The sequence below is a fragment of the Rhinatrema bivittatum genome, chromosome 2 (assembly GCF_901001135.1).
Source record: "Rhinatrema bivittatum chromosome 2, aRhiBiv1.1, whole genome shotgun sequence".
Taxonomy (NCBI): Eukaryota; Metazoa; Chordata; class Amphibia; order Gymnophiona; family Rhinatrematidae; genus Rhinatrema; species Rhinatrema bivittatum.
In genome coordinates, this window is record NC_042616.1 from 361,412,533 (window position 1) to 361,484,621 (window position 72,089).

Here is a 72,089-nt window from a genome sequence, read left to right on the forward strand (position 1 = left end):
ACCTTTATTCAAAAAACATACACATGGTTACTGTGACTCCAACATCACTCTAAGCTTCAACAGCAAGAGGAAATGTGGAAAAAAGGATTTGCACTTACAAAGACGGGAGTAGCTGGCTTGTTACGGCGGTTACTACCCCAAACCAAATAAGCCTGATACTTCACTTTCAATGCATATCCAGCATAGTTCTCTGCTTCAACGGCAGGGGAGAAGAAAAACTGATACTTCACACATCCAGCAGAGCTCTCCGCTTCAACGGCAGGGGAGAAGAAAAAAAAGGGTTTGCACTCACAAAGTGGGGAGTAGCTGGCTTGTTACGGCGGTTACTACCCCAAACCAAATGTGCCTGATACTTCACTTTCGATGCATATCCAGCATAGCTCTCTGCTTCAACGGCAGGGGAGAAGAAAAACAACCAATAAGGGCTGTATAACATAGTCTGGGAAAAAACAGTTGAGCATGGGTGTAGCTTGCTTATTACGGCGGTTACTACCCCTACTACCCCTACTACCCCTAACTAATCAAGCTAGATATTTCACTTGGATGCAGCTCCATCACTGCTCTCTACATTAATGGTGGGGGAGGAAGGGAAATAGAACCAAGAGCTAAGAGAAATAGATAAGTATGAGAGAAAAACTGTGTGAAGCTTGCTGGGCAGACTGGATGGGCCATTTGGTCTTCTTCTGCCGTCATTTCTATGTTTCTATGTTTCTATGTTTCTTTAATATCCTCCTACAAGTTATTAAGTCAAATTTGATTGCATCATGATTACTGTTGCCAAGAGAACCCACTATTGTTACCTCTCACATCAAATCCTGCATTTTAAGAAGAATTAGGACTAAAATAGTGCCCCCTCCCATCAGTTCCTTGACCAGCAGCTCCATGAAACATTTGTTTCATCTAACGACTTTGCCTCTCTAACAAGTCCTGATATGATATTTACCCAATCAGTATTGGGCTAATTGAAATCTCCCATTATTGCTGTGCTACCAAATTTGATAGCTTCCCTCATTTCCATTAGCATTTCATTGTCCATCTGTTCATTCTGGCCAGGTAAACGGTAATATGCCCATACTGTTATAATCTTCATCACACATGGAATTTCTATCCATAAAGATTCCACACTGCATTTATTCATTTACTTTACTGCAGGATCTATTTCCTGTTTGACTCTATGTCATCACTCACATATAGTGCCAAGCCCCACCCCCCACCCCCACCCCCACCACCACCAAATTGGTGCGCCACATCAGTGTGAAATAATTTGTACCCTGGTATAACATTGTCCCATTGGCTATCCTCCTTCCACCTTATCTCTGAGAAGCCAAATATGCCTACTTCTTCATTCAGTGCTATACACTCTTAACTCAGCCATCTTACTTTTTATACTCCTAGTATTTGCAGACAGAAAATATGGAGAAAAGAAAAGATAGGCAGGTAAAAGAAACCTGTACAATATAGAAAAATGCTGGAATGGCATCTGGCAACAACCATCAAGGGATATTCAATAGATATAAATGGAATACTTCCCAGTTCCTTGCCAAAAAAATTTAATGACCATCTTGGAGAGAAACTCCTACTAAGGAGGACCAGGAAAAAACTAATGTTCAGTTTCCAACAAGCCACAACAGAATAAACTGAACAAAAGAGAGGAAAAATGAGAAAAATGAGAAATCAGATTCAGTCCATAGAACAGCTTTTAAATTTGCCAGTTGCCAGTGGTCTATCATAAAGCTTAGGGAGAAAGATTTAAAGATGTAAACATGTATACCCTGCAGGAAAGGAGATAAAGGGATGATATGATACAGAGCAATAAATACCTCCATGTAAAAAGTGGACTGGAGGCAGGCCTATTTCAATGGAAAGGAGGCTATAGAAAGAGAGATCACTGGATATGGATGAAAAGAGATAGGCTCAGGAGTAATATAAGAAATATTCTCAGAAAAGGTGGCAGACACAGGGAACATCATCCCAATGGAGGTGGTGAAGACAAGGATATTGTCAGATTTTAAGAAAGCATGGGAAAAGCACTAGGGATATGCAGCCAAAAAGCTTTTGGTTTTTCTTTTCATTTTGTTTTTTAAATTTTGCCTTTGTTTTCATTTTGTTAATTTTTAGTGTGAAATATTTCATTTTAGTGTTCACTAATTTTTAGAGTGCATTAATGGAAACAAAAGTAAAAAAAAATGTTGCCTATCCCTAATGGGCAGACTTCTGACATGTTCTATGTTTCAATGTTTCTCTCATGGCTGCTGTGTTATGTATCAAAAGTAGTTTAATACAAAGTCAGGTTCCCCTGTTGAAGCTCTAATTTAAAACATGGCCATGTCATGAGATAAATATCTGCCTCAGTTTTCTGACAGCTTGTATTATGGTGGCTTAATGTTAAGTGGGCATTTTGCAAAAAAAAAAAACCAAAACACAAAAAAGGGAGACATAACTTCCATGTCCTATGATAACAACTGTAGGATAGACCACAGAGACAAAGCTGGTTGAACCTTAGTATAATGACCTGAAAAAATGGAGGGTCAATATTCAAATAAGCTTCCAATGGAAAACCTATCAGGCTAAAATTAGCCAGATAAATTATCCCAGATATTCAGTGGGATAAATATTTCTGAATGAAGTTTTACAAGTAAACCAGATAATTTTGAAACCTAACCAGCTAGATTTGATTATCGCCAGTTAGATTTGCAAAGTTATCCGGGTATGAATACCCGGATAACTTTAACTTGCAAAATTCAAAGAATCTCTCCAATTATGCAATGATAATGTTAAAAAAACCCCAAAAACCCGCCTATTGATTGGGGCTTATGACCCAGTCCTCTGGCCCCCTTTACAGTCAAACTTCCCAAGCCTCCCCCCCCCCCCCCGCCCCCGAGTTCCCCAAAGCCAATATTTAAGTTGTAGATCTCTAGACCCAAAAAACCTTTTTCCCCCTTCCTCCCCAAAAATTATAATAAAAAATAATGTAAGGGTGTGGTAACTTGAGCAGTAGACAGAGTAAAAAGGAAACAGACTCTGGTTGTTCCTTAGACGCACTTTATTTAGAGTGAAGAAAATCAATTCAGAAACAAACAATGCAACTCAGCTTAGCTTCAGGTAATACCCAGTCCTTAGACATAACAGGTCTTAGCGTACAATAGGTCTCTGCCTGCTCCCCGGGGTCCTGCTTATCCCTTCTAGGCCCTGAGATCTTATACTCTGGTGAGGGACTCCTCCCTTCACCCAGGATTCCCTGTGGGTCTCAACCTTTAGGAGGACCGGGTGAGACTGCTGTGCCAAGTCCTTTAATGTAGTTTGAGGGAGTTTTCTGTATACTCCCTCACAAAATGACACAGCTTTGATAAGCCATCCTCCTCTCTCACGCCTCCCTAATAACCTCATACCCTACACTCCCTTCTCCCTCCCCCCCCCCCCGAACCTTTCCAGGCAACTGGAAACTCAGAAATTACATCCAGATTCTGGTGTGCCCAGCATTGCCCTGATTGCAACACTGGTAGCTCATGAGACTAGCATTGTTGCCACAGCAATGCTGGATGCACTAGGAGCCAGAAGCAAGATCTGAGCTCCTGGTTGCCCAGAAAGATTTGAGGTGGGGTGGAGTTGGGTGGGATGGAAAGATAAGAGGAGAGTCAGTGGAGATGGGAGGGGAATCGCCAGCTGAAGATGTTATATTCATTTTTTTAACTTTGGGGGAGGGGAGGGGAGAAAAGATTTTTGGACCTAGAGGCCTGCAACTTAAATATTTGTTATGGGGGGGGGGGGGGTGGAGGGGGTTCGGGATATTTGACTGTGGAGGGGGCTGGGAGAATGGACCACAAGGGATGCTCAGGAGGTGGCGGTTTTTAAGCATTATCACTGCTTAACTGGTGAAATTATTTGAATATAGCCAGTTAAGTTAAAGGAGCCGATGCAATAAAAATGCACTGAAAGCTGGTGCTGAATGTTCAGCGCCAGCTTTCCTAATGCGCACCCAGGCTCCACTCCTGGGGGCGCCGTGCAATATTTAAATTAGGGGTCACGCTGCCAAGGAGCTCTAGGGTTGACTGCGCATCCCTAGTGCCTCCTTGGCAGTGGGCACCCAGGAGAGGTCGGCTGTCCATGGCTTAAGAATACAGATGCTGAATTTATCAGTGTCCATTTTCCTAACCAGCACAAAGCCATGGGTTCGGAAATGGACACTGGTTAGCCGAATGTCCGTTGTTCTAACCTGAATGCCAGAACCTTTTTTTTTTTTGTGTTTAATTTTTTTTTTTTTTTAACTTTTAAGCTTTTTGTTCCTCCAACTTAATATCTCCACAATATTAAGTCACAGGATGTAAAGAAAAGCAGTATTTTCTGTACAACTTTTTGAGGTGCACAGAAATGGGCGGATTGGCCGCACATTTATTTTTTTTTTGCATGTAGGGTGAATAACTAATAACCTCATCGACATGCATTTGCATGTCGATGAGCGCTATTAGTTTTGTGGCACGCTGGACGTGCATTCTGGAGGCACTAATCCCCTTATATCATAAGGGGCTGTGGATGCGCCTACACAGCGCGCGTCCAACCACGATTTAAACAGTGCTCTAGGCTGAGTGTACTGTTTTGCATCAACCCCAATGTTATCCAGGAACACATTCCTGCTTAATTTTAAACCTCTTTCAGCTCATGACTTGAGATAACCAAATAATTTATTCTGCTAACTCCAAATATCAAAGTTATTTGGCTAACTCAGTTCAACCTTGGAACACCCTAAAAACATCTATATCATCATTCTAAATTTTAGCTGGAATATGACATATCCTGCTAAAATTTAGACAGGTAAATGCCGAGGATATTCAAAAGTAGGCATTTATCCAGGTTATCTGGATAAATACCTTTGAATATTGGTAATATGTCACTCGCCATAATATTTTATAATGTTTAATTTCTATACATGAAGTAAAGTTAAAAAGAAGTAGATTGTATTTAGTAATAATATTTATCTCTTATATCAGGGGTGGATAACTCCAGTCCTCAAGAACCTCATATAGGCCTGGATTTCAGGATCTCCATAATGAATAAGCATGAGATATATTTGCATACAATGGAGGCAGTACATGCAAATCTCTCATGCATACTCATTGTGGTGATCCTAAAATCCAGGCCTGTTTGTGGCTCTTGAGGATCGGAGTTGGCCACCCCTGCAATATACACTGCAGAATGGATCTGGTTTGTTTAGCAAAAGCAGGAATGTATTGTAATTTGTTTCATTTCTTGTAGTGTGCGCTCATTTTTTTTAGCATGCACTAAACTGATTAATGCATACTAAATTAATTTAGTGCATGTTAAATCATGTTAATGTGCACTAAATGGCTTTTAAGGCACATTAAAATAACTTCATGCATGCTGAAAGGAAACAGCACAAAATGGAAAAAAAAAGTGAAATGCATGAAAAGTTTTCATCTGCACACCCCAATAAGAACATAAGAACATAAGAAATTGCCATGCTGGGTCTGACCAAGGGTCCATCAAGCCCAGCATCCTGTTTCCAGGAGAGGCCAAACCAAGCCACAAGACCCTGACAAGTACTCAAACACCAAGAAGATCCCGTGGTACTGATGCCAGTAATAGGGGTACTGGAACCAGGCAGGAACTGAGGCAGGCAAGCAGGAACCACGCAGGTACTGTAGCAGGCAAGCAGGAACGAAGCGAGTACCAAAGACAGCTCATTCTGGGGCATGGAGCAACAGGGAACCAGTTGGTAACCCGTTGCAAGGCAAAGACTGAGTGTCCACGGCCGGCTTATCAAGGCCGCGGCATCTGACGTCAGGAACTGGGCGGAGTCACCACTGGTGGGAAACGGCCTAGAAAAGCGCCCAAGTGGCGCGCGCGTGCCTAGAGGCAGGGCGTCCATGGGAAGCTTCCTGACGGCGCGGCCCTCGTGTGGACGCCGCCGAACAGGCCACGAACTAGGCCAACAGAAGCGGGGAACATGTTCAGGAACATGGAGGTAAGGGTCTGGTCGCGGCGCTCATGGCCAGAACCGTAACAGTACCTCCCCTCTTATGCCCCCTCTTAGCAGGTCCAGGTTTACTTGGGTGATCCAGATGGAACTGCCGTAATAAGTCCTTGTTGAGGATGTTACAGGCAGGTTCCCATGAATTATCCTCAGGTCCGCAACCCTCCCAAGCAAGCAAGTACTCCCAGTGTCGATGATGGAACCGTACATCCAAGATCTCACGTACTTGATACATAATATCATCCGGTATTGAAGGATCTGATGGTTCAGGAGCCCGGGAGTGGTATCTAGACAAAACAAGAGGCTTCAGCAATGACACGTGGAACACATCATGAATGTGCATGGAGGAGGGTAGGCATAGTCGGTACGAGACTGCTCCCACTCGTTCAGCGACTCGGAAAGGCCCACAGAATCTCGGGGCTAGTCTTCGAGACGGGATACTTAGCTGTAGATTTTTAGTACTAAGCCAGACTCGGTCTCCTGGAAGGAAGATAGGCACTGGCTAACGATGCCTATCCACCCATTTCTTGGTGGACTGGGCGGCTTTATGGAGCTTTCCCTAGATAGAGGTCCATAAGGAAAGAAGCTGGCGGGCTGAAAGTTGCACTGCTGGGAGTGCACTAGGTTCAGGCGAAGGCAAGGGCAGTCGAAGTTGCTTCCCATAGACAACGAGGAAAGGTGAACTTCCAGTAGCGGCATGCGTATGATTATTATACGAGAACTCCAACCACGGGAGTAACTTGGCCCAATTATCTTGTTGTTCATTCATGAACAAACAGAGAAATGTTCGGTTAGTCCATTCCATTTGCCCATTACTCTGGGGATGGAACGGAGACGAAAGACTAAGTTGCACACTGAAGCATTTGCAAAGTGCTTTCAAATATTGAGCAGTAAACTGTGGTCCTCGATCTGAGATTATATCCTGTGAAAGTCCATGAAGTCTAAAGATATGTTGAGCAAAGAGATTGGCTAAGTCAGGTGCAGAAGGCAACTTTGGCAAGGGGACAAAGTGTTCCATCTTGGAAAATCGGTCTATGGTCACCCAAATGACCGAATTACCTCCTGAGACGGGAAGGTCCACGACAAAGTCGGTGGAGATGTGTGTCCAAGGCTTCACCGGGATGGGTAATGGTTGTAACAGGCCCCTGGGCCTCCCAATGAGTGGCTTCTGTACTGCACAGGTAGGGCAAGAGCCCACAAAGGCTTGGACGTCCTGTCTCACCATCAGCCACCAGTAGAATCAGTTCAACAGCCAGCATGACCCCTGGTGAGGGAGTCATGTGCCCAAGTGAGAACTGCTCTCCGGGAGTGACATGGAACGATGGTCTTTCCTTGGGAGGATACCAAGGTTGCTGCGAGGCTCACCTTCATGGGATCCAAGATGTACTGGGGAGTGTCAGAAGTTTCTCCAACCTCAGAGGAGCGCGAAAGTGCGTCGGCTCAAACGTTCTTAGAGCTGGGTCGGTAGCATAGGGTAAAGTTAAAGCGATCAAAAAACAGCGACCACCGGGCTTGCCTTGGGTTTAGGCACTGGGCTTGCTTCAAGAATGCTAAGTTTTTATGGTCGGTGTAAATCATAACTGGATGGTTGGCCCCCTCCAACCACTGTCTCCATTCCTCCAGGGCAAGTTTCACGGCTAGCAACTCTTTATCACCAATACAGTAGTTGCTTTCTGCCAGCGAGAATTTCTTCGAGAAATATGAACAGGGTAGCAATTGTCCAGAATCGGAGTACTGGCTCAGCACGGCCCCCACGGCTACATTGGAGGCATCGACTTCCACCACAAAGGGCCGCTGGGGTCAGAATGATGAAGGCAGGTGTCCAACAAGAATGCTTCCTTGAGGACCTCGAAGGCTTGGCAAGCGGAAACAGGCCAATCCACCGTGTTGGCTCCCTTTCAGGTGAGGGCAGTCAACGGGGCCACAATACAGGAGTAGTTGGGAATAAAGTGAAGGTACAAATTGGAAAAGCCGAGGAAGCGTTGCAATGCTTTGAGACCCCTCGGCCGGGGCCAATTCTTAATTGCCACTACTTTCTCAGGATCCATTTGGAAGCCTGTTGCAAAGATTATGTAGCCCAGGAACAGCAGTGACATCTTCTCGAAACTACATTTTTCAAGTTTCGCGTACAGCTTATGCTCCCTAAGTATTTGGAGCACTTGACGGACATGCTGACGGTGTGAAGGGAGGTCCTGGGAGTAGACTAGTACATCGTCGAGGTAGACAATTATGCAGGTGTTCAAAAGGTCCCATAACACCTCATTCATAAGGTGCTGGAACACCGCCAGAGCATTATATAAGCCGAAAGGCATCACAAGATATTCGTAATGCCCGTCTCTGGTATTAAAAGTGGTTTTCCACTCGTCTCCGGGACGAATTCTGACTAAGTTGTAAGCACCTCGTAGATCCAAGTTTGTAAAAATCTTCGCTCCCTGGAGCCTATCGAGGAGCTCCGGGATCAGTGGGAACGGGTAACGATCCCGCTTGGTAATAGAATTTAGGCCTCAATAGTCTATACACGGTCTTAGCGAGCTGTCCTTCTTGCTGACAAAGAAGAAGCCTGCCCCTGCAGGCAACTTGGATGGGCGGATAAACCCCTTGACCAGATTCTCTGAAATATACTCAGACATGGACCGGGTTTCAGGTAATGACAAGGGGTATACCCTTCCTCGAGGGGGCATAGTTCCAGGTAGCAGGTCTATAGTGCAGTCATATGGGTGATGCTGCGGAAGGATCTCCGCCTTGGTCTTGGGAAAAACATCCGTGAAGTCCTCATAAGGTGCTGGAGGACCTAGGGCAGAGTGCATCAACGGACGTCCAGGAGCCTTAGGCACCTTCATACAGTTGGCTAGACAGAAAGGGCTCCACTTGACAATCTGTAGAGTATCCCACTGAATCGTGGGCAACTGCTTCTGTAACCATGGCAACCCTAGCACCACAGGGTAGACAGCCTTATCCAACACTAGGAAGGCTATCTCCTTTGAATGGATCGCCCCAGTGTGGACAGTAATGGGTGCCGTGGACATCACGATAGGTTCTGGAAGGAGCGCCCCTGGATGGAGGTAATTCATAACGGGACCTCCCGTCTATGCGTAGGAATTCACAACTGGGAGACTAAATCCTGCAGGATGAAATTAGCCCCGGCTCCAGAATCCAGGAATGTGATCATCTCAATGGATCCTCCAGGGTGTTCCAGGGTAACAGGCACAGTACATTGAGGAGCTGTAGCACAGCCTAGGAGGAGCTCCTCCCGACCTCCTAGGCTTTTGGCGTCTTCTGCACGCTCCTGGCAGCGTGCCAAGAAATGGCCCTTCTGGCCACAATACAAGCACAAATTCAACGAACGGCGACGTTGCCTCTCTTCAGCAGAGAGCGAGGCCTGTCCCAGCTGCATGGGTTCGCAGGTGGGGGTGTCTGGATGAGAAGTCTTAGGAGAAGACGCAGATCTCGCCGACACAGAAGCAGGACTATGGTGGGAGGAGTGCTGCTCCTTGGCCCGTTGTTGTAGGCGGCGGTCAATGCGGGCAGCCATCCCTTTCAAGGCGCTGAGGTCCTCCGGCAGATCTCGGGCAGCAATCTCATCCTTTATGCATCCGGAAAGGCCCTCCAAGAAGATGGCCTTAAGACTACCATCCTGCCAACCTACTTCTTGGGCTAAAATCCGGAATTCCATAGCATAATCTGCCAAGGAGCGAGCCCCCTGACGGAGCTGTAGCAGTTCAGATGTAGCCGTAGCTACTCGGGCTGGCTCATCAAAAGCTTGTCAGAAGTTTGAGATAAACTGTTGTAGGTCCATTAGCGAGGGATCATTGTGTTCCCAAAGGGGAGAGGCCCATATTAAGGCCTTCCCGTCAAGCAGGGACAGGATATATGCTACTTTCACCTCATCCGAGGGGAACTGCCGAGGCGACAGGGAGAACCGTATGAAACATTGGTTCAGAAAGCCGCGGCAGGTTCTTAAATCTCCAGCGTAATGAGAGGGTGCCGGCAGCTGAGTCACCGAAGAGTCTTGACCCTCGGGTGCTGGTTCTGAGGCGGACGGGGCCCTGGCGTCCAATTGGGTGGATAATTCCCCTACAGAACCAGTAAGGACCTCGAGGTACTGTTGTTGATACTGCAGCTGTTGGGCCAACCCTGGCAGGTCCAAGGGGACAGGCGCATCCGCCGAGTCCATGGCCTTGCAATCTGTTATGGAGTCTCAATTTAGTGGACCCTTGGGCCGACCTGCAAGAGACTGGGAAAGGTATTCAATGTCTCTGGTACAACCACAGGCCGGGAGGCAGATGTTCAGGCAGGACGTAGAGGTGCTCTTCACCCTGGAAGCTGGTGCTCTCCCGGGAGGATCCCGTAGGAGCCCAGCCACTGGGACTTAGGTGAGGCTTCACCCTTGGAAGCTGAAGCCCTCCCGGGAGGAGCCCGTAGGAGCTCGGCCGCTGGGACTTAGGCAAGTTGATGATCTTGAGACTGGAGCGGGCAGGCTGATGAGCAGGACTGAGAACTGGAACCAGACTAGAACAGTAGACAGGAACTGTAGCAAGACTCGGATACTGGAACCAGGCAGAAACTGTAGCAAGCCTCAGGTACTGGAACCAGGCAGGAACTGTAGCAAGACTCGGGTACTGGAACCAGGCAAGAACTGTGGCAGGCAAGCAGGAACCACGCAGGTGCTGTAGCAAGCAAGCAGGAACCAAGCAAGTACTGTAGCAGGCAAGCAGGAACAAAGCGAGTACCAAAGGCAGCTCACTCCGGGGCACGGAGCAACAGGGAACCGGTTGGTAACCCATTGCAAGGCGAAGACTGAGTGTCTGCGGCCGGCTTATCAAGGCCGCGGCGTCTGACGTCAGGAACTGGGCGGAGTCACCACTGGTGGGAAACGGCCTAGAAAAGCGCCCAAGTGGCGCGCACGCGTGCCTAGAGGCAGGGCGTCCATGGGAAGCTTCCCAGCAGTGCGGCCCTTTGTGGGGACGCTGCCGAACAGGCCGCGAACTAGGCCAACAGAAGCAGGAACGTCCAGGAACACGGAGGTAAGGGTCTGGTCGCAGCACTCGCGGCCAGAACCGTAACAAGTAACACAGAAAGGCATTCTTTTCCAGGCTAAAGAGCCCTAATCTGTTTTGCCTTTCTCCATAAGGGAGCTTTTCCACCCCCTTTAACAATTTTATTGCTCCTCTCTGTAAATTTTTATATGTCTGCTATTTATGTTTTGAAATGGGGTGACCAGAACTGCACACAGTACTCGAAAGGGTAAATTTTCAAAACAGAAATTTGCAATAAGTAGCTTGCATTTGCATGCATGCTCTTTTATAAACCTTAAAACTTTGTGTATATTTTCAGTTCATGTACATAATTTACGCATAAAATAGGGTAGTCTATGGGTGGAGTCAAGAGGTGCCCAAGCAAGTTGTTATTTTATGAGACCTTTGCCCGTACATTTAGTTACTTATTTGTGTAATTTTACACCTGCTTATTTCTGTAATTTTACATGGCGGTCGGCGCCGAAGACCTGCCGGGGTAAGGCCTAAAAAAAGACACTTTTACCCACAGCCGTTCCTTCGCCGACCGCGAGGCAGTCAGCGCCACCTGCCCGACCGCATCCGAACGCATGGCCCGCCACAGACCCAGCCCACCTCGGAACCAGCCAATCCTTTGCGTTCCTAGCTGGGCTTTAAATTCCAAGCTCATCTAGGCATCTCACGCCGAGCGTCGCGCACTGAAGGAGCACGACAAAGGGGCCTGCCCCTTTGTGTGCCCCTTCATGTAGCCCCGCAGGTCTTCTCCACACTAAATCTGTTCTTACCTTCTCATTCCTCCTCCTGCTTCGACCTTTGACTACCTTCGGATCGACAACAGACTTCTTCACTCCCACCAGTTAACTTCACCTTCCAAAGATGCACACCTTCGCCATTCCCATCATCAGGAACCACACCAGAATCCGAGTTAAACACCCAACTATTCACACTATCCACCAAAAAAGGCTAATTCCAATTATGAATTCGCCCATCACACAACTACTTGGCCTGTCATTGTTCTCCTTAACTCTGTTTAATGCCCAATCTCTTTCTAAAAAATCCCACATTCTTAACGACTACCTTCTGGAAGCCAAACCAGACATCTGTGCAATCACAGAAACTTGGTTGAAACCCACGGACACAGTTCTCACTAATCAACTTCCCACGCAAATCTATGACATCTTCTCAATCCCAAGACTAAAAAAAAGAGGAGGCGGTCTTCTTCTAGCAGCAAAAAACGGCTTAAATCTTACCCTGCAACACGCTAATTCAGTTTCCAACCTGGAATGTGCCTTCTTCAAATCCACACACCTCCAAATTTGCCTTATCTACACTCCACTAGGAATTCTGGAAGCCGACCCCTCTCCCCTCATTGAATACATCGCTAAACACCTCATACCTGACACCCCAGCTATAATACTGGGAGACTTTAACCTACATGTGGACATATCACCGCACTCTAGGGATGTGAATCGAGCTTCAGACGATTGAAAATATCGTCAATATTTTCAAAATCATCAGAAATCGGGGGCTCCCCCGAAACGATAGGAAAACCCCACGATATTGATTGTGAGGGTTCTCTTATCATTTTGGGGGAGGGCGAGAAAAACGGCACACAAAAATAACCCCTAAACCCACCCCGACCCTTTAAAACTAATCCCTTTGCTTCCCCCACCCTCCTGACCCCTGAAAAAACATTTTACAGGTACCTGGTGGTCCAGTGGGGGTCCCAGGAGCGATCTCCCGCTCCCGGGCCGTCGGCTGCCACTAATCAAAATGGCGCCGATGGCCTTTGCCCTTACCATGTGACAAGGTATCCATTCCATTGGCCGGCCCCCGTCACATGGTAGGAGCACTGGATGGCCCGCACCATTTTTAAAGATGGCGCCAGCCATCCAGTGCTCCCTCCATGTGACAGGGGCTGGCCAATGGCACGGATACCCTGTCACATGGTAAGGGCAAAGGCCATCGGCGCAATTTTGATTAGTGGCAGCCGACGGCCCGGGAGCGGGAGATCGCTCCCGGGACCCCCACTGGACCACCAGGTACCTGTAAAATGTTTTTTGGGGGGTCGGGAGGGTGGGGGAAGCTAAGGGATTAGTTTTAAAGGGTCGAGGTGGGTTTTTTGTTTATTGGCTCGGGCGCAGCCGATAAACAAAACCGCGATCGGGCCCGATTCCGGTTCCGATTCTCATCTCTACTGCACTCCCCCAATTGTGATACTCTCCTATCTACTCTCAGCTACATGGGATTCAAACAGATTGTTAACAGCCCCACTCATAAAGCAGGCCATACATTGGACTTAATCTTCATTAATGAAGGCATCTCTCTCTCCTCCAAACCCACCTGTTCTTCAGTCCCTTGGTCGGACCACCAGATCATCACTACGGTCCTCAAGACCTTAGACCTTCCTCCTCTCTCCTTCCCTAAATCTACAGTCCAATTCAGAAAACCCTGCTCGTCAGATCTCCTAGGTAACCAACTTTCCAAGGAATTGACACTACTTGACCTTTCAGATGCAACTGCTGCCACCACGTCCTGGTTTAAAATCACCAGCAAAGTAGCAGAAGTAACTTGCCCCCTAACCACTAAAGTGCTCCTCCCCTCCCCAGACAATAGAAAACTGTGATTCACACCTGAACTGAAGTCCCTCAAACAAGACCTCAGAAGCAAAGAACATAGATGGCGTAGAAACCCCTCCTCTGCAACTCTGGCTGTTTACAAATCTACCCTAAACACCTATAGAAACACCATTCTCAGAACAAAGAAAGATTTTTTCGCTAAAAAAATCCACCATGTCATCTTTGACTCCAAAGTTCTGTTCTCTTACGTCTCGGCCCTCACTAAACCTACCCTACTGACTTTTCCGGATGACCAAGCACTCAGCAAAGCCACAGAACTTGCTAATTACTTCGAGAACAAAATCATCAAACTTATTTACCCTCTCTCTTCATCCAACCCCCCAACCCCTCTCCATCTCACAACCTCACCTCAACGAACCGCAACACTCAAAGTCTTAGAGACTACTTCTTCACTCGAGATAGAAAACATCCTTAAGAAACTCAAACCTTCTTCCCACCCCCCTTGGACACCATTCCTTCGAGCCTTCTCATCTCCATCCCGAACATCATTGCTAAATCTATCACAGAAATTATTAACTGCTCTCTTACTCAAGGACTAGTTCCAGACACGCTAAAGCTTGCCATCTTAAAACCTCTATTAAAAAAAGCCTAACTTGTCAACAGTTAACACTGCAAACTTCTGTCCTATCGCCAACTTGCCCCTCATTGCCAAACTTATGGAGAAAATTGTCAATAAACAACTCTCGGATTACCCGGAGGAAAACAAGATCCTAGCTCCATCTCAGTTTGGATTCCATAAATCTCTTAACACAGAATCCCTTCTAATTTTTCTTACAGACTCTATTATCATGAACATGGATAAAAGACAACCATACCTACTGGCTCTTTTAGATCTATCCGCGGCCTTCGACACTGTCAACCATGCAATCCTCTTAGATCGTCTTGCAGACATGGGCATCACTGGTATGGCACTCAGCTGGTTCAAATCCTTCCTTTGCAACAGATTTTTCAAGGTCAAAATAAACAATAAAGAATCTCGGAGGAGTCCAAGATGGCCGCTGCTGAAGGACGCTGAGTCTTGCAGCTCTGAGCGTTCTCTTGAAATAAGTTCTTTTTTTCATGGTAAAATCTTATTTTGTTTTAAATTATGCCACATAAGAGAAAGGGCAAGGTGAGGATATATCCTACGGACTCACCTTGCATCTCAGGACAGCGAATAATAACGGACTTCGTGATCCCAGGAGCCAGATCAGGGGAACCAAGCGCCGCTGTGGCAATCTCGGGAGGAGCAAGATTATCACCTGGTGAAATCACTCTGAGTCCTCCGGATCCCCGAGGCCCGCTGTGTAGCTCTCCACTTCTAGACGCTGGAGGTATTGTACACACTGACCCAAGTCTGGTCGGAGGAGTTCAAGGTGGAGGAACACCCAGCGTTGTAGGAGCAGAGGTGGGAGCCTCAGCCCAACCTATATCGCGTCAGGAGTGGGAGACCCAAGGAGGGAGAAATCTCGGCGTGGAAAGCACACCACCAGGAACATCAGACCAGAGGTCTAGACGGGAGGAGGTAGGAACTGTGGCTCCAATGCCTTGGGAGTTTGTGAAACCGGCGGAGATAACTTTGGAGTCCCTTTGGGACTTAATGATGGTTAATGCCTATACTCTAAGAGACCAGTCTCAGCAGATGGGAACAATGGTGAAAAGACTGGAGTTGGTAGAGAAAGACCAGAGAGAGAATACCAATCATAATAATGTGGCTATCCAAGAAATAAATGTGAAAATGAAACAGGTTCAAGATTTAAATATGACTTTAATGAGAGATCAATTATCATCAAAAAGAAGATTAAAGTCTATTGAGAATTACCTAAGACATTTGAATGTTAGATTGGTGAATTTTCCCAGAGTAATGGGTGAACCAGTATTATTAACTTTTAAAAGATATATGACTGAGGTTCTAAAAATCCCTGTGGAATTGCATCCCTCTACAAAGAAAGTTATGTTTTTGCCAGTTAAAAGTGTTACAACACAATTACCTGTGGGTGAAAACAGGGTAGATTTAGAAAACTTCATGGAATATCTAGAAATTCAGCCTTGGAAGTGACTGAGAGAGCAGTTTTGTTTGTGTCTTTCTTTTCTGATCCAGAGAGAGCAGCTGTTATGAAAGCTTATTTTCAAAACATCAATACTCCCTTTATGGGGGCCACAGTTAGGGTCTATCCAGACCTTTCTAGGGCCACCCAGCAACGGAGGAAAATGTTTATAGATATGCGGCCTGAGGTTTTAGCCAAAGGCGCAACTTTCCTCTTACGATTTCCCTGCAAACGCGTTATAAAATATGTAGGAAATACCTATATCTTTTTCCTACCCGAACAGTTGAGACAGTTTCTAGAAGGAAGGACATAACCAGGTATTACTGGGGGTAATAATAGGGTTCCTGTCACCAGCAATGTTATAGTTATTTCCTTTTATCTCCTTGTATTTTCTGCTTTCCTCCCCCCACAATTTTCAAATGTAATACAGCAAATGTTTTTCCTTACCATATAATTGGATTATATATGGGATAAGTGATATGTTGATATCTTTTTCTTTGAATTTGCTTTCTGTATTTCCTTACAAAGTGTTCTTTGTTAATAATTTGAAAAACAATAAACAAATATTAAAAAAAAAAAAAAAAAAAAAAGAATCTCATCTGGTCAGCTCCAACTGGGGAGTCCCCCAAGGATCTTCCCTTTCACCAACCCTTTTCAACATTTACCTTCTACCTCTCTGCCACCTACTCTCTAAGCTAAAGATTACACATTATCTCTATGCGGACGATATACAAATTCTCATTCCGATCACTGAATCTCTACATAAAACCCTAAGCTTCTGGAACAGCTGCCTCCAGTCAATTAACATACTCCTCTCCAGTCTCAATCTAGTCCTCAACACCAACAAGACAGAAATCCTCATCATCTCCCAAGAGGACAACAACCTTCTTCTCAACGCACCAATCTCTCTGCATTCTGCTAACCTTAACCACTTGCCCCATGTAAGAGATCTTAGAGTGCTCTTGGAAAAGCAACTCAACCTTTAAAAATTTGTAAACAACACCACTAAGGAATGCTTTTTTAAACTGCAAGTCCTAAAAAAACTGAAACCCCTCCCACACTTTCACGACTTCCGCCTGGTACTTCAATCCATCATCTTCTCAAAAATTGACTATTTCAACTCTCAGCTTCTTGGCCTTCCCGCAAACACCATCAAACCCTTATAGATGCTGCAGAACTCTGCCGCCAGGATTCTGACAAACACAAAAAAAAGAGATCACATCTCCCCTATCCTCTATAACCTCCATTGGCTTCCTATCAAATACAGAATTCTCTATAAAGTTCTTACTATAATCCACAAAGCCTTACACAATCTCTCCCCTATTGAGCTTACCATCCAACTATGTCCTCATAATTCCGTCAGACCAATTAGAAGAGCCTATCAAAGCACTTTATACGCCCCCCCAGCAAAAACATCTTTAAGGAAACGAGCCCTATCTACAGCAGGCCCCACACAATGGAATACACTCCTTCCAGACCTCCAAAAAGATCCATGTCCACTATCATTCAAAAAAAAACTCAAAACATGGCTCTTCAAACTAGCATTCCCAGAATGAAGACTTCTGCTCATATTTCAGGTCCTTCTGTTCATATTTCAGGTCTACCTGACCAATTCACTTCATTATGTCTTTATTCTTGTTTCCGTATTTTCAGGGTTCATTGTTCCTAACTAATGTTTTAACTTTAATCGAGCCCTCACTTATGAGAATATTTCCCAACAGACCTTTACGTACCCTCTGTGCTAATCTTCAGTTCCTGCCTGGTTAAAGATCGCCTGCAGATTCGTACCTCTATCACGATCTATTGTTAACTTATGAAACTTCTACTTCACCATCTTTCCACTTGAATTGATTCTTATATCCTGGTTTTGAAATATGTTATTTAGGCTTATTAAGTATTTATCATGTTCCATTTTTTGAAGTATTTATTTATGTTCTATTTAGAGTATTGTTATGTTTCTCAACGGGCAAGTTCGTAGTCCCGGTTATCCCAGTATTCACCTGTCTCTCACTCTGTTCCATGTAACGCTCAAATGTGATGTTATGTTCATTGTAAACCGATGTGATTTGTAGTCCTTACAGGAATGTCGGTATATAAAAGTCAAAAATAAATAAATAAATAAATAAATAAAATCTTTAGCAATTGATTTCAGATTCATCTATTGTTTACTATTGGTTGGGTGGGTGTTCTGGATGAGTTGGGGGAAGTTCAGAGTGAAGAGCTAGGAGGGTCTTGAGGACTGGGTGAACTGGTGGAGGTTTTGGCAAACTGGTGATTTCAATTACATACGTGTTGAATCGGAGGTGGACCCTTGGGCCGACGTGGGGTTGACGCAACCCATAGGTAAGGATCTACAGGTCCCCACCATCGGCAGGTAGAATGGGCTGATAGACAGAGGCCGCTGGAGCTTCGCTATACCAGTCCTTGTTCCCCGTGAGTTGAGCCTTTGGGTGCCGGGGCTGGCAGGACTTGGGTGGGCTTCTGTGTGTAGTCGAAATAAGAGTTGGTTCAGCCCAAAGACAGCAGGTGAGAGATGGTACAGTCTTACTCTGGACTGGTTAATGTCCTAGAAACTCGGGTTCCAATGGAACGGAGGCAGACAGAGGGTGCTCGAGAGAAAGCAGGCCGAAGCCTGAAGAAACCACTTCCAGGGAGTAAGCTGAAGAGGCATTCAAGGGCAGGCATGAGTCAGGGCTGGCAGCAATCCGAAGGCAGTGGCAAGCAAGGGTGAGGTTTGATCACGGAGATAGTCAAGAGCGTAGTCAGGTTGTTATGTTCTGGTATGGTTGTCAACCCTGGATTGTAGTGAGAGTTGACTCCACCCACAGGGAGGAGCCCTGTGCGGACTCACTATTATAGGTGTGGCCTCAGCTGACTTTTCAGCACCCTCTTTCTTAATGCACACATGGCGCCCGCAAGGAGGCACCCTGCAATATGTAAATTAGGGGGTCACGCTAGGAAGGAGGCGCTAGGGTTGCTTGCACAACCTTAGCGCCTCCTTCCTAACGTGACCCGCCACGGCTGCCGGATATGAAGACCGACGCCGGTAAACTCAGCCTTGGTTTTCATAACTGACCTATCTGCCAGTAATGAAAATGGCCACCGAGTTTATCAGCGGCCATTTTCATTACTGGCAGATGGCCGGTTATGAAAACCGACGCCGAATTTACTGGAGTCGGTTTTCATAACTCAGCGATCTGCCGAATTATTTTATGAGTATTTTATTTTATTTTACTTTTTTATTTGTTTTTACTTTAAAAAAGAAGTACAGAAAAGCATATTTTTCTGCTTTTCTGTACTTGTTTTCAATTCGCTCAGCTATTAACGCCTGCTCCAGGCAGGCGTTACTATCTGAGCGATAAATGTACATCTGAGACACACATTTATCTTTTTGTATCCGGAGTGAATGAGTAATAGGCTCATTCACATACATTTGCATGTGATGAGTGCTATCTCATTCACTCCGCGCTGGATGCACATTAAATAGGTGCTAATCCCCCTATTGCATTAGGGGATGAATTAGTGCTTATTTATCCCGCGTCCGACTGCGGATTATACAGTGCGCTCGGCTGAATGCACTATATTGCATCATCCCCAAACTATGGGGTTTGGAAGTCCTGCGAACACGCTGGGAAAATGGCCAATAGTGTCAGCATGTGTGGCTTTTAAAATCCCCCCACTTACGTGGTAGAAGTGACATTTGCATGCATAGGTGCGCATCCACTTAAATTTATGTGCACATAAGCGTGCAGTCAGGTTATTTCATAACATGTGCACATATATGCACGCATGTTAGAAAATGGCCGTGTCCCCCGATGCAGGCCGACGATTGTATGCACATGTGCGCCTGCGCACCTGTTTTAAAGTTTCCATTTTATCACTTATTAATTTGAGCAGCTAATAGAAGTTTTTCAAAGTGTCTTTTGGGAGTCTGTTATTGTTACAATTTCAATTTAATGGATGAGGATTAATGTGTTCCAGTGGGGGCTTTTTGCCATTAAGCACAGTGCCATAAAACAAAATGGTACATGAACTCAGTGCCAGCCAGCGACATTTTGTTGCATCACTGTATGTTGGCACAGTCATACAATAGAATGGTGCTGACCTCAGGGCCAGCCAGCGCATTGTGAATCAAGAGCCAATAGGGCAGGAGCCCCTGAAGATTGACCTTGCTCCTTTTGACACTGAAGACTTCCATGGAAAAAGTAAAGCAGGGCCAGGGAGGCCCCAGCCTGGATTATTTGTGTGGTATAGGGGGCAGAGGGTTCCAGGGAAGCCCCTATTCTTTTCTGTAAACCAAAAATATTCCAAAATTTGTATATTTTTTGGGTAATTTGTTTTGGTTTGTTCCATTTGTAACAAAGTGAAAACTGACATTTTTTATTATACAATGTGCATTTATTTTAAATGAATGCCCATCTCTATTGCTTTGCTCCCCCATAAACCTTAATAGGACCAAACTGAAAGAGCTGAAAAAGATTCTGAATTTTTCTGGTGTGCACCAGAACTGATTAGGAAATTGACTCATTTGTTATGTTTCTCCATTTGGATCAAAACAAATGTGCATTCCTATTAAATGGTGCAATGAACGAGGCTATTAAAACCAAAAAGGCATCCTTTTAAAAATATATGGCAGTTATTACAATGGACAATAGAAAATAGCATCAACACTGGCAAATTAAATGTAATTCTTAAACAAGCAAAACTTAATAAAAAGTTTTTCCAAGGACATCAAAAACAAGAAACCTGTTAGGGAGACATTTGGATCATTAGCTGGCAGGAGAGCAAAATGGGTGTTCAGGGAGGATAAAGCCATAGCAGAAAAAAGTAAATGAATTCATTGCATTCGTTTTTACTGCAGAAGATGTGGGGAGATACCCATAACAGAATCATGCTTTATAGGTGTTGTTTCAGAGGAACAGCCTCTCTCCTCTACTCAGTGATTAATTCCAGTTTAGTTAATGGTAATTTGCCTTCTTTTTTCAAAGAGGCTAAAATCCACCTATTATTAAAGAAAGAGGGACTTGATGCAACAAGCATTAATCATTCTAAGCCAATTTCTAATCTACAGTTTATGTTATTAGAAAAAGCAGTTTATCTCCAAGTTCAAGACTTTCTTGTAAAGGTTAATGCCTTCTATTCTGGACAATCTGACTATAGCACTGAATCTGATTTACTTGCTATGTTAAATAAAATTTGTATGAAGCTGGTGGAAGGACACCCTCATAGTCTTTTAGTCACAAGTACAGCATTTAACTCTATTGATCACTCAATTCTTATTCAACGAATACAAGAGCTAGAATTTTCTGACATAGCATTGGATTGGTTTTCATTTCTTTCAATTTGCATTTAAAAGAGTGCAGTGGAAAAATTCTCTTTTGTCATTCCACTCATTATACCATGCTGCTCCTCAGGGTTCAAACTTATCTCCTTTGTCTTTTAATCTTTATTAGGCCCCATTAGCAACTTTTATTCAAAGCTTGGGTTTTAATGCCTACTACATGCAAGCATAGTACTGCATGCACAGAGTGGGGATAGCCTGTCTGCTGAATGCTGTCCAGCAGGGCATTTGTAACTGAGGGCTAAGCAATGCAGCAACTACTTAAATCTCATATTCTCCATTATCTGCAGGGGCTGATCTTCCAGGGCAGTCATTTCTCTGATGTGTCATGTCTCCACCTTTGATGCTGCCTGTCTCCTACCACATGCAGTGATGAGGTAAAATACCCCATCTTCTCCTTAGTGGCTAGCTGCTGATGTGGGGTTAGGGGCTGCTTGCCTGGCACCTACTGGAGGAGAGGGCTTGGGGGGTCAGTTTAGAAGGCTGACTTCCCCTTTTTTCTGGCGTTCTTGCTGCTACTGCTGCTGTAGTTTTGAGTTATTATTACCAGCTTCCTCCCCTGAAACCAGAGCTAAAAGATGTTTGTTTGTTTTTTTTATGATTCTGCATGCCACTGTTTGCAAGATGGTCCAAATCTTTCCTGTATCAATGGCCTTATAACAGTGTATGCATTCTGCAAAATGCTAGTCCTCGCTATTTCTAAAGTGCTTCCACACCCTGAATGTCTTGCAGGTTCTCTTTTCCCTTTCTGAATCCTTTGTTGCTGCTGCTGGAGCTGATGTTGAGAGTGAATTGGGAAGCATGCTGAGGGCATCTTTCATGCTGACCGCTGACTACTTTTCTTGGGTGGTGCTCTTTGCCATGGCAGTATCACTATCTGCCTCCTGTGACTCATCAGGAGAGGATAGCATGCTAGTAACCAGACTCCTCAAATACTCCAGAGTTTAGCATCCTGTGAGTCTGAGAGGCACTCACATGACTCATATTTATCAGTGCTTTCTCCAAGTATCTACTGGAGACGCTGCTCAAAAGGAATTGGGGGGGGGGGGGGGGGGAACCATTGTGGGTTTTTCGTGTTCTCTACTCTTAGTGCCCCTGCCCCTCCACCAATTATGATGTCCACCACTAACTCTGAATTCTCCTGCCCCTGAACCATAAAAATAGAGATGAATGTGGAAGCAGACAGCAGACGGTCTTTGTGTTTCAGCTTCTGTTAAAAAGCATGCCACACACTATCTGCTTCCTGAGTATGACTATATAGACTTCTACTAGGAAATTACATAGGTTGTGGAAACAGACTCTTTCTCTGTCTCTCTCTCCCTTTGTCTGTCTGTCTCTCTCTCTCACACACACGCGCACACTCTTTGTAGTCAATGTATACTTGGTCTTTTTTCCGTACACAGAGGAAAAATAAAGAAAGAGAGAAAAACTGTTGTACCTGGTCAGTGCAGTAGTCAATGGTTAGAGACATTATAGTTGTTATACTCTTACTCCTGCCTGTTCAATCATACTGTAACCATGTCTCCTCTCACACTGTGTCATTGTGTGACAATAGAAAACAGCTCAACTGATCTTGCTTTATGTTTCTTCTTCCTTTCCTTTCTAAATCTTTTTTTAAACTTTTTCTTTGGATCAGAGAAAGATTTTCAAAAGCATAATCTCTCTGTCTGAAAGTCAGCAGAGAAATGAACAAAACAGTGACTGCTCAAAGTTGCATCTTGCTTTCAATTTCAGGTTTTAAAAATGAGGAACTCATAGCCAATCCACATGGGTGCCAGCTGGGATAGGCTGGTTACACAAATGCTTGCTGTTGATTGGTCCTGCTTCTTCTTTGTCCTTTCACACTCTGGTTCTGTTCTGTCTAGCTCTAGTAGCTTGGCAGAAGTAGAGGAAAAAAAACAGTTTTGCTAGCTCTATATTCTTAAATGGGATTCAAAAGCATATGAAAACAGGAAGGTCCATACTCAGAAGCATTTAGCAGGATAATTCAGAATTATCTGGCTAAATGAATATTTGACACTTATCTGGCTAAAATTTAGCCAGATAAGGGTCATAGAGGGCATAACTGGGAAGAACTGAATTAGTCAGATAACACTGGTCTACAGCCAAAATGCTTCCAATATGAAAGTATTCAAACTTTACCAAATCTGGGTCACTGAAAACAAAAATGATGCTCAAAATTGTTGATTGGCTTAAGTTTTCAAGATATGCTACCTGGGTCAGTATATTCAACCTTGGCTTGGGAATTAGTAAGGATAAGTGAGTAAAGAATGGAAAGGATCTCAAATTAAACCAGAAATGACTATTAATACATCTTCGACTGAATCTATGAATAAACCTTTGACAGCGTTTGGACAGTATTTGCTTTTTAGGCACAACAATGAATGAAGCACCCTTCAAATATCTCTGTGGTAAATTTCAAGGTTAAGTGAAGCTAACATAAAGGAAGGTATCTTTGTTGGCCCTCAGGTTCATAAACTTCTTTGAGATGATGCATTTAACTGTGTATTATATGGCAAGGAAAAGACAGCATAAGAACATAAGAAATGTTGGGTCAGACAAGGGTTCAATAATCTCAGTATCCTGTTTTCAACAGTGGCCAATCCAAGTCACAAGTAGCTGGCAAGTACTCAAACATTAGAGAGATCACAAGCTACTATTGCTTATTAATTACTGTAATAGTTTATGGATTTAACATCTGGGAATTTATCTAAACCTTTTTTAAACCCAGTAACACTAACTGCTGAAACCACATCCCCTGGTAATTAATTCTACAGTTTAACTATGCGCTGAGTGAAAAAGAATTGTCTTCAATTGTTTTCAATGAGCTACTTGCTAACTTCATGGAGTGTCCCCTGGTCCTATTATCTGAGAGAGTAAATAACCAATTTATATTAACTTGTTCAAGTCCTTTCATGATTTTGTAGACTTCTATCATATCCCTCCTCAGTTGTCTCGTCTCCAAACTGAACAGCCCTAACTTCTTTAGCCTTTCCTCCTAGGGCAGCCATTCCATGCCCCATATCATTTTGGTCACCCTTCTCTGTACCTTCTCCATCGCAACTATATCCTTTTTGAGATGCGGCGACCAGAATTGCACACGGTATTCATGATGCAGTCTCAACATGGAGCGATACAGAGGCATTATGACATCCTCTATTTTATTTTCCATTCCCTTCCTAATAATTCCTAACATGCTGTTTGCTTTTTGACTGCCGCAGCACACTGGGCCGACGACATCAATGAATTATCCACTGTGACGGCTAGATCTTTTTCCTGGGTGGTAACTCCACTTAGTGGTAACACATTTTCTCAGAAACAACAAGGCAGAAAACTACAAACCTCCTCAAGGCATACAAAAGCCTTGGCAGCAACATTACTAAAGATACCTTTTTTGCACTCTCATGTAGATTTTTTCCACCAAAGTGCAGAGCAGAGAGCAATGAGCATGGCGAGTGATTTCACCAGAACAATGCAGCAAAGGAAAACAGTATCAGGGCAAAAGGAGCCAATCAAAGCTTATAGACCATTTCTGGACAGTGACAAGAGATGTTCCATTTATGAATACAAGAAACAAGCCAAGAAGAGCTGATTAGCCACTGAATAAGGACTAGACTATGTACATATACATACATAATAGTTTTTGGCCTTTTGCTTCATTGTAAATTTTATTTCTATATTTCTTTTGGTGATTTAAAGTGTTACATAAACAGGACAAGTGAAATATTATGCAATCATAAATACACGAAAAGACCTAATTTATATTAAAAGTCTCCTATTTATGCACTATCTATGCAATAACATGGTTGTAAAATATAAAAACAAATATCAAAGAAACACTAATGAATTAGAAGGTTTAATTGTCATATTTGAATTCAGCACATCAATATCAATAATAAATGGCACATTTTATTGCAGAAGCAGAAGACTTCTAAAAATGTATATACCGGTACCAGTATAATTTACCTGGCTAAATCCTAAATTCAGAGTTATCCAGATAACATATCTGGCTAACTCTGATTGGCCCATATACCTTTACTAAAGTTAGCTGGATAAACCTGGTTAACTTTAAGATAGCTGGAAAGGGATGTGCAGGGGAAAAAAAATCATTTTTGTTTTTGGTTTGTTTTTGGGAGTTTTTTACCCCACAAATTTTGGTTTGTGGATTGTTTCATTTGTTTCATTTGTGAGACAAAAATGAATCAAACAATTAAAAAACCCACCAAAAATGGCCAAAAAAGAAAAAGGCCTTCCGGGGCCTCCCACCTTCCCATCTACAAAATTACTGGGGCCAAGATCATCCCTGGTTCCCACTTCCTCAGTCCAGTAGGGATCCGCCAGCGAGGCCTAGGCCCAGGGCAAAGCCTCGGCCTTGTGTAGGCCGAAGGTGCGGTTGGTTGCCTCGAACTGGGCCTTAGACTACTCAAAGCCCACCAGTCAGGACCTGGTCTACAGGATGGGTTGCAGCATTGGGCCTAGGTATGGGCCAAGCTCCTGGTGACAGGACCCAGGCTGGGTCTGGGTGCCAGCCAAGTAGAAGCCCAGGCATTGGAACCCGGTCTCTTTGTTGACACATGGCATCAAGCCTGGCTCCGGGTTGAAGACAAGGTATCAGGACCTGGCCTCTGGGCTGGGTTGTGACATTATGCCTGTATCCAGGTACCAGCCTAGGCAAAGGCCCAGGTGTTGGGACCTAGAATCTCATTTGTAACATCAGGCCTGGGTCTGGGCTCCTGCCAAGGCCCAGGCATCAAGATCTAAGGCCTGGCCTTTTCATCAGATATCCAATGGATCAGGTAAGAACTTGTTTGGGTCTCAGCCAAGGCCCCAGCTTTAGGCTGGGCCTAGGCTGAGATCTCATCGTTGAACATTGGCCTAGGCCATGGCCCCTACTTTGGGCCTCGATTATGCCCTAGATGAGTTCCCGCTTCAGGCTTAGGCCAAGGCACCAGTATCATGCTAGGTTATAGGCCATAGCCCTGCTTAGGCTTTGGCTTATGCCTTAGGCGAGGCCCTGGCCTTGGGCCTAGTTTTAGGCCCAATGCATTCATTTTTGAATGAATGCAATGATTACGTTTTGTTTCATTCAGGGGCCCCCGATTCATTTCAAGGTGCCCCAAATGTAACAGATTGCCTTTATACATCATGTTTTTGAAATTCATTTGAAATGAATGCACAACCCTATAGCTGGATATATTCAGCAGCGCAGCCGAGCCATGCTGCTGAATACATAGTTTAAATTAGGAAGATAAATTTATCTGGCTAACTAGCTGAGCGACACAGTGGCTGAATATGAGCCTCAAATTGATTTTTTTTTTATTTTCAGGTGCACTATGCATTTGTTTCATTTTAAAGAAAACAAAACAAAAGTCCCCTGTTTTATTTTGGATTATACATTCATTTCAAACAAATATACATCCTTATTCTCAGGTTAAGGTCCTTGGATTGATTTTCAAAGACTTTAAACATTCTTTTGACAACCCCTTCCTCTTGAATCAAAGCAGTGGGAGTCTGCTGCAAGTCTTCCACTTTGTATTCCAAAGTGGATAACTACTCAGAATGAACATAAGAACATAAGAATTGCAATGTTGGGTCAGATCAAGGTCCATCAAGCTCAGCATCCTGTCTCAAGCAGTGGCCAGTTCAGGTAGCAAGGACATGGAGAATCCCATAAAGTAGATCTGTTTCCTGTTACTCACTACTAAGTATAGCAATGTTGAGATTACTTACCTGATAATCTCCTTTTCCTTAGTGTAGACAGATGGACTCAGAACAAATGGGTATAGTATGCTCGTGCTAGCAGTTGGAGACGGATCTGACGTCAGCACGGGTATATATACCCCCACAGGAAGTGTAGCAACTCAGTAATCTTCCTTGCAAAAGCTGTTATGGATGTATGTGTACTGATGATCAATGAATTAGTGAAACAGGATTCCCCTGACCGATTGATAGGAGCTGGAGACCACCAGCATTCACAACCGGAAGGCGTCGATACCTGGCAAAGGGGACGCTCTTAAGTAAGAAAATGACATGGCCTACCTTGAATCGGTGAACCCATGTATACCGGCAGCCAGGCGGGATGCTGAGTCCATCTGTCTACACTAAGGAAAAGGAGATTATCAGGTAAGTAATCTCAACATTTCCTAGCGTGTAGCCAGATGGACTCAGAACAAATGGGATGTACAAAAGCTTTACTCCCAGCCTGGGCGGGAGGCTGCCTGAGGACCGCGTAGGACTGCCCTTGCAAATGCTGTGTCCTCCCTGGCCTGGACATCCAGATGGTAGAACCTGGAGAAGGTATGGAGGGAGGACCATGTCGCCGCTTTACATATTTCTGCAGGCGACAGCATCCTGGATTCTGCCCAAGATGCTGCTTGTGCTCTGGTAGAATGAGCCTTGACTTGTAGAGGCGGTGACTTCCCGGCCTCTACGTAAGCTGCTCTGATAACTTCTTTAATCCAGCGGGCGATGGTGGGCCGAAAGGCCGCTTCACCTTGTTTCTTTCCGCTGTGCAGGACGAACAGATGGTCCATCTTACGTACTTCTTGTGTCAATTCCAGATATCTGGGCAGCAATCTGCCGATGTCGAGATGGCGTAGTAAACGCCCTTCTTCTGATTTCTTCAAACCCGCCGTGGTAGGCAAGGATATGGTTTGGTTAAGGTGAAATTGTGAGACCACTTTAAGTAGAAAGGAGGGAACCGTGTGAAGATGGATAGCCTCAGGAGTGATTCTGAGAAAGGGATCACGGCAGGACAGCGCTTGTAGCTCTGAGATGCGGCGTGCTGAACACACCGCCAGCAAGAACACCATCTTCAAAGTTAGAGAACGGAGAGACAGGCCCCGAAGGGGCCTGTCTCTCCGTTCTCTAACTTTGATGCGATGATGATGCGAGGAAATCCAAAACAAGGTTGAGGTTCCACAGGGGCACTGGCCACTTCAGTGGCGGACGAATGTGCTTGACTCCTTTCAGGAAGCGAGAAACATCTGGATGCATGGCAATGGTCTTGCCATCCCTCCTGGGACCGTAGCAAGACAGCGCAGCCACCTGAACCTTGATGGAGCTTAGGGAGAGACCCTTCTGAAGCCCATCCTGCAGGAAATCCAGAACAATAGGGATAGTGGTCGCATGTGGATTGGTGCCATGGGTGTCGCACCAGGCTTCAAATACTCTCCAGATCCTTACGTAGGTGAGGGATGTGGAAAACTTGCGAGCTCGGAGGAGAGTATCTATCACCGGCTCCGAGTAACCTCTTTTCTTCAGCCTAGCCCTCTCAATGGCCAGACCGTAAGAGAGAATTGAGCCGGATCCTCGTGGAGGATGGGACCTTGACGTAGCAGGTCCCAGAGAGGAGGCAGGGGAAGGGGCTCCCCTGACAGTAGTCTTCTCATGTCCGCATACCAGGGTCTTCTTGGCCAGTCTGGTGCCACTAGTAGAACTAGGCCCCGGTGCTTCTGAATCTTGTTGATAAGGGCGCCCAGCAGAGGCCATGGAGGAAAAGCGTATAGCAGGGTCCCGGGAGGCCATGGCTGAACCAGGGCGTCAATCCCGTGAGCGAACGGATCTCACTTGCGGCTGAAGTATCTGGGTACTTGAGCATTGGACCTGTCCGCTAGTAAGTCCATGTCCGGAATCCCCCACTGATCCACAATCATCTGGAAGGCTGTGGGTGACAGCTGCCATTCCCCCGGATTTAGGCTTTCTCTGCTGAGGAAGTCTGCCGTGGCATTGTCCTTCCCGGCAATGTGGACGGCGGAGATGTCCTGAAGATTCGCCTCTGGCCAAGCCATCAGCGGGGCTATCTCTAGGGACACCTGTCGGCTTCTGGTTCCGCCCTGACGGTTGAGGTATGCCACCGTGGTGGCGTTGTCGGACATCACTCTGACCACCCGATTCCGCAGTCTGTGAGCAAATTGCAGGCAGGCTAACCGTACTGCCCGTGCCTCTAGACAGTTGATGTTCCACCATGACTCTTCCCTGTTCCACCGCCCTTGTGCGGTGAGTTCTTCGTAGTGTGCTCCCCATCCGCTCAGGCTGGCATCTGTGGTGAGCAGAATCCACATGGGGGAGGACATATTTGACCCCCTGCTCGTGTGGTTGGACTGCAACCACCACCGTAACTGGGTCCGCACTCTGGCTGGCAGAGGTAGATGCACGGAATAATTCCGCAAGCGGGGGCTCCAGTGAGAGAGCAGGGAGTGTTGTAGAGGTCTCATATGGGCCCTTGCCCAGGGTACCACTTCCAGGGTGGATGCCATGAGGCCGAGAACCTGCAGATAATCCCAAGCTGTGGGCCGGCTGGCTCCCATCAAGGACCGGAGACGCGTCTGAAGTTTTAACCTTCTCTTGGTAGTGAGACTGACTTTGTCTGCCTGGGTGTCGAACTGGACTCCCAGGTATTCCAGTGATTGGGAAGGCTGTAGACAACTCTTGTTGAGGTTGACTACCCATCCCAGGCTTTCCAGAAGGGTGATAACCCTGTCGGTTGCCCGATGGCTCTCCTCTCGTGATTTCGCCCTGATCAGCCAATCGTCTAGGTAGGGATGGACAAGGATTCCTTCCCGTCTGAGCGCCGCTGCTACCACTACGACCACCTTGGTGAAGGTCCGCGGCGCCGTGGCTAACCCAAAGGGCAGAGCCCGGAATTGGAAGTGGCGTCCCAGAACCTTGAAGCATAGGTAGCGCTGATGATCCGGATGGATCGGGATATGCAGGTAGGCTTCTGACAAGTCTAAAGCCGTGAGGAATTCTCCTGGCTGTACTGTGGTCTTGACTGAGCGCAGAGTTTCCATGCGAAACCTCGGGACCCTTAAGTATCGGTTGACTGACTTGAGGTCCAACATGGGCCGAAATGTGCCCTCTTTCTTGGGTACCATGAAATAAATGGAATAGTGTCCAGTATTCATTTCCCATGCAGGTACTGGGATGATGGCTTTCAAGGACAGGAGCCTCACCAGGGTAGCTTCCAATGCTGCCTTCTTGTGTATTGGACACGAAGATTCCACAAACCTGTCCGGAGGGAGGTGATGGAAGTCCAGATAATACCCTTCTCGGATGATGGCGAGGACCCACTGGTCTGACGTATTCTCGACCCATCTGGGGTAGAAGAGGGTTAACCTGTCCCCTATGGCTCCGTCCCCCGGATGGATCGGCTGATTCTCATTGGGAGGCGTGGCCGGGCCGTGACCCCGAGCCGGCTCCCCTCTTATGCTGCTTGGTCCGAAAGGACTGGTTCCTGGCCTGAGGACGAGGCGCCTGGTAGCTACCCCTATAGGGAGTGAAGCGCTGGGAGCTTCTACCTCTAGAGGGCCTCGGAAAGGCATGCTGGTTCCTTTTGAACCTATCTTCTGGCAATCAAGGTACTGGAGAGGCGCCCCATGTGCTGGTCAGTTTATCAAGGTCGCTGCCGAACAGGAAAGAACCCCTAAAGGGCATTCTGGTGAGGCGTGTCTTCGAAGGAGCATCGGCTGACCAGTTCCGTATCCAGAGCTGCCTCCTGGCAGCTACAGAGGATGAGACCCCTTTTGCTATCGTATTGACTAGGTCAGATGCGGCATCCGTGAGGAACGGGAGAGCTGACTCCATGTCAGCTGCCGGAGCATTGTTCCTGACCTGTGATAAACAGGAACGCGTCACCACTGTGCAGCAGGTTGCGATTCGCAAAGATAGAGCTGCCACCTCAAAGGTCTGTTTCAGGATGGCATCCAGTCGCCGGTCGTGAGGCTCCTTGAGGGCCGCCCCCCTTCAACTGGAATGCTAGTGTGCTTGACCACAGCGCTAACCAAGGCGTCCACCTGAGGGCACGCCAGCATCTCCTTGATTGCTGGTTCCAGGGGGTACATGCCCGTCAGGGCCCGACCCCCTTTGAATGAGGCCGCTGGTGCAGCCCATTCCAAATCTATCAGTTGCTGTGCTGCTTGTAAGAAGGGAAAATGGCGGGCTGTAGGACGAAGACCTTCCAGCAGAGGGTTCTGCGTAGAGGGCACCGTAGTGCTGGGACCTGTAATAGCCAACTCCGCCAGGCACTGAGATACCAGATCAGAGAGATCTTCCTTGGGAAAGAACCGCCTCATGGTTCAATATGGCTCAATCCCCGAGGGAAGTTCCCCCTCCTCAGGGGCTTCGGACTCGTCCTCCGAAACATCAGGGTCCACCTGAACCGGACCGCTCGGAGGCGGGTGCCCACGATAAGGGCGTGAAGGTCCAGGGGCAGGATCGGCTGGAGCAGCAGCCGCAGCAGGGCCTGGACGGGAAGCTGATTGCATCTGTACAAAGGCATGGATCCCCTTAAAGAGATCTACCCAGGAAATGGAAGTGGTCTCTAGTCGTCGGGGTACTAGGTCCCCCAGGATCCCAGGTTGTTCGAGATTGCCCGCTAGATCCGGGGTGGCCCCGGGGAACTATCAGCAAATCTCGGTTGAGACTGGTCCTGGCCCGAGGCTCCCACTGCCTCCTCACATTGGGCACAAAGATAGTCTGGTTCCTCGCTGTGCGTGGCTCTAAGCTGGCATGCTGAGCAGAGGCCGAGAGCTTTTATGCCGGAATCAGGAGGCGCCGCCGCCGAAGACACTGGGGCGTTCGAATGTTCCATCGCGGCTTGCGAATGTAGCACTGAAGAATATGCGCTCAATAATATGCGGCAGCAATATACGCTTAATAGAACAGGCGCCCAGTAATATGCGGCAGCAATATGCGCTCAATACAACAGGCGCTCAACAATATGCGGCAGCAATATACGCTTAATACAACAGGCGCTCAACAGTATGCGGCAGCAATATGCGCTTAATACAACAGGCGCTCAATAATATGCGAAGGACTGAAGAAACAGCAAGGAAGGCTGTCTAACAAAGCCGCGAGGGCGAACAAAACAGGATTAGCAGCCAAATGTCCAAAAAATGAGTTTCTTTATTGCAAGGTAACACGAGTGTGTGAAAAGTGCCCAACTCTGGCCGAGTTTCACCCTCTTACAATGGGGCTACATCAGGGGCTCAACTCAAATCGTGTATGGATCAAAGAATCGAAGTCTTGAAAAAGACTGTACATTTGTATTTATTGGATTGGCTTGAGAAAACTTATGTCAGCAGTATCTCTGTTTTTTCATATACTCATAAACACGCAGGTAGTGAATGTACCGGTATGCTTTGAACTTGTGACGGCAAAGGCAGCATAGCTTACTCCCGTTCACTCAAAAAAAAACGGGGGAAAGCTATGCTGCCTTTGCCGTCACAAGTTGCCGGCAATGTTGCTAGGTGGAGAGAACATTGCCCAAATCTCATTTTGGAGTGAGTTTCCTCAATCCGAAGGCCAGCAAATCTTCACAAGAGACCACTGTTCTGTTCGTACGTCTCATGTTGAATGTGAAAGTGGCCCCTAACCCCCTACACTAACACTTAACCCTCACCTCGAGTTACTAGGTGTGCCTCCCATAGGGATACAAATACCTGTCTAGGGAGGAGGAACTATAGTAACTCTCTCTCTCTCTCTCTCTCTCTCTCTCTCTCTCTCTCTCTCTCTCTCTCTCTCTCTCTCTCTCTCTGAAACCTCATGAACTGCAATAAACTTTTACTGGCCTCTAGCACACAACGTAACACAAATGAAAGAGGTGTAGTTATTGGCCGCGTTAGGAGCCACACTAACACTGCGGTTGTTTCACAGCACACGATAAATCCTCCCTACTTTACATTTGCTCTGCCCCAACTCCAGCCCCTGAATACAAAATTAAAAATTTGCATTCGCAAATCGCGTTAACGTCTGTTAGCGCGATTTGCGGAATTATCACCCGCGGTAACTCCTTGGAAAATGACCCCCTAAGTCAGAGGTTGTACAGAAAAGCAGTGTTTTCGGCTTTTCTGTATACTTCCCCGGCGCCGGCAGGCGTTAATTTCTGAAAGTAAAACGTGCAGCTTGGCTGCACGTTTTACTTTCTGTATCGCGCGGGAATAACTAATAGGGCCATCAATATGCATTTGCATGTTGTGGGCGCTATTAGTTTCGGAGGGGTTAGACGTGCGTTTTCGACACTCTATTACTCCTTACCGTATAAGGGGTAAAGCTAGCACATCGAAAACGCGCGTCCAAACCTGGGCTAACAGTGGCCTCCACCGGAGCGCACTGTACTGTATCGGCCTGAATGTGCAATGGACTTTTCCTCCAGTAATTTATTCAAATCTCTTTTAAATCCCACTATATTAGTTGTCTTGATCCCATTCTGTGGCAACAGATTCCTTAGCTTGATAATGTACTGAGTGAAAAAGTACATTTTACGATTTGTTTTGAAACTGCTGTTTCTTAGTTTCATGATGTGTCCCCTTGTTTTACTATTATTTGAAAGGGTAAATAACCATCCTTTATTTACCTGTTCCACCCTACTCATGATTTTACAAACGTCTATCATGTTTCCTAGCTGAATAGCCCTAGCCTGTGTAAGCCTCTCATCATAGAGGAGATTTTCTATCTCCTTTATCATTTTTGTCATCCTCTTTTGTACCTTTTCTAGTTCTGCTATATCTTTCTTAAGATAAGGTGACCAGAACTGCACACATATAGAGGCAATATGACAATTTCCATTTTATTCTTGATTCATTTTCGGATTGTTCCTAACATTCTATTTGTTTTTTTTGACTGAGGCAAGGATTTCAATGTACTGTCCACAAGGACTCCAAGGTCCTTTTCCTGCATGGTGACTTCCAATACGGAATCCAGCATTGTGTACCTTTAATGGGGATTATTTTTTCTCTAAGTGCAGCACTTTGCTCTTTTCCACATTAAATTTCGGCCATTCATTTGCCTAGTCTCCTAGTTTCACAGGATGCTTCTGCAGCTCCTTGCAATCTGCTGCAATGCCAGCCACTCTTCCTGTTTTCCCTGTTTAGTAAACAGTCTGAAGAATTTACATCATGGGAAGGGATAAACACAGCCCGTGCTCTAATATGGCGATGACTTACCTTATGAACTCAAGAGTTATTTCAGTGATTCTTACCAGAGTCCTTATCCATTCTCTCCACTCTCACTAAGGCCCCTGAGGCAACACCCAGTCTTCTCATTTAGGCATGCCCTATATGACAGCCTCACGAATAAATCCAACAGTGTCCCTAGTTCTGCCTTCTGGAATGCAGCTGTGGCTCTTAGTGGCAATGGACAGGGAAAGGAGAGGAATCACTGTCAGAATATCCTTGCTCCCTCTGGGGCTCGTTGGCATCATCGAGATGACATGCAGCCGCCAGATCTTAAGTATTGCAAATACACTTTTCTCACAAATTCATATGTACCTCATACTTTAAAAATGTGTATAAGTTGCTAGTGAGGTAGTTAAGAAAAGCAGATATTTGTGGAACAGTAAGGAAAAATAAGCATTGATTATTATGGAGACATTTTACTATCTGCCCGCTTATTCTGTAAATGAATGCTAAATCTGTTAGTACATGTAGTCCAAAAATTGTTTGCAGCAAATGTGAAAAAAGTGTAACCTGAATCTGGCTTTTCTAGTTTATTCAAATGAAAGAGCTTCAAATGGTTTAGTTAGGAATTAAGTTAATTGGATTTGGTAAAAGGTTGGTGTACTTCCTGCTGGATGCTTTCCAATGTTTCCCTCCTTGTAAATAGCAACTGGACTCCCGTGTCACCCTGTTAGCCCAGACTTAAATTAGATCTGGCAGTTGCCTCATAATGATAAACACTGAGATGATGAATGAAAACGCAAATGAATGTGAAGTGGCTCAGTCATCAGATCTGGATATCATTAAAAACCTTCCTACTGTTAAATCGATCAATGTCATCACAGGATTTCGGTGATCAGCAGGTGCAGGTGGCTTTTTCTCAAAATGCCTTCTATAGTATTGACAGTGCAGACTTTGTTGGATATTTCCTTCCTATATGGTTCTATTAATGTTTTCCTGATTATTTTCTCGACTCTAATATATTTACAACTGATAAGATAATAGTTTGTGTCAATAAGGAACAACAAATCTATAATAAAATGCATATAAGCATGATTGCATTCTAATATAAGTATACCTTTGATTAGTAATTTGGTTAAGCAGTTTGGAATTTTTACTTTTACTTATTTAAATCTTCCATATTTTTGCTTTGATTACTTTCAGTTCATAATGGAGGCAATTTTCAGTAATAAACATGGGAAAACGGGCGCTCCACGTTGAGCGCCTGTTCTCCCAACGCATGCCGCGGCCGGTCCCCCTTACCCACACTGGCAGGCACCCGACCTGGACTCCCTCCTCGATGGCCTGGGACAGCCATGCCCCGAATCCAGCAGCAGCATCTCTCCCATACGGCACCAGACCCTGCCAACTTCCTCTCTCCATGTGCTCCCCTAGGCGCGCACATCCCTACTTCAAGGGGCCGCGGCGGGAAACCTCACAGATCTGGATTATTTAAGGCCGCATCAGCTTCCTGTACCTTGCCTTGGCAACAGGTCCTGCTTGTGAGAGTGCGTTGTTGCTGCGTTCCAGTGTTCCTGATCCTGAGTTCCTGCCTGTTCCTGATCCTGCGCTCCGCTCCTCGGATTGTCTTCCTGGTTCTGACTTCGGCTTGGTTTCCTGATTCCACTTGTCTGCTACCTGACCTGACCTTTGGCTTGTCTTCTCGTCTCTGCTTGTTCACTACCTGCCCCTGATCTCCAGCCTGGTTCTTCATGCTACCTGTTTGCTGCCAGCCCTGACTCCTGGATTGTCCACAGTCTTCTCCTAAACTCTGCCAGCCTCGACCTGGACTCCCTGACGTTGCCTCACCTTCTCCCTGGACTCCACTTCAGGAAGAGACCCGCACCTAAGTCCTGCCGGCCCCGCCACCCAAGGGCTCAACCTGAGAGTAACAAGGGCTGGTATAGGTGAAGCTCCAGCCGAGTCTTCTCCACTAGTACCACCTCCTGGCGATGAGGACCACTGGGGGCCGTCCCTCGGTGGTGGCTCCAACCCTTGTCCCGGTTCAAGGGTCCATACCGCTAACAGCCGGAGTAGGAAATGAGACATGATGAGAAGAGGCAGCAGCTGGACAGTGACTGGAAGCCCCTTCAAGGAGGATGGAATACGGGCAGAGAAGGATGGCTATCGAGTTAGGCTACTGGACCACAGTGGCTCACAGTAGACCAACCCTTATGCATACTAGTACAGCAACTCTGTAGTGAGGCTACTCCTACTCTCTTTCCCCTAGCACTCCTCCCCTCATCCTCCTGCCTCCTATCATCCCTTCTCCCCTCCTCTCCTCATGCTTCTCTTCTCTTCTCTCCCTATGCCTCTCACGCTCCATCATCTCCACAACCTCCACTCCTCCACTCACCAGCTCACTCCTCCATTCCTCCTCAACATCTCCTTACTCTTCCAGTCTTCTCCACATACCTACTCACTCCTCCACATACCTCCTCCACAGAAAAAGACAAACTGACAAACGTTACAAACAAAAACTTTCACACACACAGATAGACAAAAGACAAAGGTCAAGGTAAACAGAAGGAAAAACAGTAAAGAACAGGCCAACTCTTTCAGAAATTGCAATAACAACTAACTCCCAATCCACAAACCACTACTCACCTATTATCCTCTAACCCATGCCTTGACACACCCTCAAAGAAGCAGCTGCAGGAATCCTATATGTATGAACTGGAAAAAATAATACACCACACTAAATTATGCTAGCCATGTAAAATGACGCAGCATGCACTGATGCAACATGCCACACAGTAGCACAATGTGCAAACACAACTGCCACTTGCGCTGACACAACGCCGCGTGCCCTATTTACTGATGCAATTAGGCAAGCTGCTAATTTGCCTAACCATGCCCCTTTCTTATCACAGGCACTATTTTCGCAATATGTTATAGCAATTGAGGAATATAGGCCTAAATTAGTGTTACGCACGCAGGCCACAGCAGACCCGCGACTCAGCTCCCTCACCTCTTTCAAAGTAATCCAGTGCCTGGTCCCTCGTTTCTGGTGGCTATGGGCTGCTGGCTCCATCCTTGGGCCGCCCCTGGTGCCTCCGGCTCTGCTACTGCTCCCGGCGCTCCGCACCAGGCCTCTCTGCATGGCCCGCAGAGAGACGTTGTTCTGACCAGTGCCGCACCCCTCCCTAGGTCTGCACATGTGCACAACCAGACCTTAAGTAGGGCCCGCGGCAGGAACATAGCCGCAGGCCCCAGAAGATGATGTCAGCGGAGCTCCGGTATATAAGGCTGGGCCCCGCTACCTCAGATTGCCTTTGCAACAGGTCCCCTCGCTTGTCCAGTGCTCATTGCTTCTGCTGTTCCTGGTTCCTGATCCTGAGTATCCTTGTTCCTGTTTCCTCGTTCTTGTGTTCCTGTTCCTTCATCTCCCCTTTGGACTGCTGACCTGATTTGACCTCTGCATTGCCTGACTACTCCATTGCCTCTCTCCAGCCCCAGACCTCTGCATTGCCTGACTACTCCATTGCCTCTCTCCAGCCCCGGACCTCTGCATTGCCTGACTACTCCATTGCCTCTTTCCAGCCCTGGACTTCTGCTTCATCTGACCATCAACTTGCTTCTCTCCTCATCCAGACCTCAGCCTTGCTTGCCACTGCTTCCAGATTGCTGCCAACCCTGAATCCAGCTTGCTCAACAACACCTCTTCAGCCCTTGTCCTGGACGTGGCTTATTCAGGCTTTGCCCTACTATTGCTCGGGCGCCCCCTGTCTGAATGTGCTCCTATTGGTACCCGGGTCTCCGGTACTCCGCCTCATCCAGTATGGACTGATACCCTCACCTGTTGCTGCCTCTGGGCTGACCTCAATCCATCCATTGACAACCACCGACGGAGGCCACCTAAGTCCAGGTGGCACCGGCACCCAAAGGCTCAACCCGTGGGGAATAAGGGCTGGTATTGGTTAAGCGCCAGCCGACCTCCATCCATCAGCCCTCTCTGCCTGCCGATGGTGGGGACCCATAGGATCCTTCCTATGGGTAGCATCAACCCCACCTCCGCCCAAGGGTCCACCTCCGGCGCAATAGTTAGCTGAATAAGTTCTACTATTGAGCAGGTATAAAGTTAGCCAGACAAACTTATTCAGCTAACACAATCTTATCTGGGTATATTGAGCAGTGCAGCTAAGTTAGCTGGGGATGTTTATCCTGCTAACTTACCTAGCTGAATATTGTCTCTATACTGATCTATTTGAGGCCAATATTTACAAATCAGATGGAGGTCAATATATGCTCTATGATTTTGATCTTGAGAAAGTTAGTCTGGTAATTTGTCAGAAATATTTAGCAGGATAAGTGTTCCACTGAATATACTCAAGGTTGTTTGGATAAACTTACCTAGAGAACTTTCAAACCTAATGAGCTATGTCTGAATATACCCAGTTAGGTTTAAAGTATTCCAGATAAGGGTACCCAGATAGCTTAAAACTTAACACATGTATTAAAACATATCCAGTTAAGTGGCAGAAAACAAAAGTAACAAAAATGTTTGCAGGCCTGCCGGCTTGGACCCTCACCCCACCCTATGCTAAACTAGAAGTAATGATGTGCCAATTGTCCAAACCCCTTCTCTGAAGCTCCCCCCCCCAAAAAAAAAAAAAAAGATTTAAAATTCTTTCAGATCTGTTAGCTCAAATAGCCTTCCTGTTGCCTCCTTCCTAAATTTAGAAATTACCATGGCCAGCAGGCCCCATCTACATCCTGCTCCCTCTCCTACAACCCCAGGTACAACCCTATTACCCCACCCAGAACCCCCCAAATCCACCAGGCCATCAGGATCATGTAGGTACATAGTGCAACTAGCAGCGCCCTGGATTGCTTTTTGAAAACAATGAATACCACTGGAGCTGCTATGGTCTTACCATGCTCCTGGCGGCCTACAACATTTAGCAGGTCTAAGTGGGGTGGTAGGATTGCAGCTATGTTTGCAGGAGAGGGGAAGTGTGAACAGTGCCGGTGCATCCCATTAGATGAACTAGGAAGTCACCTAGAGCGCCAACCATTAGGGGGCGGTGAAGAGCAGTCATGTGAGGTTGCAAGCAGAGCCTATCCCACTCGCAGCCTAAAGGAGTAGAGACTTGGTGGGCTGTGTGCGGCGCCGATCCTGTTCATGGTCCAGAGAAGCAGACACTCGGCAGGCCACGAGCAGCTTCTCAGTGAATAAGATTGGGGCTGAGGCCAGGACCGGGGGGGGGGGGGGGGGAGAGAAGGAAGGGGGGGTGGGTGAAAGGGAGAAGGTTTACCTTGTGTGCCTAACATCCTTCCACCAGCCCTGAGTGTGAGCATGAGGAACGGACATTAATTTCTCAATTTTGGGTGGAAGGGGTAGAGAGGTTCTTTGGTCTAAACATCCCACAATAATTGGGAGAGAGGGGGATTTGGATGATTTTCCTAATATTTGTATTAGTTTGGAAAGGTCTGGGAGGGTGGGGGATCAGACTATCAGGTTTTAAGCTTTTCGCAGCCACTTGATTGGCTATGATTTAATATAGCCGGTTAGGGATGTGAATCGTGTCCTCGATCGTCTTAACGATCGATTTCGGCTGGGAGGGGGAGGGAATCGTATTGTTGCCGTTTGGGGGGGTAAAATATCGTGAAAAATCGTTAAAAATCGTTAAAAATCGAAAAAATCAAAAAATCGAAAAACCGGCACATTAAAACCCCCTAAAACCCCCCCCCGACCCTTTAAATTAAATCCCCCACCCTCCCGAACCCCCCCCAAATAACTTAAATAACCTGCGGGTCCAGCGGCGGTCCGGAACGGCAGCGGTCCGGAACGGGCTCCTGCTCCTGAATCTTGTCGTCTTCAGCCGGCGCCATTTTCCAAAATGGCGCCGAAAAATGGCGGCGGCCATAGACGAAAAAGATTGGACGGCAGGAGGTCCTTCCGGACCCCCGCTGGACTTTTTGGCAAGTTCTCGTGGGGGTCAGGAGGCCCCCCACAAGCTGGCCAAAAGTTCCTGGAGGTTCCAGTGGGGGTCAGGGAGCGATTTCACGCTGCGAATCGTTTTCGTACGGAAAATGGCGCCGGCAGGAGATCGACTGCAGGAAGTCGTTCAGCGAGGGTTCCGGCGCCTCGCTGAACGACCTCCTGCAGTCGATCTCCTGCGGCGCCATTTTCCGTACGAAAACGATTCGCGGCGGGAATCGCTCCCCTGACCCCCGCTGGACCTCCAGGAACTTTTTGGCCAGCTTGTGGGGGGCCTCCTGACCCCCACGAGACTTGCCAAAAGTCCAGCGGGGGTCCGGAAGGACCTCCTGCCGTCCAATCTTTTTCGTCTATGGCCGCCGCCATTTTCCGGCGCCATTTTGGAAAATGGCGCCGGCTGAAGACGACAAGATTCAGGAGCAGGAGCCCGTTCCGGACCGCTGCCGTTCCGGACCGCCGCTGGACCCGCAGGTTATTTAAGTTATTTGGGGGGGGGGTTCGGGAGGGTGGGGGATTTAATTTAAAGGGTCGGGGGTGGGTTTTAGGGGGTTTTAGTGTGCCGGCTCACGATTCTAACGATTTATAACGATAAATCGTTAGAATCTGTATTGTATTGTGTTCCATAACGGTTTAAGACGATATTAAAATTATCGGACGATAATTTTAATCGTCCTAAAACGATTCACATCCCTAACACGTATCAACATAACTTTAGACCTTCTTTTACCATGATTAGACTTGGCTAAAGTTAGCTGGATAGCACAAACATTCCGTGCTATCTGGCTAAAATTTGTCTTGCCCCCAAAACACCCTCTTTTTGTCCAAATACATTTTTGCCGGATAGCGATTTATCCAGGGGAAATATTTAAACCACAAATTTGTCTGGTTAAGTTCTGAACATAGCCAGATAAATCCTTTAGAATATTGACTTCTTTTAAAATTGCCATCCCAGTAATTCAACTCTATAATCTGTTTTTATGTTTCTAATAAAAAGCATTATTTTGGAATACATCTTTCTGTATGTCTTTTTATCTTTGGGAATTAGGGATATTTCTGCTACAGCTGTGTAATATTTTCATAATAAAAATTCATTGGGTATTCTGCATCTTTATCTGAAGTTAAACTACTGTAAAATAAATGAAAGATTAAATAAAAATCTATATAAATAAAAATGTTAAATAGTTTGGACAAAATCGCTAATCTCAGAAACCACTGAACCGATTGCTTTCAAATTTGGACACAACCTTCATTTCGCACACAGGAAGGTTCTTCTGTACTGACATTACAGATATGTCACACCTGTGACAGGTAAAATAGATTTAAAAATTGTTTCGAGAAAACAGCGACATCTGCTGGACGTAAGCGCCATCTGTTACATCTTACACTAACACACGCTACACTAATCATTTCGCCAGTCCAGGTCCACGTTTCACTTCCATTTTAAACACATTTGCGCACTTTTTTCGCCGGAAGATAACTATCTCCTTTACAGATAAAATACACCCACCATCCTCCTCACACCCCCCACACACATGCCAAATTGATTTACTTCCCATAGCCTCCCAACACACAAAAAACCACCTCCTCACACCCCCCACACACATGCCAAATTTATTTACTTCCCAGGCCCTCACAACACACACAAAACCTGACAGAAGTCCGGGAGGCTCCAGCGGGGGACCAGGACCAGTCCGGGACACATCTCCTGCACTACGGCCGTCGGCTGCCAGCAATCAACATGGCGCCTATGGCCCTTTCTCTTACTATGCCACTCGGGGACACCAATGGCGGCAGTTGCCCATGTGACATAGTGAGGGCGAGGGCCCCTCGGCATCATTTTCAGGACTGGCAGCCGGCGGACCTTTGCCCTTACTATGTCAGAGGACCTACCGCTGCCATTGCTCCACCCCACTGACATAGTAAGGGCAAAGGGCCATCTGAACCTGTTTCAGTGCTCGCAGCTGACGGACCAACGCCAATACATCGCTCCCGGACCGCTCCTGAACGCCCGCTCCCACCGACTGACATTTTTATCAGGTCTCGGGGGGTCTGGAGGGTGGGGTGTGGTAATGAATTTATTGCGAACATCTTGGGGAGGGGTCATGAGGGGGGGCAGGTTTCATTCATTCAGCAACTCTGGGGGGGCAGGGGGTGGGCTACTGTTTTTCACAGGGCTGGGGGGAGGGGCAGGAGAGTGTGGGGTGGTTTAAGAGAACTTTTCTCATAGGGTTGTTTTTTGGGGGAAGGGGAAAGTTCACACACAAATACATACACTAAACTTGCACAATTTTGGGAACGCACCAAAATAGCCCTCCCCAGACCACAAAACAAATTTGGAAGTGCAAATTTGGTTAGGCACTCCCCTATTTGGCTACATAACGCGCCCAGACGCCCAGGGACAGACCACATGTAGCACCAACAATTTTAATTTCCCAGGTCTTGGGAGGGGCAGGAGGGTGGGGGGTTATTATTTGATTTAAAGGTTTGGGATTGAGGGTTTTTTTGTGGGGTGGGGGGTTCCCACAGAAATAGAAAGACAAAGGTTTTCTGATCTGAAGGGTAGGCAGTAGGCGGGGGGAGGTGACAGTGAGGGGAGGGAGAATGAGGGGGGGGTGAGTGTCAGGGGAGGGAGAATGAGTGGAGAGGTGAGTGTGAGGGGAGAGAGTTGGAGTGGGGACTGGGGAGGGAAGGGGGGGTGAGTGATCAAGGGGGAGGAGGATGAGTGACTGAGGTAAATGAGCAAGGGGAAGGGGGAGGGAGGGTAAAGAACCTGACTCTGCCACAGCAACGCGTGGCTGGGTACTGCTAGTATATTTATATAATTTGAAATTGAGTGCAAACCTAAATAGAAAACACCAAAACTGAAAGTTAGTTTTAAGGGTATATGACTATGATGTTTAGGAAAAATCACAAACATTGAGGAGTAGTGGAGGAAACACATTTCTTGAGAGCTAAATACTCACAGTGCATTCTTAGGGTGCCCAATTGCAGCAGTAGGCTGCTAGGGTGTGCATTGTGTCACTAAAGCCTGAATCAACTTTACTTAGTACTTGTGAGATCATGGCTTATTTAAAAGCCCACACACTGTACTTTCCTTAAGAAGAAAATGTTGACCTAAGATAGTATCAATGAAAGACAATCAGATAACCTAATAGGCTCTTTATTTGCTAATCAAATCTTTCATTAACAATTTAAGGGATCCAAAGTTTGCAGGCCATTATTGCTGTGTCAATTAGACTGTACAGGCCTCAGAGAATGAAACTAAATGAGCTGGGCAGGTTATAAATAATTTCCAGTGGCTACTCTACTTACCTCAGACTGCTTGTGTAGAGGTCAATGTCCTGTCTGGTGCAGACAGAAAAGACTGCTACTGTGACTGCAAAGATATATTACCTCCTTGAAAAGATACTCATTTAAGTTTAGATATTCAAACCATGTACTCTGTCTGAATTAAGAGTCTAGTCTCTTCTATGTTTTCTTGAAGTTTTGATCAATTAACATCTATATTTAACAAAAACTTACTTCATGAAACTGATTTTAACAATAGTGAAAAAGATTAGATAAACAAGAATTATAATGATTTTTCCTTCTAATATTTTGTTTTAATTGACCTTCTACAAGCAACCCTGGCCTGGGAGAGCCTGGTCTTATTAGACTTTGCAAGTTTTGAGTCCAAAATAGTAATTAGTACTTAGATGCAGGATAACCAGGGAACAGCAGATACATGTACTGTAGAAGGCAACAGCAGACATCTCCAATATTCTACCAAGAAAAAGTCACAAATACTATGGAGGGGGCCATGATTATCATATTGTCTAACACTCAGACCTTGCTAGAAAGAGGACAGGGAAAATAAATCAAATCTTTCTCAGTCCAATACTATTTCTTATCAGTATATGTGATCAGAAGTTAATGTTACTATTGGATTACAGAAAAGAAGGCAAGTTTTAGCTACATCACATGCCATTCTTGATAGGTCAGCTGGTATTTTAAAGGGTAATTTTCAAACAGCCTATATAGAGACTGATATTCAGTGCTACTTAGCCGGATAAGTATCCTATTATATTCAGCAACTGCCACTTAGCTAGATAAGTACTTATTCGGCTAAGTAATTAGCTAGATAAGTGGAGGGCAGGATATGGGCATTCCAGGGAGGAGCTACTTAGTTAACTTAGCAGATAAGTAGCGATATTCAAACTTATCCAGTTAGACCTGCTCAATAAAGTTAGCCAGATAACCATTGATTTATTTAGGGACTGTGCTGCTGAATACCCCTTGTTAATTAGCCAGAAAAGTCTTACCCAGCTAACTTATTTAACTTGCCATGCTTCAATATCTACTCCAATATGGTAAAATCTGCATATACATTGTACACGCAGACTTTACTAAGGATTTTCTAAGCAAATTAAAGCTCATTTATTTACTTTGAAAATGCTCAGTTAATTGGCAAAATACATGAATTACCTCAGACAATGTTATACCTGCTCCAAGCAGCTTGTAGCTTGAGCACGATTACTTACAAGTATACATGATTGCGGGATTAACTCCTTTATTCATGTTGATGATGTACAAGTTACTTCCTACATTAATCCTAGAAGCCCTGAAGAAATTTCAAAGTTCAATATCTGTCTTGATTGTATTCATATTCTCATAAACTTAAAATCAACCTATTAAGTCTGAGGCACTCCTTCATTTTCCCCAACTGCTTCTCGTCAACTGATCCTGCTCAACCAAGACCCTCAAGCCTGAGCATCAGATCCTTAGTACCAACTTTGGCACCTGCTCCGGCTCAAGCCTTCAGACAGTATTCTTGCACTGAAAGGTGCCCCCCTTGTATTCTTCCCCTTGAAAAGTAGAACCTTTGTGCTTATTGCATTGGTGGGAGCTGAACCAATGATCCTCGCTTCTTGTCCTGGTGGCTTGCATGAGTGGCACCATAACCTTCACATTGCATGCGCTCTGTGGCCACCGCTCATGTTCCTGGTATACTGCTTGTGAGAGCCAATTAACAGTGCTCCTTCAGCATTCATCAGCTTCCCTCCTGGCTCTGCATTCTACTGCTGTACTCTGCAGCTGAAAAGAACCATGGCAGAATCAAAAAATGAAACTCTTGGGGCAAACTTTCCAAAGAGCTATAACAGCTAGAGATGTGAATTGTGTGCCAGATCGTCTTAACGATCAGATTCGGCTGGGGGGAGGGGAAAATCTGATCATTAAGATATGTGAATTGGAATCGTTTCCGATTCCAATTCACATCACTAATTTTTTTTTAGGGAGGCCCACGCCGCTAAAAAAAAACCCCACCTGACCCTTTAAATCGACCCCCCCTTAGCCTCCCCCACCCTCCCGACCCACCCCCAAAACCTTTTAACATTACCTGGTGGTGGGGCTGATGAGTAATGATGGCCGGCGCCATCTTTAAAGATGGCGCCGGCCATCCAGTGCTCCTACCATGTGACAGGGGCCGGCCAATGGCACGGATACCCTGTCACATGGTAAGGGCAAAGGGGCATCGGCACCATTTTTTTTTTAGCGCATCTGATGCCTGGGAACGGGAAATCGTCCCCCGAGGCCCCCCTGGAACACCAGGTAATGTTAAAAGGTTTTGGGGGGTCAATTTAAAGGGTCAGGTGGGGTTTTTTTTATCGGGCCATCTGCGCCATTTTAATTAGTGGCAGCCAAAATGGCGCCGATGGTCCGAGAGCGGGAGATCACGCCGCGACCCCACCCCATTGGACGACCAGGTAATTTAACATTTTGGGGGGGTTCAGGAGGGTGGGGGAGGGTAAGGAATTGGTTTTAAAGGGTCGGGGTGGGTTTAGGGGTTGTTTTGGTGAGCCGGTTTTCCCGCCCTCCCCCAAATAATTCCCGTGCCCTATTTAACGATTTAGGACGATTTATGACGATAAATCGGGGGCATTTGTATTGTATCATGCACTCTGACGATTTAGGACGATTTTTAAATTATCTGACGATAATTTTAATCGTTCAAAAACAATTCACATCCCTAATAACAGCCATTCTTGAGCACAGAGGTACAACAGACTATCTGAGACCATTATCACATTCAAGAGGCATCACCTATCACCCCCACCAAGCAGCATCATTGGGAGACAACAAGAGGTACCACTAAGCGCACTGAAGGGCACCACCACAAGGGGCAACTGAACTGTCCTCAACACTCAGGTAAAGAAAAATTTTAAAAAGTAATTTTTCTATCCACAATTACTGACATGTACTAGGCACTATGGGACTATTCAATAATCCCTTATTGTTGTGTCTCCTCTACCTGTTCTTGATTTCAACTTGATTATAACAAGTTAATATTATAAATCTGTGTTTAGCCCCCATTCCCCTACTTCATAGTTGAGGGTCCTAGCTTTAATCTTGTATGGTCACCTCCTTTGGCCATTAACTTGTTCTGGGAGATCAGAACCAACACCAAAATTTCATCCCCTGGGTGAAAAGAAAATTTCAGGCTCCAACATTATAATGCTTCTGCTGTTTTCTTTCACAATTTTAAACCCTGTTACATCAATTTCTCTCATATTTGAATTCAATAATCAACTGTGGGGTAGCATTAACTAGGGATGTGCAGCCAAAAGGTTTTTGTTGCATTCGTGATACGTATTCGTGGGGGGTCAATTCCGTTTCATGCGGAAGTATGGAGAATTCCATAAGTTGTCGATCTGTCAATACGTTACTACGGCGAGTTAAATTCCTGTCCCAGCTAAAATTAAAATTAACTACAACCCCCCACCCTCCTGACCCCCCCAAGACTTACCAAAACTCCCTGGTGGTCCAGCGGGGGGTCCGGGAACTCACTCACACCCTCGGTGCTGGTTTTTCATCATGGCGCCGATAGCCTTTGTCACAGGGGCTGCCGGTGCCATTGGTCAGCCCCTGTCACATGGTCACCGGCGCCATCTTGTGCTCCTACCATGTGACAGGGGCTGACCAATGGCACCGGTAGCCCCTATGACATAGTATGGGCAAAGGCTATCGGCGCCATTTTGAGTCCTGGCATCAGACGGCAGGTCGCTCCGGGACCCCCGTTGGACCCACAGGGACTTTTGGCCAGCTTGGGGGGGCCTCCTGACCCCCACAAGACTTGCCAAAAGTCCAGCAGGGGTCCGGGAGCGACCTCCTCCACGCCGGCCGTCAGATGCCAATACTCAAAATGGCGCCGATCGCCTTTGCCCTCACTATGTGTGACATAGTGAGGGCAAAGGCGATCGGCGCCATTTTGAGATGCAAAGGCAAAGGGCAAAGGCGATTGCGTCTCAAAATGGCGCCGATTGCCTTTGCCCTCACTATGTGTGACATAGTGAGGGCAAAGGCGATTGGTGCCATTTTGAGTATTGGCATCGGACGGCCGGCGTGCACGAGGTCGCTCCCAGACCCCCGCTGGACTTTTGGCAAGTCTTGTGGGGGTCAGGAGGCCCCCCCAAGCTGGCCAAAAGTCCCTGTGGGTCCAACGGGGGTCCCGGAGCGACCTGCCGTCCGATGCCAAGACTCAAAATGGCGCCGATAGCCTTTGCCCATACTATGTCACAGGGGCTACCAGTGCCATTGGTCAGCCCCTGTCACATGGTAGGAGCACAAGATGGCACCGGTGAGCATGTGACAGGGACTGACCAATGCCCCTATGACATAGTATGGGCAAAGGCTATCGGCGCCATTTTGAGTCCTGGCATCAGACGGCAGGTCGCTCCGGGACCCCCGTTGGACCCACAGGGACTTTTGGCCAGCTTGGGGGGGCCTCCTGACCCCCACAAGACTTGCCAAAAGTCCAGCAGGGGTCCGGGAGCGACCTCCTCCACGCCGGCCGTCAGATGCCAATACTCAAAATGGCGCCGATCGCCTTTGCCCTCACTATGTGTGACATAGTGAGGGCAAAGGCGATCGGCGCCATTTTGAGATGCAAAGGCAAAGGGCAAAGGCGATTGCGTCTCAAAATGGCGCCGATTGCCTTTGCCCTCACTATGTGTGACATAGTGAGGGCAAAGGCGATTGGTGCCATTTTGAGTATTGGCATCGGACGGCCGGCGTGCACGAGGTCGCTCCCAGACCCCCGCTGGACTTTTGGCAAGTCTTGTGGGGGTCAGGAGGCCCCCCCAAGCTGGCCAAAAGTCCCTGTGGGTCCAACGGGGGTCCCGGAGCGACCTGCCGTCCGATGCCAAGACTCAAAATGGCGCCGATAGCCTTTGCCCATACTATGTCACAGGGGCTACCAGTGCCATTGGTCAGCCCCTGTCACATGGTAGGAGCACAAGATGGCACCGGTGAGCATGTGACAGGGACTGACCAATGGCACCGGTAGCCCCTGTGACACAGGCTATCGGCGTCATGATGAAACTGGCAAACGTGGGTGTGAGAATGCAGGGATGGCTTCTGGACTCGCCGCTAGACCACCAGGGAGTTTTGGTAAGTCTTGGGGGGGTCAGGAGGGTGGGGGGGGGTTAAATTTTTATTTAGGAGGCTGAATAAAACAGAAATCTGTTTAATACGTGGGGAGTCGCGATGTGTTTCGCCTCCCCACGTATTTAACAGTTAGGACAAAATAAGTTGCGGATTACAAATACGTGGAAAACAGATGCACACCCCTAGCAAAAACTACCAACTTGGAAAGGCAGAGGTAGCAGTGGAGCTTGTACATCTTAAGAACTGGAATGGTAGGAGTAGAGCAAGGCAATGAGAATGGTATCTATAACACCCCAAAGGCCTTTGCCAGTTCTTGCACACACACAGAGCAATGGAGTGAGTGGGCACTGGAATGTAGCAAGAAAGGCCTAAGTTACTGCAAATTGTGATAACATGTTTGCACTTTGAGATAAGTGCCAGAATGTGGGGGAGTGGGAGAGAGAAAGAGAGAGAGAGAGAGACTATCCATAATGCCTGTACACTAGATAGGTATTTATATCCCTATTGGAGGCCCACCTAGTAACTCGAGGTGAGGTTTAGGTATTAGTGTAGGGGTTAGGGGCCAGTTTGACATTCAAAGTGAGACCTACAAACAGATCCGTGCTCTCTTGTGAAGATTTGATGACCCTCGAAGTGAGGACACTCTCCCAAAGATGATATTTGTGCAATGTTCTCTCAACCTAGCTTGATGGACTCTCTACCAAAACCAGCATCCGTGAAAAACATCACAACAGGAAATACAGCCATCACTACTGAAAACATTGTAGCTAAAATCAACAATAAAGCCATACAATAGGGCTTTGCAAACCCACTCCTCCTCTTTTTTGGATTTGCATAGCACCATACGATATGGTGCTATCACATGCGTTAAAGGCGTTTTCGCATGTGTTAAGGGCACTTTTCACATGCAATACGACCTTATTGCATATGAAAATGCCTTATAGCATTTTGATAAATGAGGGGGTTAATTTGTAATTAATAAGGATCGTGAACCTTTCTAATTGTTTTGAAATGGACAATTGTTTCAATGTAAACCGGTACGATAAGACACTAGTCTTGAGTATCGGTATATCAAAAGTATTTTAAATAAATAAATAAATAAATAAATAAATAAATAAGATATATAAGCGAGGTCATAAAGGTGTTTTTAAACTTGATAGCTGGTCTCCAGAAGTAGACATTACATTCTACATTGCATACAACATTCCAGAGGGGATTGTATGATATGTTTCTCATTTGGCAGAGGATACTAAGATCTGTAATAGAGTGAATAGGCCTGAAGGAGTAGAGAGAATGAAAAGTGATTGAAGAAAGCTTGAAGAGTGGTTAAAGATTTGGCATGTAAAATTTGATGGCAAGAAGTGCAGAGGTATGAACCTGGGGTGCAATAATCCAAAAGAACTGTATATGATGGGGGGTGGGGGGAGGCAGAAAGAACTTATGTGCACTGACCAGGAGAAGGTTCTTGGGGGTAATAGTGTCTGTTGATGTGACGGTGGCAAAGCAATATGAGAAAGTGATAGGCAAAGCTAGAAAGATGCTGGGCTGCATAAAAAGAAGGATAATTGTAATAAAAATGAGGTGAGAATGTCCTTGTACAGGACCTTGCTGAGGCCTCACTGGGATGGGAGTACTGTGCTATGTTCACAGTTCTGAAGATCATATCTCAAAAAGGATAGCGATGCAGTGGTCCATTGAAAGATGACCAAACTGTGTTAGCAGTGTGTTAGCGGAAGTGTGGCCCATAGCAGTGGTTCTCAACCTTTTTTCTATCGGGACATACCTGACAGATGGTTCTCACATGCATGACACACTGATCCATGATCGTCACGGGGCTAGATGTAAAAGTACAGTTTGCATCCACAGGAACCCCCCTGACCCACAATAATGGATGTAAAGCAGAATTATGACATTCCCCATACAACTCACCCTACAAAAATGATATTCTGGTTCTGGTGTCATCTCAGTAACAGCAACTCAAACTCCTTCTACTTCCAGGCTCAATAGCCCTACTTATGAAAAGACAGCAGTTTACCACCAATGCATGTCCTCTTGAGAAAACACAACAAATAAGACTGATAAAACGCTTACATGCTAGTAAAATATCTCATCTCGGTAACAGACACAGAACCGACCTAACATACTCCCAGGATCTGTAGTAATGCACATAAACTAATCCGCACACAGTTACATCTGTATTATGGAATACACTCAAACAGGAGCAACCCTGTCTATGAAAAGGCAACACTACAAATATTAAATCAGGCCCTAAAAACCAATACACCTCTTATTAGGAAAACAGAACTAGCAAGCAGCTATAGATCCCCACACAGAAATAATTGTAAAACTATACTAATAAGCAGAATAAACGTTTCAAAACAGCTATGAACAGAATAACATCCAACAATTAAAAACTCATAAAAACTATTACAAATTCTCCAAACACCAATAAAATATTTCAAAAAAAGCAGACATATCACATATTAAATAATTAAAATGGCAGTCAATCAAGAAAAATAAACTTAAAAAGCCACCTTTACTTACCCCCTCCAGCAGCTCTCCTACTCTTCTTCCATGCAGGCCGTAGCACACAGCAGAAGCAGCAGTAGAGGCTAAGCTCTATACTCATGGTCCTCTTCCTTAGTGCCCATGTCTCTCACACACACACCATACCAGTCATGCCCCCAAGACCAGTTTCTGTCTCTCACACACCAATCATCTCCCAAACAGTCTTTGACACACACACCAGTCACCTTCCTGAACAGTTTCTCTCATGCCATACACACACACAGGCTTCCCACTCCTGTGTTCTACTTACATATACGGGCTTCTCACTCTCATAATCACTTTCTCTGTCTCACACACACACACACAACCAGTCTCTCCCTCCCATGCTTGTTCTCTCCACATGCACAGGCTTCTCATTCCCATAATCACTTTCTTTCTCTCTCTTACACACACACCAGTCACCTGATCTCTCTCATGCATATACACACACACAGGCTTCCCACTCCCATGTTCTCTTTCAGATATACAGGCTTCTCACTCCCATGCTGTGTCTCACACACACCCAGGTTTCTCACTCCCATGCTCACTCTTCACATGCACAGGCTTCTCATTTCCATAATACTTTCTTTCTCTCCTTCTCTCTCTCTCTCACACACACACACACACACACACACACACCAGTCACATGATCTTTCTCATGCATACACACACAGGCTTCCCACTCCCATGTTCTCTTTCAGATATACAGGCTTCTCACTCCCATGCTGTGTCTCACACACACCCAGGTTTCTCACTCCCATGCTCACTCTTCACATGCACAGGTTTCTCATTCCCATAATCACTTTCTCTCTCTCTCTCTCACACACACACACACACACATCAATCACCTGATCTCTCTCATGCATATACACACACGCACACACACACACACACACACACACAGGCTTCCCACTCCCATGTTCTCTTTCAGGTATCAGGCTTCTCACTCCCATGCTGTGTCTCTCACACACACACACACACACACACACACACACACAGGTTTCTCACTCCCCTCCTCACTCTTCACATGCACAGGCTTCTCATTCCCATAATCACTTTCTTTCTCTCTCACACACACACACACACCAGTCACCTGACCTCTCTTCATGCATACACACACACAGGCTTCCCACTCCCATGTTCTCTTTCAGATATACAGGCTTCTCACTCCCATGCTGTGTCTCGCACACACCCAGGTTTCTCACTCTCATGCTCACTCTTCACATGCACAGGCTTCTCATTCCCATAATCACTTTCTTTCTCTCTCTCTCACACACACATACATATACACACACAAAAACACACCAGTCACCTGATCTCTCTCATGCATACACACACACACACACACACACACACACACGGGCTTCCCACTTCCATGTTCTGTCTTATATATACAGGCTTCTCCTTCCCATGCTGTGTCTCACACACACCCAGGTTTCTCACTCCCATGCTCACTCTCTCCACTGCCCAGGCTTCTCATTCCCTGAATCACATTCTTTCTCTCACATTCACATACACCAGTCTCTTTCTCTCACACACACAGTCACCTTACCAACCAGTCTCTCTCTCATGCTTGCACACACACACAGGCTTCCCACTCCCATGCTCTCTCTCACATAATCAGGCTTCCCACTCCCATGCTTTCTCACATACCCAGATTTCTCACTTCCATGCTTTTTCTCTCTTTCACACACACACACACACACACACACACACCAGTCACATGCCTGACTGACTCACACTCTCACATACACATCAGTCATCTCCTTGAGCAGTCACTTTCATTGTCTCTCACATATACACATTCATCAGCTCTCTGACCAGTTTCTCTCAATCACACACATGCTCTCAATCAAATACATTCTCTCACTTACACGCAGGCTCTCAATCACACACACATTCTCTCACTTACACACAGGCTGGCTGGCTGCTTCTCTCTCTTTCTCTCACTCACTTTCTCTCCACCCGCCCCTCCCCGTCCCCTCCCCGAGCACAAATGGTAGCTGCAGCAGCTTCCTCCTCCAGCCCCCCGCAAGCCAAGAAAGTAGAATCCCATCGGCCGCGGGAGGCTCATGCTGCTGTCTCCTTTCTCGATTACCGGCTGCTTCGATTGCTGGTGGGCCGATGCTGCTGCCGCTGCTGCTACTTTATCACATGGCATGGCTCTTTCTCCTTCCCGCGCACCACACTGTATCACTTCCTGTTCCGGGTCACGGGGGGGGGGGGGGGGTGGGGGCAGGCGCGGGAAGAAGAAAAGGCCAGCCACGGGTGCCACAGCTTCTTTTAGCACTGCTGCCGTTCCCACTGGGCTTGAACGTGCTGATAGCCCGGCAGCAGGGAAGAAAGAGCAGCAGGAGAGACCGTGAGCACGCGACACACCAGCCGGTGCTTGGCGACACACTGGTGTGTCTTGACACACCGGTTGAGAAGTGCTGGCACATAGGATGGTGTTGGAGACAGAGCAGGACTCAGCACTTAGTGTGGCCCTCAGACTGCCATGTTAGGCCTGGGAGGCAACAGTAATGTGTTAGTAGGAGTGAAGCCCAACTGACAGTGGTGGGGACACAGCAGATCTCAGCGTTGGGTGTGTTGTGGCCCAAGGTCTGGCATATTGAGCCTAGGAAGAAGTAGCAGTGTTTTAGCAGAAGTGTAGCCCAACTGACGGTACTGGGGACACAGCAGGCAGGTGCAATCACTGGATATAGCTGAATGCTGGATGTAGGCCCCATTGCTGGTACTTGAAGCATGGCAGACCTACAAGACCTTCATATTTGTTTTATTCATACTGCCAATTGCAAGGGAAATCTGGAAAACCAAGCAAAGGCAGATTGATTTTCAGGAACACTAGCTTTTCAATCAAGAGTGGTGGCAGCCTTGAGCAATGAGGGCTCATGATGTCCCCATCAAATAAAACATTCTTTCACTGGGCACACTCATTGGTAGGCAAAAGAGACAGCAATGAGCCATTCTAGCTAGGTCTGACCTGGACTTCTGAAACCAATATGCCAGCACATCTGTGTCCATGTCCTGAATGGTTTCTGCAAGATAGCATGCCACAGAGATTTGAGCTGCTATTTCCTTTGCTTGTGATGGATGTGTGTCTTTCTTCCCAGCTGATTTCATGATTGCCTGGGACAGAAATAAGGATTGTTTTAGGGCAACCTTGTTTTGATGTTTTACAGTGGAGGAGGAGGAGGGAGTACTAAGTGTCGATGACAGGATGCTGCTCTGACTTGCACTACTGTTGAATTGCGCAATAATGGTGTTTCCTCCTCTGCTACATCCTTCCTCTGACTCAGCCTATGATGCTCTATTTTACAGACCTTCTGTGTCAGCATGCTCTTTATATGTGGTCAGATTGTTTATCTTCAGAGTGAGTCGTCCTTTTACATGGGAATCACATACTATAGCGAGCATGTGTTGTTGCGATCCCCCCTGCTGCTGCGCTACAGGAGATCTCTTACCTTCCTCCAGAGGCCGCTCTGAAGCCTGGGCCTCACCTGTGTTCCATCCGGGACTTGCTCCAGGGCCTGAGAGGCCTAGCTGTGCCTGTGGCTTGCTTGCCAGCGTTTGGACTTCCTGTTTGGCGACGCCCTTCTCCTAGGGGCTGGCCCGCAGCTCTCCACCTGACTTATAGGCCCAGCGGTTGGCGGTCCTTGCAAGCTCCTCCCAGGGAGTTGCCTTCTACCTCCAGTACTTAAGGACTTTCTGTTCACTTGCAAAGGGCCTCCGGATCGGGCTCTACAGTCGTCTGTAACCTTGCCGATCCAGGTCCCCCGGTTTCGCCTATGCCTTGATGGGTTCCTGTCCTGTGTCCCTGCCTAGATGTATGCTCCTGTTCCTGCCAGCCGTAAGGACTTCGGATGTGAGTATCCCAGCATCGGAGTTCCTGTTCGCCTGGATCTTCCCCGCACCCTCCTTCTCAGCGTGGTCCGCGACCAGCCTTCCTGGGCTGTGTAGGGTGCGTCTGGGACAGGGTGGTCCGCGACTCAGTCCCACGGGTGGGCTGAGTAGGGCGCCCTGATGGACAGTGCAATGTTTCCGTCCAGCCTTGTCTACAGTATCTGCTTCAGCCCTTGCCTGGATGTCTTCCTGTCTCTGCCTTGACCTACGTCCTCGTCTGGTTCCTGAGCCTTCTGTCCTGTTGGGCCCTGGAGTGGCCAACAGGAGGGATTCGTCCCACGGGCTCTTGAGCTTCTGCCAGCCGAGGGGGCTTCGGATGTGAGTATCCCAGCATCGGAGTTCCTGCTCGCCTGGATCTTTCCTGTGTCTCGCTTCAGCTCTTGTCCTGATGTCTCCGTCTTGCTTCAGCCTGCTTCTGCCCCGTCTGATGTCTTCTGTTTAAGGACTCTGTCTGCCCTCGCCTCTGTCCGGCCTGCTGCCCATTGCTGTTCCCTGCGGCAGGTCCGAAAGGGCCGGGAACAGTCGGAGGACCATTCATTAGTCAACTTCCCCGTGTTGGCTACCATGGGCATGCAGGTCCGGCTGAGGGTCGGACTCCCTGCTTCTGTTCCTGCCTGCCTGGCTCACCATGCCTGCTCAGCTCACCTCCCACGGTGTGGCTTGGGGCTCCTCCTTGAGTCCTGCCGTGGCCCAAGGGCTCACCACCACCACCCTCTTACGACGACCACGCCCGCGCACGCTCGTAACATGTGTATGGGATTTCTGGTGAGAGGTCCTAGTCTATCTGACACCTGATTTTCCAAGGACTCCAGATAGTGGAGCACCTCAGCTCTCATTCCCTCTTCCTATTGAAAGCCCTATATGTTTACTATAAGGATGACATCTCCCAAGGTGGCACTTCTGGCTCTCTGCTCCTCTGTGACATCCTTAAAGGTTTCATGATTATCACAAGCTGTCTCATGGCTGCCCAGTCATGATGCCCTAGGGGATCCTCAACACCTATCTCCATTTTCATAGACAGATCCTTTGTTAACCAATTGTAACACCTTATTAAATTTAGTGCAGGAGGGTTTTCCTTTTTTATTATCAATTAAAACATCCTCCAGAGTTTCTTGTGTTTGTACCTCTAGGTTTAGGTTGAATTTTTCAGTCACATAGGGGCGGATTTTAAAAGGGTTACGCGAGCATAGGCTCGGCGACGTGCGCAAACCCCGGGACGGGCATATATCCCGGGGCTTGAAAAAATGGGCGCAGAGTGGGCGGGCCGGGGGCGGGGCGGGGCCGAGGCCTCCAGCACAGCAGTCGTGCCAGGGGCTCGTGTGCCGGCACTTGGCCGGCGTGCACAACCTACACCTGCCCAGAGGCAGGCGCAACTTATTGAACAAAGGTAAGGGGGGTTTAGATAGGGCTGGGGGGTGGGTTAGGTAGGGGAAGGGAGGGGAAGGTGGGGGGGGGGTGGAAGAAAAGTTCCCTCCGAGGCCGCTCCGAAATCGGAGAGGCCTCGGAGGGAACAGGGAAAGCCATTGGGGCTCCTCTAGGGCTCGGCGTGCGCAAGGTGCCCAAGTGTGCTCCCCCCTGCGCTCACCGACCCCGGATTTTATAACATGCTAATATTTTATATACTGTAGGGTGGAAGACACATATTTGTAATGCAGGAAATACATATTTTCTCTACCTGTTTTATAAAACTGTGCATATATATTTTACGTGTGTAATCATTGTAACATGTCTAAGAGACCTTGTAGCTGTCTTGTCAATATTAACTCAAGAGGGAAGAGCCCTGTAGAAACCTGGAAATTTCTCTGATTGCAAAGAACAGAAAATGAATTAGCTTAACCTAATCCCTCTATTCACTTTCTTACCATTTCTTTGATGATCTTTATAAAATATCTCTACCAGTGTAACTATCTGAAACTGGCAAGCTATTATATGTAGGGATGTGAATCGTGTCCTCGATCGTCTTAATGATCGATTTCGGCTGGGAGGGGGAGGGAATCGTATTGTTGCCGTTTGGGGGGGTAAAATATCGTGAAAAATCGTGAAAAATCGTGAAAAATCTAAAAAATCTAAAAATCGCAAAACCGGCACATTAAAACCCCCTAAAACCCACCCCCGACCCTTTAAATTAAATCCCCCACCCTCCCGAACCCCCCCCAAATGACTTAAATAACCTGCGGGTCCAGTGGCGGTCCGGAACGGCAGCGGTCCGGAACGGGCTCCTGCTCCTGAATCTTGTTGTCTTCAGCCGGTCGCTGAACGACCTCCTGCAGTCGATCTCCTGCCGGCGCCATTTTCCGTACGAAAACGATTCGCGGCGGGAAATCGCTCCCTGACCCCCGCTGGACCTCCAGGAACTTTTGGCCAGCTTGTGGGGGGCCTCCTGACCCCCACGAGACTTGCCAAAAGTCAAGCGGGGGTCCGGAAGGACCTCCTGCCGTCCAATCGTGTTCGTCTATGGCCGCCGCCATTTTTCGGCGCCATTTTGGAAAATGGCGCCGGCTGAAGACAACAAGATTCAGGAGCAGGAGCCCGTTCCGGACCGCTGCCGTTCCGGACCGCCGCTGGACCCGCAGGTTATTTAAGTCATTTGGGGGGGTTCGGGAGGGTGGGGGATTTAATTTAAAGGGTCGGGGGTGGGTTTTAGGGGGTTTTAGTGTGCCGGCTCACGATTCTAACGATTTATAACGATAAATCGTTAGAATCTCTATTGTATTGTGTTCCATAACGGTTTAAGACGATATTAAAATTATCGGACGATAATTTTAATCATCCTAAAACGATTCACATCCCTAATTATATGTATGTTCTGAATCCAAAACATGGACCATATCTGTCTTAACAGGCATGGCCTAAAATTTCTGCACCTATCCATTTGGATCTCCCTTGGGAAGAACTTGTCTGGCAGATATTCAACAATTCTCAACTGATCATCTTAGCTGTCAAGGATAATAGGTGTACTGCCCAGGGGTAGAAAATGGCATAATCTATCATAACATACTAAAATACTAATATCCTCCTGCACTTTTATCAAAAAGTCCACCAGTATCTATTCCACTCTTGAGTGTGAGTCTATAATAATGGAAAGTAGTACTAATGGGGCTTTTTGTGATTGTTCTGCTGATACCATTTGGCATTCTGGGCAAGACATAAAGAAGTCATGGATTTCTTGATCTATCCCTAGCCAAAAATCTGCTGTGTTAACCTAACAAATGTGTTGTAAAATCCCTCATGTCCCACCAAAGGATGCAAATGGACTAGAACCATAAATACATTATGGAAGACTTGGGTCATTAACAGCTGTCTCTGTAAACCTTGCCCAGATACACTTTTATTCACCCAATTAATGTTTAGCATAATTGAATGGTACAATAAATCTTCATCTTTATGAGGTTAATTTTAAAGCCCTGCATATGCCAAAACTGGAAGATATGAAAGAATCTCAGGCCAGCGTGCACTGAGTACATTTTAAAAGCCACCTAAGTACGTGTGTATCTCCCACTAGGTGCACAAATACATTTTACTGCAAAGGGGACAGGATATGGGTGTGGTCTTTGTGGGGCATGGGTGTTCCTAGATCTGTCAATGAAATCTGAGCATAAGTATTTATGTGCACAAGCCCTTCCCACATAACTTTACTTCTGCTATGAATGGCATGTAAGTCCTGAAACAAAAAATTCTAAAGAAGTTAGTAGGGTTTTAAGGGTTGGGGCTAACAGGGTAAAAGGAAGGGTTATTAACTAGGGGGACTAAGAAGTCTTATCCTTTAACTAGACAAACTGGAAATGGACTGGGAAACTGGTAATTGTATTGGTGTGCGTATCTACCAAAATCCCCCCACTTATATGGTAGAGGTGGCATTTGCACGCATTTGCGCACATCCATATAAAATTGTGCACACATGTATATGCATATTGTGTGCTAGGGATGTGAATCATTTTTCAGACGATTTGAAATATCTGTACAATATTTCAAAATTTGTCAGATATCAGAGCCCCCCTGAAACAGATAGTAATCCCCACGAATGGTTTGTGTGGTTTTCGTATCTGTTTGGGGGGAGGGGAGAAAGGGAACACATCCAACCCCCCCTCCCCCCAAAACCCACCCTGACACTTTAGATCTAATTGTTTAGCATCCCCCACCCTCTCGACCCTTGCTGTCCCCAAAGGTCAAACCAAGCCCTCCAGGGTCCTCAGCAGAGGAACCCATGCAACTGGGCCGAGGCAAACTCTCCCCTCAGGAATGCCTTAGACACCTTTAAGGTGGTGTCTGCCTCTACTGTGCTGGTGCTGGGCATGTCCTGGCATCATGTCCAGTGCATCCGAGAAACTCCCAGGCCTAGGATCTGAAGGAGGACTCTTCCTGGACCTGGCATCACACGCTCCTCCACTGACTCTACCGGTCATGCTGATGACGGGAGACCGTGACTTCCATACCCTAGCTCTGGTGGACTTGGGAGCCGGGGATAACTCAGGGTGAACCTCTTCTGGGTTGGGTCATCCATGTTACTGCTCCCATCCAGGTTCGCACTGGGTTGCTTCATGTGGAACATCTCATCTTCCATGTCCTTGATCGGTCTAATCATCCCATCATGCTGGGACTCCCCTGGCTCCACGCGCATTGCCCCCAGTTCCACTGGAAGATTCTACAATTGGTCCACTGGGGACCGGCCTGTTAAAGCTCTTGTCTTGATATGGTCTCTCCGTTACACTGCCTGACTGCGACCGCCCTTCCTCATGGCCTACCATCGAAATACGATTCCTACGCAGATGTTTTTTCCAAGAAAAAAGCTGAGACGCTACCACCTCATCGGCCCTTTGACTGCACAATTAATCTGCTAACTGGTACCGAGCCTTCCCGGGGGCGCACCTATGCTTTCTTGCCCTCCGAGACCCAGGCCATGTCGCTTTATATCCAGGAAAACCTGGACCGAGGATTCATCTGCAAATTGACCTCCCCAGCAGGTGCTGGGTTCTTCTTCATGGGCAAAAAGGATGGGATGCTCCATCCTTGCTTTGACTACCGGGGTTGAATGCCATATCCCTTAAGGAGCGCTACCCACTTCCCTTAATTTTGGAGCTCTTTGATCGTCTCCAGGGTGTGAATCTTCACCAAATTGGACCTTAGGAGAGCCTACAATTTAATTCGTATCAAGGAGGGTGATGAATTGAAGATGGCCTTTAATACCAGGGATAGGCACTTTGGCCTTTATAACACCCCAGCCGTCTTCCAAAACCTAATGAATGAAGTCTTCCGAGACTTATTATATCAATGTGTTGTCATCTACCTCGATGACATCCTAGTCTTTTCCAAGTCTCTCTCTGCTCACCTCAGGTGCTACAGCATCTTAGGGAAAATAGACTCTATGCCAAACTTGAAAAATGCATCTTCGAACAAGAAGCTCTCCCATTTTTGGGGTATATCATCTCCAGACAAGGGGTGTGCATGGATCCACAGAAACTGAAAGCCATTCAAGATTGGCCTCAACCTTCTGGAGTAAAACTCCTACAGCGATTTTTGGGTTTCGCTAACTATTACTGTTCCTTCATCTCCAACTATGCCTCTATTGTGGCGCTGCTGACTGCCCTGACCCATAAAGGCGCTGACCCCAAACACTGGCCACCTGATGTGATATCCACCTTTTCTCACCTCAAGGAAGCATTTCTTCTTGAGCCCTGCCTTCGTCACCCTGACCTAAGACGCCCGTTTATTGTTGAAGTGGATGCCTCCACCGAAGGAGTTGGAGCTGTTCTCAGCCAATACTTTGCCAATCATACACCACATCCCTGCTCAATTCTCTCCCACCAAATCTCCACAGCAGATCGTAATTATGCCATTGAAAACAAAGAGATCCTTGCCATCAAAATCACTTTCAAAGAATGGCGCCCTTGGTTAGAGGGAGCACAACACCAGATTATGGTCTATACTTATCATAAAAATTTATAATATCTGCATTGGGTGCAACGTCTCAATCCATGACAGGCCCGTTGGGCCCTATTTTTTGCTAGATTCAACTTTATTTTACGATATCGCCCAGCCACCAAGAATTTGAAAGCAGATGCACTCTCTAGATCCTTCAACACCGCGGATACACCAGAACCTCCCAGTTTCATCATTGACCCATTCTGGGTACTGTTGGCTGCCACTACGCCCGTTCCACCAGGGAAAACCTTTCTGCCGCCACGCCTCCGAAATCAGGTCTTGACCTAAGCTCACGACTCCCACTCGTGATATCTTGGACAACACAGGACTCTGGTTGCCCTCTGCCGATATTACTGGTGGCTTGGGATGCCTAAGGATGCTCGATCCTATGCTGAATCTTGCCACATGCGCGCCCGTCACAAGAATCCCCCAGAGTTGCCTCGGGGTTTGCGCCAACCTCTGCTTGTCCCCAACAAACCTTGGACATAGATCGCAATGGACTTTATCATTGATTTACCCCTGTCCAAAGGCAACACCAAGATCTGGGTCATTGTCGATTGGTTCTCAAAATGGCCCATTTTGTGCCATTACCGGGGTTACCTTCTGCATCTTAGCTAGCCCAGCTATTCGTACATCATGTCTTCAGATTGCACAGTCTACCCAAAGCTATTCTATGGAACCGGTGACCCCAGTTCACTGCCAAATTTTGGAAATCACTCTGTCAGTCATTTGACGTCACTCTGGAATACACTTCAGCATATCATCCACAAACCAATGGTCTGGTGGAGAGAATTAATTAGACCCTCAAACAATTTCTATGCACCTACGTTAATAGCAAACAGGACGACTGGACGGACCTGCTCCCTTGGGCTGAATTTTCCCTCAATTCTCACCCTTCCGCTGCCACTGGCTCCTCATCCTTCCAAGTGGTCTATGGCAAGCAACCGCTTCCACCTCTGTCCATTCCTGTGACCGTCTCTTCACCGGCAGCTCAGCTGTCCGCTGAAGAATTATATCACCTTTGGACCTTCACCCAGCAAGCTTTGCTCAATGCTAACCAGGCAGCCAAAAAATGTTCAGCCCATCATCAGAGACTAAACCGTTGTGATATAAATATGAACGATGGTATAATTTTTTTTTTTAAATAAATAATTAAGCCAACCTCTTAGACCTGGTCAGAAGGTATGGCTAAGTATGCGGTTTATCCACTTGAAGCTACCATCTAAGTGACTTGCTTCTCATTTCATCGGTCCATTTACGATACTCCGTCGTGTAGGCGTGGTAGCCTATCAACTTCAACTTCCTCCATCCCTCAAAATCTACAACACCTTCCATGTGTTTCTTTTAAAACCATTGGTGTTGACATGGCCATCCAGAATGCCACCTGTACCACAGCCTCTCTCCACTGAGGACGACTCCACCTATCAGGTCTGAGAGGTACTTGACTTCAGGAAACATAAGAAAAATTGGGAATACCTACTAGCCTGGGAAGGGTTCGGCCCTGAAGAAAATACTTGGGAGCCTCTTGCCAATATCTTGGATAGGAACCTCCTCGTCCAATTCCAAGCAGACCACCTTTCTAAACCAAAACCTCCAGGGAAGCGCCCTAAAATGTGGGGTACTGTTAGAGTTCCCAGCCATGGGAAGCCATGGCTGGCCCCCTCCTACCTTCTCTCCTGGCGCCGGGACTGCCACCGGCAGCAGGGAGATGTCCCCGATACAGGCTCCTGGCCCCCTCCTTCCTAGCAGCTTCAGCTGCTGAAACCCTGCTGCACTCTGCAGTAGGAGAGAGATGACATTCGGCCTCCTCTTCACGGCATCAGGCCACACGCAAGCACTTCCTGCAGTCCACTTCAGGCTGTCTCCTTCCTAGGCATGCAGCCACACCTCCTGCACACATTTAAAGGGCCAACATCACTTAAACTCCTTTCAGCTGCCTGGATGATGTCAGGGGTCAGGGACTATTTATAGGAGCTTCCTCTTCCTATTCCTTGACTTGGCAATGAGTCTGCTTCATTTCCTGTAAGGTCTTCAGCGCTCTGGTGGTATCGAGTCCTGTTTCTGCCTTACGAGTCCTGTACCTGCCTTCCGAGTTCCTATCCTGTCCATCCTCCAGCTTCTTGGATGATTCTCTTGGCTTCTGACCTTGGATTGCCTTTCAACGACTCTTTAGCTCCCAACCTCGGACTGGTGATTGGTGATTCTCTGGCTTCTGACCTCGGACTAGCGATTGGCGATTCTCTGGCTTCTGACCTCGGACTTAATCTCGGTGATTCCTTCGTCTTCTCAAGGGCCCACCTAAGTCCAGCTGGCCCCATGCACCCAAAGGCTCAACCCGCGGGAAACGGGGTTGGTGTTGGTGAAGCTCCAGCTGGCCCTTGCTTCAGTTCAGCCTCACCTCCCAATGGTGGGAACCTGTAGGGGTTCGCTCCCTTAGGTAGCACCAACTCCCCCTCGGGCAAGGAGTCCACATTCTCCTCCATCAACACTACAGGTGGAGTCCATCCTTTCAGAAAAGACCCTGCTTTCCCCAAAATGAAGACCAGTTCCTAACAAATCTAAAACCTTCTTACTTGCACCATCATCTTATCCACACATTGAGAATTTGGAGCTCTGCCTGCCTCTAGGGTCCTGCACATGGAACATGGACCATTTCTGAGAATATGACCCTGGAGTCCATCCTTTCAGAAAAGACCATCCTTTCCCCAAAATAAAGCCTGGTTCCTAACAAATCTAAAAACCCTCTTACTTTCACTATCATCTTATGAACACATTGAGAATTTGGAGCTCTGCCTGCCTCTAGGCAGTCCAAGGTCAGGAACAAGGAACATTTCTGAGAATATGACCCTGGAGGTTCTGGATTTCAGCTTTCTACCTAAAACCCTAAATTTGGCTTCCAGAACCTCCCTCTTGCACTTTCCTATATCATTGGTGCCCATGTGTTCCAAGACAGCTGGTTCCTCCCCAGCAGTATCTAAAATCCTATCTATGTGAAATGTGAAGTCTACCACCTTTGCACCAGGTAGGCACATTACCAGGTAATCCTCATGTTCATCAGCCACCCAGCTATTAACTGTCATAATATTTTGAATCACCAACTATAACGGCCGTCCTATCCCTTCTCTCCTGGGCACATGGCCCTGGAGAACTTTCCTCGATGTGAGAGGATACCTCATCATCTTGAGGTCAGGTCCTAGCTACAGGATTGCTTCCTGCTTCATCAAGCTGAACTCTCCTACTGGATGACTTTTCCCCTCTAAAGCAGCACAGGGAGCTAGCAGATTGGAGGTGGGACTTCTCTACTATGTCCCCGAAGGTCTCCTCTATATACTTATCTGTGTGTCTTAGCTCCTCCCAGTCTTCCACTCTAGCCTCCAGAGATCAGACTTGTTCTCTGTGGGCTTGGAGCTCTTTGCACTTAGCACACACTTATGACCTCTCACCAGCTGGGAAATAATCATTCATGTGGCACTCAGTGCAAAAGACTGGAAAGCCTCCCTCTCAGTGCTGGACTACTTCCTGCATCATAATTTTGTTGATTTATCAATTTAAAATTTCTAAGGGAGCAGCGATGTAAAGCTAACCAAAAGTACTTTTAGTCTATGGATTTATTTTGTATATGTCTGGCAATGATGCACAACACTCTAAAATTAATTTACTTATATCTTCCTAGTTACCCAACCTATTAACTCTTGTTTTGAATTAGATTTCTTATGTATAAAATCTGCAACAAATCACTCCTACCAAACACAATTACCATGTACAATTAAAACATAAAACCAAATAAAAACAGTTAAAGTCTAGTAAACAGATAAGAAATAACAAGGTAAATAGAGTATATTAAAGAAGTTTGAGGTGCAGCGTGAGCTTCTGGTCATCTGTAAAAAGAGGTTTGGGGCCTCTGGAAGCTGGGGCTGTGGAGTTCAAAGCCTGAATCACTTGATGTGATGTCTGAAGTCCTCTCCCAGGGGCTGCAGGGTAGAATATGCAGCTGTGGAATAGTAATGCTGGCATGTCTGTCTCTCATGCTGTTTCTCATGCTGGAAAATCCCTGTAGCTTTTTCTTCTCACTCACAGAGTGCCATCAAGGACTGTCTGTCCTTGATGGCACTCTGTTCCCTTTCTCCTCTTCTGTTATATTACTCTTTACTGGAGGACAAGCTTTTTCTAAATATTCAGGGGGTCAATATTTAGTAGGGGTGTGCATTCGGATTGACCGCATTAGTAAAACGCAACTCATATTTTTTTTTTACTTAAAAAATTGATTCGACATAAACGATCGGATTTCCCACATATCGAACATAGATATGTTCGATATGTGGGAAATCGCGATTGTTGAGCCAAAATAAAAATATAAACCCCCTCACCCTCCTTAATCCCCCCCCCCCCGACTTACCACAACTCCCTGGTGATGGAGCGAGGAGTGAGGACGCCATTTCTGCAATCCTTGGCGAGAAGCATGTGACGTCGGCGGCACGTCGAGTGACGCCGGCGTCACGTGATTCCCGGCTCGTTCGCGCCGGACGGCTCGTTCGGCCCAAAAAGAACTTTTGGCCAGCTTGGGGGGGGCTCCTGACCCCCCCAAGCTGGCCGGGAATCACGTGACGTCGCGTCTGAGTGACGCGGCGCCACGTGATTCCCGGCTCGTTCGCGCCGGATGGCTCGTTCGGCCCAAAAAGAACTTTTGGCCAGCTTGGGGGGGTCAGGAGGCCCCCCCAAGCTGGCCAAAAGTTCTTTTTGGGCCGAACGAGCCGTCCGGCGCGAACGAGCCGGGAATCACGTGACGCCGCGTCACTCGACGTGCCACCGACGTCACATGCTTCTCGCCAAGGATTGCAGAAATGACGTCCTCACTCCTCGCTCGATCACCAGGGAGTTGTGGTAAGTCTGGGGGGGGGATTAAGGAGGGTGAGGGGGTTTAATTTTTTTTTTTGCACATATGTACATATACCCAACTCATTGGATTTTTTTTATGTCCATATTGGCCGCAAGTGGGACTCCCTTTCGGACATAAAAAATATGAACATAAAATTTTGCTCTGCACATCCCTAATATTTAGTGGCATTTAGCCAGATAACTCAGAATTTATTGGGCTAAATGTTGATTTTTCAATATTTCCCCCACTTATCCAGCTAAAGTATAGCTGGATATCTATCCAGCTAAAATTTAGCCAGATTATAAAGGGGCATTCCAGGGAATTCTAGGCCGAATATAAACTAGCCAGATATAGCTGGCTATATTGGATAGTGTGAGTGCACCACTGAATATCCCTTCAAAATTTACCAGATAAGTTTGTCTAACTTGGAAATCTGATATTGACTGAAAATTACCCCTTCAAACTCCATTCCCAATTGAATAAAAGCTTCTGAAAGATTCTGTGAGCTGATTGGCTCTCACATTATTTTGCTTTTGAATAGCTGTCTCTTATAGTTCATAGCTATCTCCCTGAAAGAGGCTGTAAATAGGAAATGCTGATTTTGGATCCTTAAGCCCACAGAAAAACAGAATACCTTATTGAGGCATATGTTTTACGGTAGAAACTACACATATAACCTTTACCGAAAAATGGTACTTCTTCTATCAGAGAAGGTCATCCTCGTTGACCAAGCACAGTCTTTCCAGAGGAACAAGCATGCACCAGTGAGGGAGGAAGGAGACACTCAGTTAGATTGGCTGAATCAATCATAGTTATCAATGAGATGACAAGTTTCACAGCCTGAACCCCCCTCATATTCCTCTTATGGTGCCTCAAAGTTTTCATGAGAATGTTGATGCCATTTTCCTCTCTTTTAGTGCCTTCATACAAATTTTCTTGGTACCTTTGGATGTTCTTGACACTGTAGGTGGTTGTGTTGCAGTTCTCAAGGTGCTTTGGGATCTTTTGACCCTTTATTTATTTATTTTAAACTTTTTTATATACCGGTATTAGTGTGAAACATCATATCAGTTTACATCATAACTGCAGATTGAAATTACATGGAACAAGGTAGGGGAAATAACAGGGACTAATAGAAGACAGAGTAAATGATTATAGGATAGGCAGAGTGAAAAAGGAACAAATAATGCATGATAAGTAATAATAACAATAACAATACTAATATTAGCATGATTATATCATTACATGGAATTGATTTAGATAAAATTACATCTAGGGGGTGGAAGGATTATGTGGTAAAGGATTCGGGTAAATGAGTCTTGATAAGTAGAGAGACTACTTTACGGTAGGTAAAGTGTAGGAGTAGCATGGTGGTAATATGATATGGAAAGCATGGTAGGTAAGTATCATATATAAAGATTGATCAAGTGGGGGGATGCAGGGGATGGAGCGGGGGTGGTCCTATTCAGGGTATGCCAGTTTAAAGAGCCAAGTCTTTAACTTTTTTCTGAATTTATTGTTACAGGGCTCAAGGCGGAGATTCACAGGTAGTTTGTTCCAATGGGTGGGGCCTGCAATAGACAGGGCTCGGTCTCATGTAGAAGATAGGTATGCCTTTTTGAGGGAGGGGGTGTGGAGCATGCTGTTGCAGTTAGTTCTGTGGGATGGGTGGATTATCTGAATTGAAATGGCTCATCAAGCCAGTTCGAATTATGTGTGTAAATAGATTTGTGAATGATGGTTAAGGTTTTAAAGAGGATACGGGAGGGGATAGGAAGCCAATGAAGGTCTTTTAGGATTGGTGTGATGTAGTCAGATTTGCGTGCGTGTGTGATGGTTCTAGCTACAGCATTCTGAAGCATTTGGAGAGGGCTTATAGTAGAGTAAGGGAGGCCAAGGAGGAGGGAGTTGAAGTAATCAAGTTTGGATGATAGGGTTGCCTGAATTACAGTGCGGATGTCGTGGGTGTGGAGGAGTGGCTTGATCTTTTTCATGATGCTAAGCTTGTAAAAACCTTCCTTCAGGACTTTGTTGATATGTTTTTTCATGTTTAGTGATTGGTCCATTAGGACTCCAAGGTTTCGTACGCAGGGTAGCGAAGCAATGGATTTGAAGGCTGGGTCACTAAAGAGTGATGGCGTTAGGTTTTGATGGTTGGAGATGAGGAGTAACTCAGTCTTAGAGGAGTTCAGAGCTAGGTGAAGGCTTGTAAGTAGGATATTTATGGAGTTTAGGCATTTCTCCCAGAATTTTAGCGTATCTGATATTGAGTCTTGTATCGGGATGATGATTTGTACGTCATCTGCGTAGATGTAAAATTTGAGTACCAGGCCAGTGAGGAGGTGGCAGAGAGGCAGGAGGTATATATTAAATAGGGTGGAGGAGAGGGAGGAGCCTTGTGGAACTCCTTGGGTGAGGGAGTAATGGGAGGATTCTGAATTGCTGATTTTGACAGAGAATTTTCTGTTGGCTAGGTAAGATGTAAACCAAAGGAGGGCAGTGCCAGAAATGCCTATATCTGTGAGGCGGGCTAGGAGGAGGTAATGACTTATGGTGTCGAAAGCTGCAGAGATTTCAAGGAAGGCGAGGATGTAACTGTGGCCTTGACCTATGCCTATATGAAGGGTGTCAGAGAGAGTGAGCAAGAGGGTTTCTGTATTAATATGTTTACGAAAACCAAATTGTGCAGGGTGTAGAATGTTGTTATCGTCTAGGTAGTCCATGAGTTGAGAGATGACCACTTTTTCCAGAAGTTTTGTGATAAATGGGAGATTGGAGATGGGGCAGTAGTTTGCGGGGTCTTTCGGGTCCAGTGTGGGTTTTTTGATAAGGGCTTTAACGACAGCATGCTTAAGAGCATCAGGGACTGTGCCAAGGGTTATGGAACAGTTGATGATGTCCGTTAATGGTTTGGATATGGTATTGGGGATGGATAGTAGTGCTTTGGTGGGTATGGTGTCTGAGGGGTGGGATGCAGGTTTACGTTTTTTAAAGATAGATTCAATTTCTTTTGAAGAGGTGGGGGTCGAGTGAGATTAAGTTGGCATTGGTGATGGTGGGGATGGTGGGCATGGGAGGTGGGGTGATGGGGAATCTAAGAAGGATGTTGGCTATTTTATTATGGAAGAATAGGGCCAGTTCTTCACATTTACTGAATGCTTCGTTGTCTGGGATGGTGTCCGGTGAGGATTTGGTGAGGTCAGATAAGTAGGTGAAAAGAGCTTTGGGGTTGTACAAATATTTGTGAATTTTGGAGGCATAGAAGTCTCGTTTGGTTTTAAGAGTGGCAAGTCTGTATGTGTGCAAACTGGATTTGTAAATAGCTGCTAGTTGCACGGATGGGGTCTTGCGCCAGTTTCTTTCTTTCAGTCTGAGATTGTTTTTCATTGTCTTTAATTCTGTTGTATACCAGGGATTTCTATTTTTTTGGGTTGGGTGTAGGTTTTGGTTGTTTAGGGGACATAGTTCGTTAGCTATGTTGAGGGTGAGTTTGTTCCAAGAGTTGAGAGCAGCTTCTGGGGAGGTGCAGTCTAGATTAGGAAGGGAGTTGGAGAGTGCTGCTATAAGGTCCTCAGAGGGGCAGGGTTTTCTGAAGGTGATAGTGATTTTGTGGGTAATGTTATTAGGGTTCAGGGCGTTTATGAATAGTTGGGCATCAATGCGGACATGGTCTGACCAGGGTACTGGAGTGCAGGATGGGGTAGTGGGAGATGTGATGCTTGAGTTGATGAATATAAGGTCTAAAGTGTGTCCGGCTTTATGAGTGGGGGCTGAGATGAGCTGACTAAAGCCGATGGCCTGTAGTGAGTTAAGGAAGGTGTCACAGGAGGGTGAGAGAGGGATAGAGTCAACATGGAGATTGAAATCTCCAAGTATGACTGCTGGGATTTTGATATTAATGTTTTCAGATATGAATTCTATTAGGAGAGAAGGGTTGTGCTCTAGGAGACCAGGTGGAGTGTAGACGAGGCAGATTTGGATTTCTGGTGATTTGAACAGGCCTAGTTCGAATTTAGGAGGGGTGTCAATGCTTATGTGTCTGAGTTCGAGGTGTTTTTTTTACGGCTAGGAGGAGGCCTCCACCTTTTGTTTTGGGTCTGGGGACGGAGAATATGTCATAGGATGGTGAAAGGAGCTGGTTTACTAGGACTATTTAAGAGTCCTTGAGCCAGGTTTCTGTGACTGCACAGATGTCAGGAGGTCGTTGAGTATTGGAGTTTTTTTGGTTATGGATTGCGCATTGAAAAGAATGATTGAGAGGGTAGTAAGTCCTAGTAGTTGAGTCAAGGGGGAGATGAGGATAGGGAGGAGGGATTTGCACTGAGTTGTCGGTGAGGAGTGGGGGAGGAAGGGGAGACAGCGGGACTGGTGGTGAATACGGGGAATAGGGAAGTTTGTCATAGAAACATAGAAATGACGGCAGAAGAAGACCAAACGGCCCATCCAGTCTGCCCAGCAAGCTTCACACATTTTTTCTCATACTTATCTGTTTCTCTTAGCTCTTTGGTTCTATTTCCCTTCCACCCCCACCATTAATGTAGAGAGCAGTGATGGAGCTGCATCCAAGTGAAATATCAAGCTTGATTAGTTAGGGGTAGTAGGTGAAGTAACCGCAGCAATAAGAAAGCTACACCCATGCTTATTTGTTTTACCCAGACTATGTTATTCAGCCCTTATTGGTTGTTTTTCTTCTCCCCTGCCGTTGAAGCAGGGAGCTATGCTGGATATGCATGTAGTATCAGTTTTTCTTCTCCCCTGCCGTTGAAGCAGAGAGCTATGCTGGATATGCGTGAAGTATCAGTTTTTCTTCTCCCCTGCCGTTGAAGCAGAGAGCTATGCTGGATATGCGTGAAGAATCAGTTTTTCTTCTCCCCTGCCGTTAAAGCAGAGAGCTATGCTGGAAATGCATTGAAAGTGAAGTATCAGGCTTATTTGGTTTGGGCTAGTAACTGCCGTAACAAGCCAGCTACTCCCCGCTTTGTGAGTGCAAATCTTTTTTCTTCTCCCCTGCCGTTGAAGCAGAGAGCTATGCTGGATATGCGTGAAGTATCAGTTTTTCTTCTCCCCTGCCGTTGAAGCAGAGAGCTATGCTGGATATGCGTGAAGTATCAGTTTTTCTTCTCCCCTGCCGTTGAAGCAGAGAGCTATGCTGGAAATGCATTGAAAGTGAAGTATCAGGCTTATTTGGTTTGGGCTAGTAACCGCCGTAACAAGCCAGCTACTCCCCGCTTTGTGAGTGCGAATCGTTTTTCTTCTCCCCTGCCGTTGAAGCAGAGAGCTATGCTGGATATGCGTGAAGTATCAGTTTTTCTTCTCCCCTGCCGTTGAAGCAGAGAGCTATGCTGGATATGCGTGAAGTATCAGTTTTTCTTCTCCCCTGCCGTTGAAGCAGAGAGCTATGCTGGATATGCATGAAGTATCAGTTTTTCTTCTCCCCTGCCGTTGAAGCAGGGAGCTATGCTGGATATGCGTGAAGTATCAGTTTTTCTTCTCCCCTGCCGTTGAAGCAGAGAGCTATGCTGGATATGCATGAAGAATCAGTTTTTCTTCTCCCCTGCCGTTGAAGCAGAGAGCTATGCTTGATATGCGTGAAGTATCAGTTTTTCTTCTCCCCTGCTGTTGAAGCAGAGAGCTATGCTGGATATGCGTGAAGTATCAGTTTTTCTTCTCCCCTGCCGTTGAAGCAGAGAGCTATGCTGGATATGCGTGAAGTATCAGTTTTTCTTCTCCCCTGCCGTTGAAGCAGAGAGCTATGCTGGATATGCATTGAAAGTGAAGTATCAGGCTTATTTGGTTTGGGGTAGTAACCGCCGTAACAAGCCAGCTACTCCCCACTTTGTGAGTGTGAATCCTTTTTTCCACATTTCCTCTTGCTGTTGTAGCTTAGAGCGATGTTGGAATCACAGTAACCATGTGTATGTTTATTGAATAAGGGTATTATCTCCAGGCAGTAGCCGTCATTCTGGCGAGCCACCCACTCTTTATTGACGGCCTCTTGATTTTATGGATCCACAGTGTTTATCCCACGCCCCTTTGAAGTCCTTCACAGTTCTGGTCTTCACCACTTCCTCCGGAAGGGCATTCCAGGCATCCACCACCCTCTCCGTGAAGAAATACTTCCTGACATTGGTTCTGAATCTTCCTCCCTGGAGCTTCAAATCGTGACCCCTGGTTCTGCTGATTTTTTCCTACGGAAAAGGTTTGTCGTTGTCTTTGGATCATTAAAACCTTTCAAGTATCTGAAAGTCTGTATCATATCACCTCTGCTCCTCCTTTCCTCCAGGGTGTACATATTTAGATTCTTCAATCTCTCCTCATAAGTCATTTGATGAAGACCTTCCACCTTTTTGGTCGCCCTTCTCTGGACCGCCTCCATCTTGTCTCTGTCTCTTCAGAGATACGGTCTCCAGAACTGAACACAATACTCCAGGTGAGGTCTCACCAAGGACCTGTACAAGGGGATAATCACTTCCCTTTTCTTACTCGATATTCCTCTCTCTATGCAGCCCAGCATTCTTCTGGCTTTAGCTATC